The sequence below is a fragment of the Azolla caroliniana genome, unplaced genomic scaffold (genome assembly GCF_043228905.1).
Source record: "Azolla caroliniana isolate FFs.n. ecotype wild unplaced genomic scaffold, voAzoCaro1.0.p SCAF_13, whole genome shotgun sequence".
NCBI lineage: Eukaryota > Viridiplantae > Streptophyta > Polypodiopsida > Salviniales > Salviniaceae > Azolla > Azolla caroliniana.
In genome coordinates this window covers 1821565-1893653 of record NW_028230448.1, presented here as the reverse complement: position 1 = coordinate 1893653, position 72089 = coordinate 1821565, and the positions used below count along the sequence as shown (strand labels likewise).

The window sequence follows — 72089 nt, the reverse complement described above, 5'->3', positions numbered from 1 at the left end:
AAACCTCCGAGCTACCATAGGCTCATATACATTCAATAATGTTGCTCCACCAAGCCGTTTTGGAGTACAAATATGATCCCATGCCAACCAAGAAATGCCATGTTTCCCTTTTTTATCCCATAATAATGAACGCATGGATTGGGTAACCTTTTCAACAGCCTTCTTAGACCATGGCAACAATGGAAGATAATAACAAACCATGGGTATCATAATGGATTGCACAACTTTAACCCTTATATGAAATGGCCATGACTGAGGTCTCCAATAGATGAACTTATTTTCAATCTTTCTCGACTATCAACTAGTTTAACATGTGAAACTTCTACTCCAATAGGGTAACCCAAGTGTCGAAAAATTTCCCCACGATTAACAACCTTTCCTATCCAACCAAGCTCCAATATATTTTGCTCAATACATGAAATAAGAACTGATTTATGCATATTAATCTTTAATCCTAATGCAAGAGAAAACAATTCCCAAACCTTTGTAGCTTTTGTAACATTATTACATGTACCTCCCAAAAACATAAAATGATCATTTGCTAGCACTTGAGCAATACACTGTCTCCCAGATGTTCTTCTCTCTCTCTCTCTCTCTCTCTCTCTCTCTCTCTCTCTCTCTCTCTCTCTCTCTCTTGCGTATGCTTATTCTCTGTGTTAAGCTTCCATTAAACCTTCTTCTCTTTACTGTTACTATCCAGCAGAGCCGGTTTGGCAACTTCCGCACGCTAACTTTCACATAGTATCAGAGCGCAAGGGTTAAGAACCTCTGCAGCCGACAAGCGACTAGTGAAGAAAAACCCTAACACCCAGTGAAGAACAGAAAAGAACCTAAGATGGACAAAGGAATGGCCAGTTCACTTCCGATAGAAAAGCTCGACCAGAGCAACTATGCATCTTGGTCATATAAAATGCACCAATACCTGTTGGGGCATGGATATTGGAGCTATGTGGAAGGAACCAACGAGGTAGCACCAGAGCCGGCACACATAGATTTCCCGGCATGGGACCAAGGAGCGACCCGAGTATTGTACAGCCTCGCGTCCGGTGTGCATGATTAGATGCTCGGCTACATCAAGGATGCACAAATGCCAAAGGAGGCCTAGGAAAATCTTCGAAAGATTTTCACCACAAATACCACAGCTCGTAAGTTGCAGCTCCGACAAGAGCTAAACAACATCTGGCAAAGTGATATGTTGGTTACGGACTATACCACTAAGATAAAGGAGATTTGTGACGCGCTCGGGTCCATCAATGTGACGGTGGACGAAGATGAGATGGTCCAGATCTATCTTAGTGGTCTAGCACAACGGTACGGGCCAATCCGGAAGGCAATTTGCACCCGGGAGAAACCATTGTCCTTCTTCGACTTACAATCAATGTTGATGGTCGAAGAAAACCACGCAAGTGGATCGAGGACCACTCAATCAGGTAGTCGGATGTTGTACACGGAGGCGGCCACAAAGAGTACTTCTCGTTTTTGGAGAAACCGGAACAACAAGGAATCGTCAAAACCGGAGACGACAGCCCTCACCCGATTGTGCATGTCAGTGAAGTCCCTTTAAGCCATGTTGGACAAAAGGGAAAGCTGATGAACGTATTACACGTTCCGACTATGACAAAGAACCTGGTATCGGTCAAACAAATAGTCGACCAGGGAATGCAGGTGTGGTTTACGCACCTCGGGTGCTTCATCGAGGAAGATGGGCGGATAATCGCGCAAAGGCACAAAGAAGGGAGGATGTTCATCCTCAACACAAATGATGTCGACACCGCCATGTTTGCCAAAGGATAGAAGATTGAATCGAACATCAATCTCTGGCATAAGTAGATCAGCCATGTCAACTACCAGAGGCTTCAAAGATCTGCAATCAAAACAAGTTGTGTTCAGATAGCCATAGTTTAGTGGTCGGAAGGCCCAAAAATGTGAAGCCTGCCAACTCGGGAAGCAACATCGGCTTCCATTCCCCATCGAACAAAACCGGAGCCGTCACAAGCTCGATCTAATCCATTCGGATGTATGGGGACCGGCACAGAACGTTAGTCTTGGCGGGAGTCAGTATTTCGTCTCCTTCATCGACGACTACAACTAGCACACGTGGATCTACCTCATCGAGAAGAAAAGTGAAATCTTCGATTGTTTCCAGAACCTTCAAACGTTAGTCGAAAGGGAAACGAAGAGCAATATCAAGTGCCTACGGTCGGATGGCGGAAAAGAATAGTTTTCCGGCCAATTCAACTGTTATCTGCAATAGAACAAAATTCAGAGAGAATTCTGTTGTCGATACACACCGGACCAAAACGGTGTGGCCGAGAGAAAGAATCGATCGATTGTCGATGCTGCAAGGGCAATACAGGAGGAGAAACGCATGCCCAAATTCTACTAGGCTGAGGTGGTTCTACATCCAAAACCGGATCGAGGACGAGGTGTCGGCACATGAGCTGTATTTCGAGCAAAAGCCGAATTTGAGGAACCTTCGAATCCTCGATAGCATAGCATATTTGCATGTACCAGATGAGAAGCGTAGGAAGCTAGATCCGAAGTTAGAGAAGTGCATCCTAGTCGGTTACTCGCATAAGCAGAAGGGGTATAAGTGTTATAACCCCCAGACTAAATAGGTACGAGTAAGTTGAGATGTCGAGTTTGATGAATCAGCATCATGGTACTTCCTACTGACTCCAAGTCCCGATGAAGACCCGATTCTGGAGGATGAGGCTAGTTAACCTAGAGAGGTTCAAGAAGAAGATGAAGGATTCGGTACTCTAGATGAGAGTCTGATCTCATTCTGGCTAAGTGGCTGAGTCGGGATGACCAGTCGAATGAAGAACCAGAGAGTAGTGGAGACTCTGTCGTGCTCTCCCCGCACAAGGAACAGAGGGGACGGTTCACGCGTAAACAAAAGGGGAAGAAGAAGATGCCAGAATATGATACTAGCAGTGAAGGGTCGGATCAGAACAAATCTGACCCCGAAAAGGAAGAAGGTGGAACTTCAAAAAGGAAGTCTGAATCGGCCAAGAAGGGTCTCAAACCGGGTAACGAGAAGTTACGACGGTCAACTCGTCAAAAGAAAACCGTCATGAGGTACGGGTACAATGAGTACATGGTGCATCACTATGCGTACATGACTAAGGTGGCGGAGGTGCGTCAGCCGGAAAGCTACACAGAAGCAGCAAAAGACGCAAATTGCCATGCTAATATGGAGGAAGAAATGCGGGTACTTGATGCCAACGATACATGGGACCTGGTTGACCCTCCCTGATAGTGTATACCGATCGGTTGCAAATGGGTATATAAGGTGAAGTACAATGTTAACGGTTGAGTCAACCGGTACAAGGCCTGGTTAGTGGCAAAGGGATACGCATAGACCCACGGAATCAACTACGATAAGACCTTTGCTCCAGTAGCGAAGATGACGACGGTTCGTGTGGTATTGGTTGTTGCTACGGTAAGGGGATGACATCTTCACCAAATGGACATGAGAAATGTGTTTCTTCAAGGTGACCTTGAAGAACAGGTCTATATGATCCAAGCCCCCGTATTCCAATCGGAGATGAACAAGTCAACAGTATTTTGACTCAAGAAGTCGTTTTACGGTCTGAAGCAAGCCCACCGAGCTTGGAATGCGAAGATCACGCACCGGTTGCGTAAGATGGGGTTTGCGACCTCAAAGTCTGACTCGTCATTGTTCATTCGGAAAGGTCTAAACAGTCCGGTCTATATCCTACTATATGTTGATGATTTAGTTATCACCTCATATACTTGACAATCACTCGACCCAACATCAGTTACCCGGTCAGAGTGATCAGCCAGTTCATGCAAAAGCCGACCGTCGAGCACCTTTAGTGCGCACACTAGATACTTCGGTATGTTAACGGCACGAAGGACCGGGGACTGTTATACCGACACGGTATAGCTGGGAAGCTAGTCGGTTATACTGATGCCGACTGGGCTGGTGATGCAACGGATCGCCAATCAACCTCCGGTTAAATGTTTTCTCTTGGTAGCACGGTTGTTGTGTTGAGCAGCAAAAAGCAACCAACAGTAGCTCAGTCGAGCACTCAGGCTGAATACCCGAGCGCCACCATTGCCACCAGTGAAGCCATCTAGCTTCTCTGACTCCTATGAGACCTCCTGATCAAGGTGTCAAGCCCGCTCTTGATTTATTGTGACAACGTAAGCAGCATACAGCTCGCCAAGAACCCTGTATTCCATGCTCGAGCGAAGCACATAGAAGTGCACTATCACTTTGTGCGTGAGCAGGTTTTGAGCGGTGAAGTTGAACTTCGATATGTTCACACGGATCGGTAGGTAGCCGACATATTCAGCAAGCCGCTCAGATCAGACAAGTTGCAGCATTTTTCGGGGATGCTCGACATTCCACATCTCAATGTGCCGCACTTGAGGGGGAAAGCAGGAACAGGAACGGATGGCATCGGACAAGGACCCAGAGAAGAAGAAAGAACCAAGGGGGGAGATGAGCAGATAAAGGAACCCGAGCCGACCGAAGGAGTCACCACATCCGAACAAGTCGGAGCAAGTGGCGGCGGCGGTAGAGTCAAGAAGGACAAAGCTGATCGGAAGAAGGCCAAGACCCGGACGTGGTTTGATGTGGTGAAGGGCCTAAAAACAGAAGATGAGTTGGAGACTACCAACTCGGACAAGACCTGGAACGAATCGGAGGAAGCCAATTCGGTTCAAGATTCGGAGAAGCCAGATCAACTAAAAGCCAAGCGGACGAGAAGGCAGCAGAAGTCGACACTGACATGAAAGAACCGATGGATCGACAAACGCCGGAGTCATAGCAGTGAAGGAGTTGAAATGGGCCTGTTGAGCAGATGAGTTGGAGACTACCAACTCAGACAAGACCTGGAACGAATCGGAGGAAGCCAATTCGGTTCAAGATTCGAAGAAGCCGGATCAACTAAAAGCCAAGCGGACGAGAAGGCAGCAGAAGTCGACACCGACATGAAAGAACCAATGGATCGACAAACGCCGGAGTCATAGCAGTGAAGGAGTTGAAATGGGCCTGTTGAGCAGACAAGCCGACCAAGGAGGTCGAGGTGTGCAGTACCGAACGGGTCGCGGTAAGCTAAACCGAACCGGATGAGAAGCGCGAGCAAGGCGGGAGGACGTTAGAATGAGTCGGAGGAAAGGACCGGTTACTGCAGACACTGACACCACGATCCGACCTCAAGTTGAGCTTGAGGGGGAATGTTGAGCGAGCAAGCTCAACCAGATCCGGATCGACTGAATAAGCCAGAGCCGGATCGGTGTCTAGATGATATCCGAACCCAGGAATCAAATCAGAGAGCCAGATCGAATTGAAACAGGTAGACCGTTAGAGGCCTATGGATCCAACCTAGTATGTAGGCAAATTCTTGGGAGTCAGTGACAGTCGCTCGTATGAGCATTGAAGTACACATCAGTACATTTGTCAGTCCTTTATGAACTTGTATAAAAGTGCTCTCTGAGCACATTCTATGTACAGAGTTACAAAGTGTTATTTTTTAATAGAGTTTTATGTTTTGCTCTCTCTCTCTCTCTCTTGTGCATGCTTATTCTCTGTGTTAAGCTTCCATTAAACCTTCTTCTCTTTACTGTTACGATCCAGTAGAGCCGGTTTGGCATATGCTTCCGCACGCTAACTTTCACAAGGAACTTTCACAAGGAGATTGTTGTAAAAGAGTAAGACATCATGGCATTTGAATTCCTAATAGTGTTGAGATGACCCTTGCAATGTCGAGCAAGATGCATGGCTTGGACTAATGTGGGCTAAGACATCCTTAGCGAAATCATCAGAGTGAAGTCGTTGCCGAATAATATCCACAAGGCTTGATTCAAGCGGAGTGGCATAAACTGTTGTTGCTTGTAGCTTTAATGGTCCTAGGAGAATTTGCTTTTGATTGTCAAAGGTCGGATCTCCAAGCCGAAGTGTGAGATATGATCATCGAGACCGAGCATAAGTTGGTGTGAATCTTGATCTTGTTATTTTTTGTCGTTCACATTGACGCTCAAAAAGACGATTATCGCACCGTATTGCTCGACTAATAGCTTCTGTAAGATATTTTGGATCCTCGGGGAATGTAAGAAGTAAGTCATTTACATCGCTAAGAAGACCGAAATGAAACTGCTCAATTAGGGCTTGTTCGTCCCAAGGAATATCGCTTGCGATGAGACAAAAATTGGCTGCATATGTCAATGTTGGCTTATCACTTTGACGTAGTGTACGAAACTTGTTGATCGTTGTTCTTGCCCCATCTGTATCTCCAAAGCAAGCCTTAAATTCTTTGACAAATTCTTTGAAATTATAGAGTAGCAGAGAATTTGTTTCTAGTAATGGAGCAAACCACGACAACGTTATGCCAGTCAATAAGGTTCCCACTAACCCAACTCGAGATGCATCTATCGGATAACATGTGGGATGCATTTGAATTATGAACCGCACTTGATTCAAGAAACCTCGGAAATGCGCCCTCGAACCATCAAATTTAACGAGAAGGTTTATTTTGGGCTCCTTGATAATTCCTTGACCTCCGCCCCTTGGATGTTGTAAAATTACGATTGTTGTCTCTAGTTGTTGCACCCGTCGCGTAAACTCCTCTTGTTGTTGTTGCTTCTCCACAATAACCTTTTGTAGATCTCCAAGAAGACGTTGATTCTCTAATTCAAGAGATGCGAACTTGGATTTAAGATTCTCCATTTCAGCAACAAGGGTGAGATATTCTTCTGAGTTAATGGCAGACATGGTTTCTTGATGTTTATAGAGGAGGATAAAGGAGAGAGAGGAATTCGAATCAAACTGTCAGAACCAAGACAGAAGATAGAGTGACAAAAGAAAGATATAACGAGATCACAAGAAGAGAGGAATGAAATGATAAGAGAAGAATGAATGTATTAAATTAGAATGAGAATGGATACAAGATAGGCGATGAGAGCTTAAAACTAGTATTTATTCGAATTGATTTGAGAATACATGTATGTTGGGTCTATGTATAGGTTCCTATAGAATAGCCTAGAGATTTCTATAATGTTCTAGACCTAGAATATTCTAAGATGTTCTAGAATGGTCCTGAGTATTTACAATAATCAGTGTATTACAAGAAGTAGCCTTTATTATTTCATATGATCATAGGCTATCTTAATGGTTGGGTTCTTGATTATGTATTACAAGGTCTTGGGTTCAAGCTTAGGTGAGGCCATTGAGTATGATCCTCATTGTGTTTGTAATATGGATGAAACTAGTCTTTTTAATTCCATTAAATACAAGATACACAATGGTTTTGCCTAGTGAAGATCCTACAACAATTCGAGTTACCTTATTTGTTTTGTTGTGCTATTGAATGTTTGGAATATAGTTTTGATTTGGATTGAAGTAATTTTTTCATGAAACAGTGTAATTTTTTTATCTAGATTTTGGCCTCCAAAAAAAAGCACGTTTAACCAAATTTTTATTCTATATAAGTAAAAGATGAAAATAATAATTCAAGAGAAGGTTAGAAAGAGAGTCTACGTTCGCCCAACCATCCCCTACCAATGGTGAGAGATGGGCCCACATGACCATTGGTGTCCTATTCCATGGCAGACATATGAGGGTTGTACCTTGGTAGCCAAAAGGACTCAAGAGATTGTCAACTAGAGGCTGCCACACTACAGAATCTCGTTATAGAATAATGTATCCCTTAAGAGTCGTAGAGTTGAATGTCTTCAATCCTCTCCCTCTTTCTAACATGAATTAACCCACAACAACTCAGTATGAGGTAACTACACTCGTAATAAAAGTAGGATGATTATAGGGAGTGGTCAATACCATGTGTACACATCGACCCTCATGGAATCAAGGATAGACACATATGCACCCTTCGTCAGTAGAGTAATAAATGTCATGGCCGAACTAGTGTGATGAAAGATAAAGTTAGCTAACAAATTGTATGTTGTAACCGAAGCGGGACAAAGCCAACTCTTGGAGTAAAAGTTGTGGTTGGAGCAAGAATGTGTTAGGAAACAAGTCCCTCCGGATGGGAAGTGAGAAGAACAGTGTCGATGAGCAAACTCGGCCGGGGCCGATAAGCCGAGGCCGAAACCGGATGACAAGTACCCAGCTATGGAAGACCCGGTGAGAACCGGATGAGGAGTACCCGGAAACGGAAGACCCGGTGAGAACCGGATGATGAGTGTCTGGCAAGCGCCGGATGATGCAGGCCCGGTGAGGAGTGTTCACCGGATGAAGGGACATATTCGTAAATATGTTTCTGAGAGTCCATCGGGGCTATATTTGTAAATAGCCAAAAAGTCATATTAGTATAAATATGACTTAGGGCAAACTTAGAGATATAGAGTTGTTGTCATTCTTGTTGGCACTAGATTAGAGCGCAACAGTGTGCGGAGAGAGAGAGAGAGAGAGAGAGAGAGAGAGAGAGAGAGAGAGACGAAGAGTTCGTATCTCTGTTGTAACCGCCGCCTGTGGCGAAGATAGCAAGCTCGAGGTCGTGGCCTCGGTGCTTTACTATTGTATATTGTTACATAGTGATAGTTAGCAGTCAGTGGACTGTCGTGGTTTTTCCCGTGTTTGGGTTTTCCACGTAAACGTCCTGTGTACTCTTCTCTCCATTGTGTCGTGCATTCATTCCCGTTTTCTGTGTTTAATTCTAGGCTCGGTTGTGGCCGAGCGTAGTTCATTCAGAGCGTGTATTCCTGTCAGAATGAACATTGGAGTAGACATTGAAGTTTCCCATACTAGGCCTATATAAGGAAGGGCATCAACTCCTAGATGAGAGGAATTAGTTACAAACTGACAACATGTTGATGAGAGCTTAATGGACTAAATTTGCCATATATCATCGGGTTGTGTGATTCAAACCAAGGTGATCAAAGGATAATAAGATGGTGTAGAGAGAAAACTAATCACCAAGCAAGCAAGGTTGATGGTTTATCAATTTTCGTTGTAACAAGACATGTGTTTGCAATCAGAATTCTTGTGTATTCTTCTACAACATTTGATTGAGTATTATAATTAAGGGGTGGTGTAAAGGTCAATACTCAATAGAACTAATCCCCTTAAAGTTCCCTGCTCTACATGCCCTTAATCATTGATAAGGTATTGTCATGAACAGTACTGAGACAGAGAAGGAATTAGTACTAAATGAAGGATTAGTACTATGAGAGGTGTGGAACTTCTTCGAGAGAAGGAAGAAGTGAGCGAGACAAAGAGAAAGAGAGAGAGAGAGAGAGAGAGAGAGAGTGATGATAAGAAAGATATGTATTATATGAAGAGAATATACAATGGTGGCTAAAAGCCTTAAGACTGGCGTTGAACCAATTTGGTTCAACATAATGCCTAGTGCCCTCTTTTATAGTGTTTTCAGGAGTAATCCTGAAGCTTCTAGAATGTTCCAAAGAAATCTGGAATATACACTAATTTCCTATAATAAAATGTAAATGAAAATAATATCCTACGTATTACAATAGATGATCTAATGGTCAAGAGCTCGACCCATATAACCTAAGGTCATGGGTTCGAGTCTTGCCATATCATGACACTATCCCCCCTTTAAAACGACGAGTGTCACGAATCTTCTTGGATTGAGGACCTGGTTTGTGTGGATATTGACGATGGAAGTCTTCAAGAAGAGCACGAGCATTGGTCACATTCTCGATCAGTTCCCAAGTACGTTTGCTGGGGCTATAGCCTAGCCAATTGACTAGATAGTAGAGCTTGTTGCGAACAATCTTGGAATCAAGGATGGCGGCAACCTCGTACTCCGGCCCATCTTCAAGCTCGATCGGGGGTGGAGGTTGGATAAGACGTCCTGGGATGGTGCTCTCGTGGTAGGGTTCGAGGAGAGAACTATGAAACACAGGATGTATCCGAAGTTGAGGAGGTAGATCGAGACGAAAAGCGACATCATTAATCTGTCCAATAATATGGAAAGGACCTAATCGCCGATAATCTAACTTCTCACATGGACGAGTAGTCTTGATGTGTCGTCGTAGGAGCCACACCCGATCTCCAATATTAAAACTGGATGGAAGTCGATGACGATCCGCGTAGACCTTGTGTGTTTGTTGAGCTTGCTGGAGATGAGTAGATAAATCAGCTTGTATCTTGCGTAACTGCTCCAAACGATCCTCCGCGCACGGATTTGTGGACACCTTTGGGGTTTCAAGTACACTCCACCGGGGGTGACATCCCGTATAAGCATAAAATGGCGTAACTTTAGTGGATGCGTGGATAGAGTTGTTATAGGCAAATTCGGCGAAGTGGAGAATATCTGCCCAGTCATCTTGATGATAGCTGAGAAAGCACCGCAGATACTGCTCCAACGTTTGATTTGTTCATTCAGCTTGGCATTATGTTGAACCAAATTGGTTCAATGCCAGTCTTAAGCCTCTTAGCCGCTTTGTACTTATCTTTTCACATAATATATTAGCTGCTGTCATCCTCTTTCTATCTCTCTCATCCCCGTTATCTCTCTCTCTCCTCTTCTCACTTCCTCTCTCGGGAATCTCATGTAGTCCCATCTTCTTAGTACTAATAGTACTTCCCTTCTTAGTACTAATTCCATCTCTGCTTTAGTACTATTCTTGACAGTCTATTAGTACTATTAATACTATCAGACACTCCGAAGGGAAGAATTGACTCGGGTTTAGTACAGGCGACGATTTGATTTACCTGTCTTCTTGGCCTATGGGGACAATTGATGGCGATATGCCCTAGTCCACCGCAATAAAGGCATAATCGATTGGCACATCGTCGTTGTTTTTCTTCTTCCGATAACGGGCCGCGTCGACGCATGGTGTCGATCTCCATCGGTGTCGGAATATTGGTTTGAGGTACATCGCTTGCAAATGGTTTAGCCGTGACTGAGGCGTATGTGGGTTCCGGCCGAGAGCGTGGTATTTGTAACTGACGCTCCGAACACCGTTCGAAAAGGCGGTTGTCACATTGGACCGCTCGACTGATTGCCTCCGTAAGAGACTTTGGTTCTTCGGGGAAGGTTAAAAGCAAATCTTTGACATCATTGCGCAAGCCGTAGCGAAACTGCTCCATGAGGGCCTGATCATCCCAGGGAATATCTGAGGCGAGTAGACGGAAATCTGTCTCTCTCATTTCCTACTAATCTTTTATTCCTCTTTTCTTTCATCCCATGGCCACTGTTAGCGGTGAAGAATATCAATCTGTTTTCTCGGAATTTCAATGCTTGAAAGAGAAGTTCCATGCTTTGGAACAAGAAAACCAACGGTTGCTGGGGGATCTTCAGCAAATCTCCTTAGAAAAGCAGCAAACGCAACAACAACATGGGGAACTTGCATTACGCGTGCAACAACTCAAAGCAACCATCGTAGCGATGCAACAACAAGGGCCCGGAACACAAGGGATTCATAAAGAACCCAAGATTGGCCTTCCCACGAAGTTCGATGGAACGCAATCGCAATTTAGAGGGTTCCTTAACCAGGTACGATTAGTTATTCAAATGCATCCTTCCCGATATCCCACCGATGCATCACAAGTGGGTTTAGTAGGCACTTTGTTAAGTGGCTCAGCGTTGTCATGGTTCGCTCCACTATTAGAAAAGGAATCTCCGTTACTCAACGATTTTGAAGAGTTTCTAGGTGAGTTTAAAGCATGTTTCGGAGATACTGACAGCATCAGGACCGCAATCAACAAAATCCGGCGATTACGCCAAGGTGACCGTCCAACCTCCGCATACGCTGCAGATTTTCGCCAACTCACCGCCGATATCCCTTGGGATGATCAAGCGTTGATGGAGCAATTCCGTTATGGTTTACACAACGACGTCAAGGATTTACTATTGACCTTCCCCGAAGAGCCAAAGTCCTTAACAGAAGCAATCAGTCGCGCGGTGAGATGTGATAACCGCCTCTTTGAGCGACATTCGGAACGACAGCTACAGATGCCGAGGGCAAGATCAGAGCCCACCTACGCCTCAGTGGTAGCAAGACCTTTTCCGAGGGAGTCATATAATGCGCCTCCAGCGAATACTCCGACTCCGATGGAGATTGACACTACACGTCGTCGAGGGCCATTATCCGAAGAAGAAAAGCAGCGACGCTGTACAAATCGACTATGTCTTTACTGCGGTGGACCAGGACATATCGCAATAAATTGCCGCCATAGGCCAAGAAGACAGGTAAACCAAATAGTCGCTAGTTCTAATTGTACTAAATCCGAGCCTATTTCAGTAGGGATATCTGATAGTCCTAATAGTACTAATATCCCAGATCTAGCAAACAAATTTGATGTCCTTAGTCAATTAGAAGAAGAATTACATGACTAACTCCAGCCAAAATAGGAGTCGTTTGGTTGGACAGCCCTAGATCTGTGCAGCCCATTAGTGGTTCCATTCCATCTAAGCAAGTTAGTGATGTGTTCGTAGCCCAAGTAATAGTTAGTACTAAAAGTACCCCTCCAGTACATGTCCTAGCACTCCTAGATTCCGGAGCTAACTCTTGCTTTATGGATAAGAAATTTGCTCAAGCTCATAAGATATCCCTAAGAAAACTCCAGTGTCCAGCCTTTGTAGTAGTCATTGATGGACGTCCCATTGCTTCCGGAAATATCATAGAAGAGTCAGAGCCCATTAATATTGTCCTAGATAATTTAGCATGTGTAGTATCATTTAATATTATTAGTATCCCAGAACATCCTATAGTTTTAGGATTACCGTGGTTCGAGTTACATAACCCAGACATAGATTGGAGAACAAGAGAAATCCGGTGTCGACAAACCCAAGGGTCAACTCAGAAGATGGCAACCATTTCGCTACATCAGTTGCGTAAAGAAGGGCGCACGGAGGAAATGTTCCTCTTTGCAATATCAGTAAACCCCTCCAGCACCACTAAAGAAGAATCCACCATTCAACTTCCCGAGAAGTATCGTCATTACGCCAATGTGTTCGATAAAGTACAAGCCAACACACTTCCTCATCATTGACCGTACGATCGCCCCATAGATTTACAACCGGGAAAAGAGCCGCCATGGGGACCGATCTACAATTTGTCACCAACCGAGCTGGAAGTCCTTCGGGCCTATATAGAGGAGAATTTGGAAAATGGTTTCATTCGGCATTCGAAATCTCCAGCCGGCGCGCCCATTCTCTTCGTCAAAAAAAAAGATGAATCACTTCGTCTCGTTGTAGATTACCATGGCTTGATTAAGGTTACAATCACGAATAGGTATGCTCTTCCCCTTATCTCAAGTCTTTTAGAACGGATCAATGGTGCCAGGTTCTTCACGAAGATCGACTTACGGGGAGCATATAACCTCATACGGATCCGACCAGGAGACGAATGGAAGACCGCGTTTCGCACCAAATATGGGCACTTTGAGTATACGGTCATGCTGTTCGGCCTCACTAATGCGCCGGCAGTCTTCCAGCACATGGCTAATGATATATTCCGAGATCTATTGGATGATTGTTTGATCATCTATTTGGATGATCTACTGGTTTATTCAAAGACCCAAGAAGAACATTTTGGTGGCCCTGTATGCGACAATTTGTCGAGGATTTTGTTCGGACTTGTGATACATGTTGCAGAGCGAAAATGCCAAGGCATCATCCATATGGTTTATTAGAACCATTACAAATTCCAAGCAAGCCGTGGCAATCCATTGCTCTAGACTTCATCACAGATCTTCCAGTCTCTAAGGGGTTCAATGCGATTCTAACGGTGGTCGATCGATATACAAAGATGGCTCATTTCTTGCCATGTACTAAGGAGATCTCCAGTGAAGACACTGCCGAAATTGTCATGCGTGAAGTATGTCGGCATCATAAACTTCCCGACAGTATCATCAGCGACCGTGGACCCCAGTTCATGTCAAAATTCTAGAAGCACCTTTTTAATATGCTCAAGGTCACTTGTAACCTCTCCCCCAGCTACCACCCACAAACCGACGGCCAAGCTGAACGAACAAATCAAACGTTGGAGCAGTATCTGCGGTGCTTTCTCAGCTATCATCAAGATGACTGGGCAGATATTCTCCACTTCGCCGAATTTGCCTATAACAACTCTATCCACGCATCCACTAAAGTTATGCCATTTTATGCTTATACGGTATGTCACCCCCGGTGGAGTGTACTTGAAACCCCAGAGGTGTCCACAAATCCGTGCGCGGAGGATCGTTTGGAGCAGTTACACAAGATACAAGCAGATTTATTTACTCATCTCCAGCAAGCTCAACAAACACACAAGGTCTACGCGGATCGTCATCGACTTCCATCCAGTTTTAATATTGGAGATCGGGTGTGGCTGCTACGACGACACATCAAGACTACTCGTCCATGTGAGAAGTTAGATTATCGGCGATTAGGTCCTTTCCGTATTATTGGACAAATCAATGATGTCGCTTTTCGTCTCGATCTACCTCCTCAACTTCGGATACATCCGGTGTTTCATAGTTCTCTCCTCGAACCCTACCATGAGAGCACCATCCCAGGACGTCTTATCCAACCTCCACCCCCGATCGAGCTTGAAGATGGGCCAGAGTACGAGGTTGCCGCCATCCTTGATTCCAAGATTGTTCGCAACAAGCTCTACTATCTAGTCGATTGGCTAGGCTATAGCCCCAGCAAACGTACTTGGGAACCGATCGAGAATGTGACCAATGCTCGTGCTCTTCTTGAAGACTTCCATCGTCAATATCCACACAAACCAGGTCCTCAATCCAAGAAGATTCGTGACACTCGTCGTTTTAAAGGGGGGATAGTGTCATGATATGGCAAGACTCGAACCCATGACCTTAGGTTATATGGGTCGAGCTCTTGACCATTAGATCATCTATTGTAATACGTAGGATATTATTTTCATTTACATTTTATTATAGGAAATTAGTGTATATTCCAGATTTCTTTGGAACATTCTAGAAGCTTCAGGATTACTCCTGAAAACACTATAAAAGAGGGCACTAGGCATTATGTTGAACCAAATTGGTTCAACATAATGCCTAGTGCCCTCTTTTATAGTGTTTTCAAGAGTAATCCTGACGCTTCTAGAATGTTCTAGAGAAATCTGGAATATACACTAATTTCCTATAATAAAATGTAAATGAAAATAATATCCTACGTATTACAATAGATGATCTAATGGTCAAGAGCTCGACCCATATAACCTAAGGTCATGGGTTTGAGTCTTGCCATTTCATGACAGGAATTGGCAAGAAGTCCTTTCTTTATCAAAGTGGGTATTCCCATCTCGTAAAGAGAAAGGTAACTCCTAGTTACATGATGCAATATGTTTATTGTGCATTACACCAACATGTATGTTTAATTGATTGAAGTTGCAAACTCTATCATTAAGGTAGGGCCACTTAAATATGTGGATAGAAGAGCAATTGTGCTTAGATTGGTATTTACAAGGAAGAGCTCAAATTTTCAAGTAACCGCTAATATTTATTTGGCATTGTTACTCCATGGGATCACTTCAAGGTTGAATGAAATTTGGCATGTAATCAAAACTCACTGTGGGTGGGGGAATATCCTATAGTGTAAGTTCTAGAATTTCAAGCAAATATCTTTATTTGGAGAGTAATGATTGGGGTTTATCTTGTGTATCAATCCTAAATACGCAATGACAAATCATTTCTTTTCTTGCACATTTCAATCGGAAGGAAATACTCACTATTTCTTACATTGTCTAATCATTAGCAAGGTTCTAGTATGTCTTAAAATGCGTAAAACTTAACCTTACCAAACCGTAAGGTCCTTAGTCAGCCAAAACTAAATCTTACATAGCCTAGATGTATTATTGGTTGTTCATCAAGTTGTAATGTAAAATAGGGTTTATATAAATCTCTATCAATATATGCAATAAATGTAGAACGTAGAAAAGGGGCTCTTCTGAAATTAATACGTAGGAAGGAGTTTAGAGTAAAGTGATGTATAAAGACATAAATATTAAATAAAATCATTATCATATTATCATCAATGGGCGTTTGGTCTAGTGGTATGATTCTTGCTTTGGGTGCGAGAGGCCGCGAGTTTGAATTTGCAACGCCCCAGTTTGGCCAATTTTGTTGAGGTTTATACACCTCATTATGCTTTAAGGTTTTTTTAATACTATCAACAACGGTAGGTCCTTCCTTGCTTTTAAATTTCACAAAGGCAAGAACCTTTAATATTTCATGTTCCTATACTAAAGTCAACCACCATTGTGTTGGCATCATTATCCGTATCCACCAAATTTATTCATCACAGCATACATGCCTTGTCGCTAATGTGACCATTATATGATAGAATCTCGTGTCGATGAGTATTGGATATCCAACAAGATTTAAGTGAAAGAGTCACATTAGTTTTAAATGTCCATCCGTGTAAATACTCAGATGTGTGATGGAAGCCATATCCTTTGTTGATAAGTCGTCGATCGTTCCACATAATGAGATCCTCTTCACAAAGCTATCATTTTTGTAGGGAATGTGACCAAGCATCAATGATTGTATTGTGTGGTCTGTTTTTCTTGATATGTTGGTCAAGGATTATATGGTGCAATAATAGACTTTTAAATGATAGGATAATAGTTCATTTGTATTTCTTGCATCTATATTTATGTTGGCATATAGTTATGACTATTTCCACACAAGGAAAGCTCAAATGCAAGTCTTATTTGTGGCCAATCCTTTTTTCCAAGCATGAAATTAGCACCATGGGCCACGACACCTTGTTCGATAACACCCCATCCTCTTATCATTTTCCTCAATTTCATGTGATTGCCACAAGGACATCAAGTGTTTATCCACACAACGAAGCATCTCTAGTAGTAGGTGAAAGTGTATATTCAAAATCCTTACATGCTAGTGCACTTCTCACCTATCTTTATAATCATCAAAAAAAAGTGATGAACCCTTTTTTTCAGTGAAAAGCTTTTCCACATCAGAAAACGGGACCACCAAACTACCAATTATATTTAATACTAGGTTTGAGCCATTGGACCACCCATTCATCATCCGTATGTAAATATATTATGCATGAGTTTACTTGAAAATCCCTTTTCATGTCCAACATGCTTCAGTCATACACATCACGTCACAAGAAGTCCTTGCAGAACTAATTCCAAAATTTTCACGGTGAAGTCCAAAAATGTCATGGACGCTGACAAAAATGTCAATTCTCGATGGCACCCGACTAATCACTTATCGTGTGTTTTCTCGACAAACACATTGGTCATTCTTTCCAACAAGTATATCAAACATGGAGTTTGGATTATTGTTTTGGCGCACCCTCAAATTTTGAATAATTATATATGAGGAAAAGAGATTGCCAACAACGGCCCCAAAGATGAGTTTGGTGAATTGAGAGTTCTTGTTTATATTCATTCATCATGGCAATGTTGTTTTCACACATACCTTTTAGGACCTAACAATCCTCTTTATTTTGGGTAAGATAATTTGGATTCTCGTCCATATTCCCAAGTGTTTTTTTTCGGAATATCATATCAGCTTTATTGATGGTACTTTTCTACATCTTAGCAAGTGGATGAATTCAATACATCAATAATGCAATTTCACACTTGGCTTGTGGCAACATTGTAAAAACTATCAATTTCCATGCAATGAATTTATCCACTGTGGGTTCATCCTTTTATTGATTGAGTGTCCTACTCTTTTAGGCATTTAAGTTTCATAGGATGAGTCAATTTATATGCAAGGGCATGCTTTGATGTTGTCACAATTTAATGCCACATTGACATCCCTATATTATACATTTGTACAAATTTTATAAACGTATGCAATCAATAACTCATCGATATGACTTTATTATTTCTTACTCAAGTTTCACACGCCACTTAGTTTGAGGAGCGTGATTTACTAGGTTCTATGTTCCCCGACTTCTCTAAGGTTTTCGTAGATCTCCAATGAGGATTACAATCCTCATTCAATGCCAATTCATGGAATTAATCTCCTTCTCATCCTTTAGCCATGTGAGCATTCCACCTTAGTAACCCAATCTTGTTTATAAGGAGATAGAGATCAACCCAAGGACCAATCTTCATGAACAATGTCAAAACATATATGATTAGGTAACACATGTTGGAGCGCTCTCGTTTTATGAGGAAAAAAGAACATAAATTATGAGTATCTATAAGGGGAGGAAATGAATTGGGAATTATGAATCGAAGTAGCACATCCTCAATATAGATGGATGGCTTGTCACTCGCCCAAGATACATGAGTTGTGACACCTTTTAATGATTAGAATGTCACAATATTGAGCCAAATAGAATGTAGAATCTTCAAATGTAAACTAAATATGATAGTGTGCACATTGAGGGCATTAGTAATATTTGCATACAAAGATGAGTCTGACTTTAGGTACCAACTTTAGGGACTAATATTGACTCATCAATTAGCAAGTACTTCAGAAATGATTAGTGAGAGATTCACGGGGCTATGTGTGTGTGTGTGATGTGACTCTCTTCTCAACCAAATACGCCCTTAACTGAGGCCCATCAATTAATGTGAGGCATCCTACTTTTGATATGACATAATAGAGGGGAACTTGCTTGTACTTTGGGATTTCTTGGTGCCCCACGATATCCCAGGTGACTAGTTGCCACAAAGGGTTTAGGGTTTATAGTATTGTGATTGTTCACAAAGGTGAGCACTACATATTGATATTCTACATTCATGGAACACAATGTTAAGATTCATGTTAAATGAACCTCTGATGTTACAAAGTCAAATGCCTTAACTTCTAAGTCAGGTAAACACAAGGGAACCCCTCGTATCAGTGCATCGCCAATCAAGATTGTAATCTTGTGCACAAGAAGGTGTTTGGGGATAATCAGATTCTACATATATTCTAAGTTGCATGATCTTCACTCAACTTGACTCTAATGTGGGGTATGAAGGGTTTCCCTAACACAACCATGGTATGTTAGCACTTGATTGTAAAACATGTCTCAAGGTGTAACCCTAACCCTATGTAAAAATAGGAAAATCATAAGGAAAAGGCAAAGCATTCAGATTATGTGACTTGGTCGTAAATAAGTAAGCATATTTGAGTGCATCTTTGAAGCATAATAGTTGTGATAACATTTTATACACCAATAAACAACAAGTTTGTGTCCAAACCATACTTGTCCGCCTACTAGCCAACTAAGGATTCATATTTTATACACCAATAAACAACAAGCTTTTGTCTGGCCAATTATATACGGTCATTCAGGATATAATAGGCCCATCTTTAATCTAGTTCACTTCATCCATTAATGTTACTATACAACATTTTGACCCAACAATCCCTCTAAAAGTAAGACAAAAAGAGAAACCAAGACACACTACATGTGACTTATCTAGGATAGTTTTGAATTCAAATGCCTTTATTGTCTATCCTTAATAGCACTCTATGTTTGATTATATGTCTTGTTTAATGAATGTTAGTGTTGCAAAAGTAGAGACAATTAAATGTTTTTAGCTAAGCCAATAAAGCAGTTGTGCCTTGACTAGGTCTCTACATTAGTAAAGAAGCACTAGATGCGTACATTAGTAAAAACAAGCAGCAAATGGAAACCAAAGTACGTATTAAACATAATACCTATGAGTCTCTACACTAGTTTGAAATGATATTGATAGATCTCTACATTAGTAAGTAAGAGACACTCTAGCTACCTACATTAGTCAAAGAAGCAACTACAAGAAACCAGCTTACAAAAATCTCCATAATGTGAGCATCATAACATTGATAACAACATAACTAAGTTACTAAGTATGTCATGTAACATTGGAAACAACATTTGTGATGAGTTGAGAGTGGAGACTTAACATGTATGTAAATTCCCCTTAGTGAAGCAATATATCAACTCCTCTTTCAAATTCCATCACCTTCCATTCCTCTCACTTTCCATTTTCTTTCTCTTGAAGTAAGCTTTGCGTACACATTCCTTGGGAAGGAAATCTTTCAACATGTTTTGCTTTTCGAAACAAAATCCTATAGGGCATGCTTACAATAATTCTATCTACTTATGAAAGGCTAGGGGGACAAGTGACATCCTCGTAATTATATTCTTTATGGCCTTAAACAATTTATGTTTGTAAAAGCTAACACCAAGAATTGAATATGTTACTAATTCGAAGGTGAAAAACCTAAGGGACATGTCAAACATTCTTGAATCAAAGGAAACATATATTAGGCATCCATTCTGATGTACATCTCATTATTAAACATGTGGTAAGAAAACACCTACCAAAGTAGGATAGAGATTATGGAGAACATATCTTTAAAATGCTAAGAAAAAGCTCTAGGGTTTGGAGAGATCAATTGTGATTCGACTTGGCCCGTCACACAAATACATAATGGAAAGTGTAATGATATTCAGAATTTCTTTATCTATACATTGAACAATAAAAAAATGAATATGTCATTTGTTTCACATGCACATGCAATGTATAATTGGAGTTTACCTCGAACTGAGACATTTGTTTATTATGATTCGTGTAGTAGATGTGTTAACACCCGAACAAATAAAATTGATAATGATAAATCCGCAACTTTCAGTGATATTGGTTGAAGATTGTCTCTTTTAAATTTAGGTCCATAAACATAATAAGATGCTACTCTCCAAACTTTTATAAGCATTAAATTAGTTTAAAATGTTTCAAGCAATGAAAATACTTCAAAATGCAGGTGCCCTCTTTTATATATATTTCATTTTATCTTATTTCACTACGTACATGAATGCACAAGAGTAGGGGTAAAGATTTGTAAATGTATACCATGTTGACATGAGTCATAAGGACTTGGTATCAAATATAACTCATGAGTTGGAACTATGAAAGGTGGATAAAATATCTACTTATGCGAGTGTTAAAGATGGAATGGAGGTAGACGATATGTTTATGATTTTGTTAAGATGTTGGCATATTCACATTGCTTGTTATTCAAGGTATAAAAACGTGTAGGGATACAGGTAGTTCCATTTGGTGTAGACCAAACAACATGTCTCATGTCCAAAGTAAGTACCCCTAGAAGCAAATGGTTAAAATGGCTAAGAAGAATTCCTATACAAATAAGGTGGAAAGATAGTTTCTTGGGGTTATGCTCGAGTCTTGAAGTGTTAAAAAGGAAATGCCTACATTCTTTGTGCATGCATGATTGCATGTGTGTGTGTGTGTGTGTGTGTGTGTATTCTCTTACCTGACCTCATCTCGGAAGTATACGGGTTTTCGAACATTTTAGATGACATTGATGTGTACCTCCCCCCACCCCCCCAAAAAAAAAAACAAAGCTTCACCAATACATAGAAACTGGAGCCTTTGAAGGCTTCGAAACAAAGGATTGAAGAATGTTTGTAAGTGGAATTCAAATAGATTGGATACTCTTTATCTCGAAGTTTTGAAAACACCTTATCCAAAATCCTCTTTTCTTGTAGCACATGCTCTATGATATGGTTTCCTTTCACATTACCTTGGGAACCCATATGATGTAAAATGTTATGAATTAGATTGCGTGCCTCTGCTAGACAATCTAGATATCTGATTGGGAAGCAAAAAGTGTCATTGGTCAGACAAGTCGTGTGGGTCCAAGGACACCAATGGATTCTTATAGGCATGGATTGACTACGGATTCTAGAGTGTAATAAACAATATTTTTGAGCTCACAAACCCCTATACTAACCACAAATGGGCTAAAAGATACCTCTATATGGTTGATTAGTAGGGCTTGGGAGCCTTGGTAGTCAATAATCATGTATGGGAGTGGGGGGGGGGGAAGGTAAAGATGGAAGAGAACAAACCCGCAATATATACAAATACATTTGACATGTGTGTGTGTGTGCACCATAATGGCATGATACACATGTACACATGATATAATGAACACTCTTGTGATGTCGAATGTATGGTGTTATAAATTAGGAGGCACATATGCAGCAAAACTACCATCAAGTGGACAGAAACAAATGGATATAGATCATAATCCCGTATTGGATGTGCGCTTCTTCTCGCTAGTACACATAACACATTAGAACCTTCAATTGTGCATGCCCACATAGACACGTATGCGCTCGAACTCAATCAAGCTACGAAACAACCACACATATGGGTAGAAAGGTAGATTAGAGACTATTGACTCCTTTTCGAATGCACACACTTCTTTTCTGGACAGATATGTAGATTCGAGGCTATTAACCCCCTTTTCAGGTGTACACACTTTCTCTCATTTTGTGAGAAAACCTTTGAGCAAGAACAGCCGCGGTCAGAAGGCAATGACCGACCAGTTTCGGAATAACGTTGAGAACAAGAGGGGGGGGGGGGAATGCCGACCAACCAACCCCTGACAACAAGTTTCGTAGTATTTTGTTTTGGGGGAAGGAAGGAGGGGAAGTCACATTTGGAGGGAAGTTCTCTATGTTTAGTTAGCAAGTAAATGAGTATTGTATGTACATAAATGGATACCCACAAATTCCAATGCTCTTAGAAGACGTTAATATATATATAATATATATATATTTCTTTCTTTCTCTCAAGATGCTCACCTAATGACACTAAATTTCACATATACATAGATGTATATGTACATACATACATATAGTATACAATGTACATACATACATACATGATACATACATATACATACATATATATACATACATACATATACATACATGATACATATATACATACATACATATACATACATTATACATACATATACATACATATATATACATACATACATATACATACATTATACATACATATACATATACATATACATACATACATACATAAATATATACAGAGAAAGAGCAAAGGATTTTGCTCTGTTCTTAAACATTCACAAATTTGAAACTATCCTTCCTTTTTTTGCATATAAATATGTATAATGTAGTACATACATGCCACACATAACATCAATGGATATATTGTTTTTGCTCTGATTTTGGTTTTTGAATTGCTATGTGTGTGTGTTGTGTTGTTTTCTGGGTCACAAATCATGGTGATTTGATGGAAGGGTTTCATCAATCATTCTCATCATCTTCTTTTTGCTGTTTAATTATTTGAATCTCTCTGTCTCTCTCTCTCTTTTGTTTCAATTTTTACATCAGCAGCAGCACAAAAACATCAGAGAAAGAAGAGAGAGACAGAGAAAAAAAAAAGAACAGACAGATCCACATTATGTATGTATGTATGCATGTATGTTATGCCTGTCTAATTTTCTCTGCAGATTAAAAATAAAATTTCTGTCTATGGGTTGAAAACAGAAAATTAATTTAAAAAGCAGAAGAAGAAGAAGAAGAAGAAGAAAAATAATAATAATAAAATTGATAATATCAGGCACGCATTGAAAAAAGGAAAAGAGTATATTTTCTGTTTGTTTTAATATCTCTATTAGATATATCATATATCATATAATAATAATATAGATAGATAAATTATATGCAGAGATTGAGAGTTGGGAAGGGGCAGAGACAGAGAGATGGGAAAGATAAAAAGCAGAGGAAATTTTTTGACATTTTGATCATTTCTTTCTTTCTTTCTTTCTTTATCTATCTATTGAATCATATGTATGTATATATTTATTTATATATATATGTGTTGCTAAATTAAATGCAGCAGATTTTTGTGCTAAATATTTTTAAGGCAAATCAAATGACACTACAGAAAAGAAAAAGAAAAAGAAAACCCCCAAATTGAATTTCTAGGGCTTTAATTTTTTTCATCTTATATTTAATTCTTCTCCTTCATTATCATCGTCATCTTCTTCTTCTCTGCATCTTTTTTCTGATTCATACATACCATTATGCTTAAATTGCTCATGATCTCAGGATAATAGTAGTAGTAGTAGTAGCAGTAATCTTATAATGAATTATGATCCAGTATTATTAAGCAGCTCATGATCTGAGGGGAATAATTGTAGTAATTTACTAATTGCAATGAATCATCACCACCATTCAATTCATGGTGTCAATCCACAGCAACCTATACGGCTTAGTAAGCCAATTGAGGAGCAATTTATGCTACCCATGAAGAAGATTCAGAAGAATGTGAAGGATTCAGAAGATGATACGATCAAGTATGCTCGTGCTGCTGCTAATGAGAGTAGTAGTAGTAGTAGTAGTAGTAGTAGTAGCAGTTCTCTTGTCTACGATGATCTTGCTGCACTTGTGAATGAATTTATTGAAGATGATCATGGATCCCCTCACTCTAGATTCGATCCGATCCTTCATGATGATTGCAGAATGGCAGCATCTAATGATTCTAATTGTAATCATCGTAATCAATCAGTTAGTGGTATCATGAATTATGGATCTGCCGACTCTGTTCTTCGTGATCATGTTTATGATGAATTGATCCAGGCAATGGAGGTAAAAAAAAAACAATGTCAATCCGAATCATCATCGATTCTCTTCTTTGCATATTTAAGTACTTAATCAATCAGATTTAACGGACCCAAATTTATGGACGATTTAATGTCAGTAGCATGAGATTAGGGTTTTTTCTAGTGATTCTAAACGATGGGTTCTGGTGTATATGGGCAGGGATTATTGACGATGGCGTCCATTAATTCTAGCGATAAAGGAGAGAAAGAAGAGGCGGAATTAAGAAGAGATGTGATGGAAGCATTAGAGAAGATTAACAGCAGGCCTCACATTAAGAAGGATGGGGAGGATAATGATGATGGTAATGCAGAGATGATTAAGAATTACAGCAGCATTAAGAAGAAGGAGCAGAATAAGATTAATGGCGGTCATGTTCATACTGGTATGCTTAATTATGGTGTGATGAGGCAATTAAGAGCAATAGGATATAATGCTGCGATCTGCAAGTCCAGGTGGGAAAATGCAGCTGGATCTCTCCCTTCAGGTAATTTGATTACTTGATCACTTCATTAATCACCCATCCATCCATCCATCCATCCATTCATTCATTCATCACATTGTGTGGATCAATCATTATTTGACTGCTTAATCGCATTCATTATTTCATCTAGCTTATAACATTTGATTCCTTAATCACGTTTGATGCTTAACCACTTCCTTAATCATATTTTATGATTCTTTACTCCCTTGATCTCCTTCGCTTGTCATTCCTAATTCACTGCGTTTGGATTGCTTAATCCTTCCTTAATCACTTCCTTTTAATAAATGCAGGGTCCTCTACAAGTCAATGAGCTACTATACTTTGTATGCTTTCTTAATTGCCTCCTTAATCCCCATGTTTAAGTCTTTGCTGTGGCTAATTATCCGGTCAATCTCCTTCCTAATCCCAACCTAATGTGTGCTCCTTTGTCATTAATCATTTATTAGGGATTGGTTTCCCCTTCTTAATCACATATTCAATTAGTTGTGATTAACCACCTCCTTTGTTGCCTTCTTGATCACACATTAATGGGCCTTTTTCTCTTCCTTAAATGGCATTTGCATTAACCCATGCAGTTAATCACCTTGTGAACCCATGTAACTAATCATCTAAATTAACCCATGTGACTAATCAACTAAAATTCATCCATGTCATTAATCAACTCATGGACAATCTCTAAGTGTGAATGGACACTATGACAAGACTTTATTATAAGTGAGTGTGTATATATGTGTGTAGCTTATATGTATAGCTTATATATATATGTGTATGTGTATGTTTATGTGTATGTGTATGTGTATGTGTATGTGTATGTGTATGTGTATGTGTATGTGTATGTGTATGTATACAATATATGTATATGTATATATGTATATACATTGGATGTAGCTAGTAGCAAAAAGGAATTAAGTAACTAGATTTTCCTTAACCCTCAATCTCTATGTTAATGTTTTGATGTGGATGGTCCCGTTGGATCGAATACCAACAGGAAACTACGAGTATATCGATGTGATTGTGAGTAGCGGAAGGATCTTCGTTGACATCGACTTCCGAGCGCAGTTCGAGCTGGCGAGAGCCTCGAAGCAATACGAGACATTGCTAAAGATGGTGCCCTGCATTTTCGTGGGGAGAGGGGAGAGGTTAAAGGCAATTATCAAGGCCATGTCGGAGGGGGCGAAGCTTTCCCTCAAGATTATGGGCATGCACTTGCCACCTTGGAGAAAACACTCTTACTTGCAAGCCAAATGGTTCTCCTCCTACAAGAGGACCACCAAATGTAGTACCACTTTCGATAATTGTGCTTATGACAAGGCTAAGCCCACACATCTTGGTTCCATTTCCCTTGAGGAACCGTTGTTATCCACTAGATTGAAGGTGGAAATCAAGGACTTTTATGGGTATAGCAAGTGTGCATTGAAGCCATCGTTGTCTTCATCATCGACATGTCTCCTAGTCCCCTCTCGTATGGACAAACTTATGACTAGTGGTTGGCAACCTCCGGCCCTCGTTAATTCGTCTCGATTAGCCCTTGAGCATGAGAATATTGTTACACCTAGGAGGAAGGTCTCTGCCCTAGCACATGCATTGAGGCAACACTCTCAAGCAAACAATGCCCATGCTTTGAAGCAACATAGGGCGACACCGACCAGGGCTATAACATGTTAATGGCTTCCAATACATCCACTTAACCATTCATCTCGAAGTTTTCCTATGGTTGTATGACACTTACACATTTAATGAGAGAAATAGATAATTGATGTAAGTCATGAGAAGAGGACTAGAGTTAATGGAAAGTAAGTCAATACGTCTACTTCCTTATGTTTTGAGCATTCACCTAGTCTTAATAATGGAACCGACTCTTCCTTATGTTTTGATCACTTATCTAGTCTTAATACATATTGGTGCCCAACTCTAGAGGGAAAGTGTTCTTTAAGTTATGATGTGATGTACTTGCACAAGAGATGCTCTTCAAGTATATTGAAATTTGGTACTCGTCTTCATTATTTCCATTAAATTCTTCCTATGGCTTACTTGAGGGTCTCTGACAATGGTGTAAGTACTAACTTGTACCCTCAAATAGTGTCTTGTCTTCAATTTCCATGGCTCCAAACACTCAACATTTCGATTTCCATGCATGGGGACGTTAACATGTTTCTTCGCACTAGGGTTAACTTGGTTCTTTGCACTAGGGGAAACCTAGAGCCCATCCCATAAAAAGTGTAGATGTATGCTATGTGATTGGACAATTTCTTGTTTGATATGGAAAGCTCCCCAAACACTCACAAGAAGTAATAGAACCGACGGTTAAGAACAACCAAATTATATGCGTGATATAGTATGTTGATAAGTAAAGCCCTTTTCCTATTCACAGAAACAAACTTGCATTTTATATTCCACATCCTGGTGTCATAATTCAACATGGCATCATTGAATGTTGTGCCAAGTATTTATACACCCTCAAAAATCTCCCAACAAAAGCATGATCTTCACACTTATTTGCGATCAACCAATTTTCTCTGTGTTGGCATTTCTTCTCCTTTCTAAGGCGACGAGAGACTTTGAACCAGGGTTAATTGCATGCATACACTCGTGCAACTGGAGAGTGCTTGATCTGGTATAATTGTCAACGTTGTCTTTCTTAATGTCATTGTAAAGATTCATTCAAAAGCTTGGTATAAACATCTATTTGTAATGCCTAAATGTGTGGCATTTAATAAAAATAATGTGAGCTAAATATGTAGAAGCTTATCCATTTATCGATTGGGATGATTCTTGAATGTAGTTGTTGGTATCATAGATTTGAATTCATTAAAAAAAAGCACATGCTTGATCTGTTTTATGTGCACACTGCACATACATGATTCGTTTTCATGTCTGAATATTATATGGAGGAGAGGGGGCCCAATTCATCAAATTATGCTTTGCACTTATTTCTTGTATCTTGTTTGCCTATGTTTCGGGTTAAATGTATGGAACTTGAATTTTTCATGACCTACAATATTTTCTTCTTCTTGCCTTGCTATAATAGCAAATCATTCTATGGTTGTTCGCCATTCAAAGCTCAAACATAGTATTCCAAACTAGAAATTTATTATATGACCTTTGTTGAGCAATGTTATGTGTATGTCACTTGGTACAACTAAATCTACCAATACAATACTCTCTCTCTCTCTCTCTCTCTCTCTCTCACACACACACACACACACACACACACACACACACACACACACACACATTACTAGCTAACCATCATATTATAAGGAAACTTAGATATGGTTCTTTTATTACTTCATGGAATGTCCCTTGGTCAAACCCCAAAGGACAATTATATGTGCTACTTGAGCAATTATATAGTTAATTCATCTCCTTTTCTCAATTACAAGTGGTATTTGAGTAATTTAGGGTAAAGTAGTTCCCTTCTTTCTCTTTTGGGGCTTGTGCGAGGGCCCTTAAGAAAATATAGAAAAATTGGTGTTTGTGTTACAATTTACTTGAATTGTTATTAACATGAGCTTACTACAAAATTGGATCAATGTCCTCTAGGATGTTAGAAGCCCCTCTTTCTAGTTCCCATTGTTAATATTCAAAGAGACTTTGTGTTGTCTTATTGGCATTTGGGTTTGAAATAGGAACCAACAATTAAAGCAAGTGGGGAATTTTAATATTGTACAAATTAAATATACATATCTATCATTAATAGATATCCTTTAGAATGACAATGTGTTCTTGCACGTGGCGGGAAAAACCTAATGGAGATACCTTATACTTGTGGTCATCTTCTAATAATATACCTTATAGTTGTGTTCCTCTTCTAATAATGGTTCTTTAAGCTAGAGCAAAGGGGCTTATTTTGATATTCCGAGCTAGCTTTTAGGCATAAATTTAGGGAAGCCAAATTCCTTTTGGCATCATACACTCCATTCATAAAAGTTGGCCTCAACATTCCACGATAAAAGCATTGAAAGGAGGATGCCATATATCTAGGCTTTAGTATACCTAGGTCAATGTGATTTCATGGGTCATGTTCATCCCCCCATGGACTTTAGTCCATCCCTGTCATCATCGTCGTCATCATCATAATCTTAGAATACGATTTCATTTTCATTGGATTTCAAAATTGTTTTGCACCCACACCCAAGTTACATGTCACTTCTATGAATTAGATTACAACAAATGAAACCCTTATAGACTAAACATGATATATTTGGGGCCTAAATTTCAAAATTTACATCCTATGGAACAAACGCAAAAGTTGACCTAAACCTTGTTAAGACATGTAACAATATCATACTTGAATCTATTGTACGACTTCTGTGAACCTTAGGGACAATGAGAAAAGTAGGGTTCCTTATCCGCTTGTGAAGTTCTACCATGCTTCGCAAAGGGGAATACCGTGTGTTTTCACCAAACATATAGGATATAGCTTGTCTCATTTATGTGCATACACATTGACACCCATGCATAGGATATTGCCTACGCACATACGCACTCGATCATTAAATGAATTTCATGTTGCCTTTTCTTTTTCTTTTTTTTCCAAAAAAAAACTCCTTCCATTAGTTATAAAATTTTACACATGAGACGATTATGTACAAATCCCTGTAGGGACGCGATAGTTCCATCTTATGTGGACACCCATTGACTCAAGAAAGGGAGAGGACGACCATTGTTGGATGAAGGCTATTCGTTGTCTTTCAACTCCATCGGAGCCGCCTTTGAGGCCATCATATTGGCTCTTTAAAGTGGCTACAATTTCACTCCATATCTCTTGCAATAACCTTGTTGGATGCGTGGTTTGGTTGGAGAAGACTCGTCTACACCGTTGTTTCCATAGAATCCAAAGAGTTATTGGGTTGACCAATTCCAACACAACTTGAGATTTGTCATTAAGAGGAGTTGAGTGGACATTGCCGCTGGAGGAGAAAAAAACCTCTTGTGCTTTTATCACCAAAGTCATCCCCTCCTCTTGATGCTCGTATCTGCCAACTAGGGTCTGCCATGATAGCCAACATATATTTGCCCACTTGATTGAGCCTTGCACTTGGCATAATTGCAACAAGCGGCCAACCCCCCGCCATATTCAATGGGACGTTGGGCAGTCCCACAGAGCGTGTCGTATTGATTCTACTGCATGTGGGCACTCTACACAATTAGGAGAGCTAAGGTTCCCACGTTGACATGCTCCCACAGGTAGGGACTTATGTATTAATAGCCATTGGAATGTGGTAATTCGCCTCGCTTGTTGTTGTTTCCAGTTTTTCTGCCAAAACTTGGTGATTATTGTGGGAGGAACTTGAAATGTGTGCCAGACCTTCATAGTAGCCGGTTCTCAGGCGGTTTGAGCAGCTAGAATGTGGCGACCCAATCTAGTTGTGAATTGGAAGAAACGGATGGGTGTGCTTCCTTGCCCCGCCCGTGTAAGGATCATGTCATGTCCATTGCAAAGGGTCCCAACTAACCTTACATAGCCATGTGTTTTCATGAGTACATATGTCCCAATCGGGTTGTACTTTGATCAGATCAGGATCTACAATCCATTTATGACCAGTATACGCAAGTACTCGAATTGTGTTATTCTGTGTTGGTGTCTCAATGTATCCCAATTCAAAGCCTTCAAGCCTGCCTGGTGGTCCCGTACTTCTCGAGATCAGAGATCCCTCCTCCTCATGGCCTATCCATTTCTCCATTGTCATCCTTTGAGTAGCAGTTTCCCTAATCAATAGTGTTAAAGATTTCCGATCTCATAGTCCATCCACCCCTAATTCCATGGAGTATGTTGGCTTGATCTTGTAGTGCCAGTGACATAAACCGTCGCCAACATTCTATACTTTTTCCTGGACCTTCTGCAATGTATCCCCATGACAACCCCTTACGTGATCCCAGTAGTTGATTAGATTCATCCTTGATACATGGGTTCCATAGGATTCGTTGACTGAGCTAGGCAGGTTCGGATCTCGGTTGATCACACTTGAGCCCTCGTCTAATGTCACACCATGCCTTCCACATGGATGCACTGAATCTATCCTCTAATTGGCGGGAGAAACTAGGTTGGAGATCCATGTTTAGAATCCATCCCGTTTGGGGGGCCCAATTGACCCCTTTTCGTGGCCTAAAGTAAGCAAAACGTAACCGCAATAGCATTTTCCAACAGTCATTTCCTGGTTGGAGTCCTTGCACCACAAATTTGGCAAGTAAGGCTTTTGATTGTGAAAGGGGATCAATAAGACCCAATCCCCCTCTCAACTTAGGCGATGTGAGTATAGGCCACGCCACCTTGGCGCGAGCTACATGGTCTTCCTTACCAGATCAAATGTAGTTGTGAACCAATCATTGAATCTGATGTATACTTTCCTTGGAGATTGTCCAGCATGATAGACTGTACCATGTTGCTGCGAGTAGTACCTGGTTTGCCACTATGATGTGACCCGCTAGCAACAGTTTTTTCGAGCTCCAATGTATCAACTTTTGTCGAATGGAATGGATAACAGGTGCAATCATAGTCTCCGGCAGTATGTTGAAACCAATTTGGAAACCCAAATATTTGGTGCTCGCTCCTTGATTGATCCATTTGAAAGCAGGATATGGGTGCCACGCCGGATGTGTTTCATGAGAAAGCCATATTGCGCAGGATTTGTGCCAATTGATCATGGCATTGGATCTCTTGCAAAATACGGCTAACCCACTTTCTCGCTTTTGGAGGTTTTCCAAGTCCCCTTGCAAGTAGACCGTTGTGTCATCTGCAAATTCGATATCCAGGATGCTTTGGTGAGAATGAGGTATGGGAAGACCACGTAGGTTGAGATGTTGTGAGTTGAGAAAGCAAGAGAGTGCTTCGGCATATAATAGAAATAAGGATGGAGCTATAGAAACGTTTGTGTGCATTTTTTGTTCTTAACTTTTTTAGTCTCACTTCTATTTTATTTTCATGATATCCTTTTTCTCTATAGGATATAACACATAATCTTGTTCGCTTGTCACAATCTTGTTGTCTTATTTAATTTTTTGGCAAGAAACTACCATTAAAACTTGGTTGGTGCTAAGTGCCTCTTCACACTATAGGGATCTTCCAAATATAGTGATCATTCAATTGCAATGGATGATTAGGGAAGGTGTTAAGTATCTTACCATTCTTTATTTTAGTTAGATGCATTTTAGCATGGTTGATACTCAACCAAGAATCTTGAAAGTGATCACATGGAGTATGCTTTAAAAGAAGAGCAATTTGAAAAGAAAATGGACAAATCGGCAAAGCTACTACAAAGGTTCCTTAATCAATGTTACACCATATATAAGTTGACATAAAAGCTAATAACTAACATAAACATTTACACGGCTAAAAAATGGGTGGATGTTTTTTGTAATGGATTGAGATAAGATTCTCTCACTTCTATGTCTTTGGTTGCAATATAGTGGAGATTATCAGATGTTCACATGTTCAGCAAGATGTTCAGTGTTGACAATTTGAGAGTCCATTCTCCCAATTCATTGTAGATATGAAAGCAACTAAATTGGAGGAAAATTTTCAGAATTTTTTTCTTGGGTCTACTCGGGAAATCCTTTGGAAATTATCACCTACATGGTATTTTTTCCCCCAAGTTCCAAATACTCTAAATTGTTTATCTTGGATTAAGTCTCAGTCGCAAACACAATGTATTCCCCTTCCGGAATACTATCCAAAGGTGTGGTTGGAGGGATGGAATAAAGCACACATATGATTATGTCTAGTTATCCGACACACTATTCAGTACACAATCCGGATATGTATTAACAAGCGTAACTTTTTCTTTATTTCTTATAATATCTTTCCGGTTTCTCCTTTATCCGGTTCACACTACTTCCGGATTCCGGTTCTCTATCCTTTCACTTCTCCGACTCCGGTCACAGCTTCAACGGGCAATATAAATAGTTCCGAATAAATTAGGGGTGTACTTTTGACGGCGGTTGCACTAGTACCCCCTGATTTGTTAACAACACCTTTCATTCAGAATGGTAATAAATTTCAAAATCCATTTTTGATATTCAACAACTACAAGTTTTTGTTATAATTGATGTTGCATCACATCAGATAATGCTCTAAAATGATAATTCAGTTTTATATATTTTTTATACAATTCTTTGGGCATTGATATGGACAAGGGAGGAGTTTCTCTCATTCTTCCTAGTTGCTTGCCTGGGCAATTTTTGCAAGCATGGTTAGGTACTAATTTTACAACACACTAGCTCCCACTCAATTACAGGTTAGGGGTAGGAATAATCAATTTATTTCGAATATTACTACTACCCTCATACTTTAGGTGGGAGGAGCCATATGAGATGGAAATCCCATATACAGTTTTGGAATGGGCTTATTCGAGTTAGAACCAGAATGGATATAGGTCCAATTTGAAGGAACGCATGCAGAAGCCCCATAAAACTACAAGAAGTTATGCATTTAGAGATTGATTCTTACCATTGGAGTTTTGTACCTCATAGGATAGGTCCTGTTCACACAAGAAACGGATTGCTTTTGGCATTTCAGGAGTTTTAAAACCACTTGACCTCCATATCTGAAATGACAAACCTCCTTTATCTATCTATCTATCTGTATATAGCCAATGCATAAAGTTTACTTCATGAAGCTTGTAGTTGCACATACATCCCTGCCCGTAGGGATACAATCTATCTTTGAAAACATACAAGTGTCTATTCCATCTGTATCCATTGCATTCTTGCATTAATCCAATTAAATATACAGCAATACACATTGGCATCACTTTATCCGGATCAAAGAACTTTGAATCCATGAAATTAACAAATAAATTAAATTTAAAGAAGTGGGGAGCAATGAAACATACTCTCTACCCAACCAATAACTCCCAAGCTATGACAAATATCCGTGTTCATATCATAATTGGATATGGCGGTTAATTTTGCAGGTAGGATGCTTCCAACTAGTAGAGATGAGATCAAGAAGGTAACTCTGAGCAAGAGGGAGAGCTCACACATAAGGGCAATTTTCCCTTTAAGTTCTATGACCAACCCATAATTATCAATGTAGGCATTCACGAGCTAAAGGTTCAATCTCTCCTCATACTACTTCATGTGTCATCATTAATTAGGCCAGACAAAATCGCAAGATACTGATCGTGCCCAACATCATGTAAAACAAGGTCATGTTGTTCTTTCTTCTCCGTTACATCATGATGCATGCTGGCATCTGCATAGATATTTGACATCAATGTGAAAGCTGCACCATCATTTTCACCTAAATGTGATACATGCTCAAAAACCCATTGTCCAAGTTCTAAACTAGCGCTGCGATGACAACCTTGCAATACTGTTTTCCACGTCACAAGGTCGGGTTGGAAAGGCATGTTTCGCATAAGAACCATCGCTTCCCCCAGTTTCCCTGCTCGACTAAACATATCTATAATACAATTTTGATGCACCACATTTGGTATGATGCCATACTCTCTACTCATCATTTCGAAATATGTTAAACCCCTGTTCATGTGACCAGCATGACTACATGCGGTAAGGACGCTCAAAAACGTGTATTCGTCTGGCTTTATCTTTTCCAACCTCATTTCCTCAAACAACCCCAAGACATGTTCACTTTCTCCATGCCGAGCATAGCCAGCTAGAAGAGTAGACCAAACCACGATATCTTTTTTTGGCATTTCACGGAACACTAGTAAAGCATCCTCCATACTTCCACATTTGCAATACATATCTACCAATGCTGCCCCAATGATTAATCCGCCTGAATCCAGCTCATTTATACCATCAATTTGTGCATGGATTATTCGCCCGAGCCTTAAAGTAGCTTTGTTTCCACATGCTTTTAACACTCCCACAAAGCTTGTGCTATCTGGTAAAAGTGCTTGATCAAGCATTCGTGTATATAGTTCATGAACCTTATCATATTCACCATGTTCTGAGAAACCCAAGAATAGAGTGTTCCACGAAGCTACATCTGCCTCGACTCCCTCTATTTGCATCTGCTTTAAACTCCTCAGCGCTTCTTCATGAAGCTTGCATTCTATATAACCCACAATCAATGCATTCCAAAGGACTATGTCTCTCCTCGGAACTTCATTGAATACCTTTTGGAATTCCATGAGATACCCACATTTTGCATACATCTCTACTAGTGCACTAGAAATGAAAGAATCCTTTTCAAACCCAATCTTAACAAGATCCATGTGAAACTCTTGTCCATCCTTTATGGATGGTACAATCATACAAGCTTTCAAGGCATACATTAATGTTATGGAATTTGGAAACAAACCTTGTAATCGCATTTCTGAAATACATGCAAGAGCCTCCTTACCATATCCATACTCGACATATCCACCCATGAGTGCAGTCCAAGAGATGAGAGATTGAACCTGTAACTCATTCAATAGATCTTGTGCCTCTACAAGAAAGCCACATTTGGCATACATGTCAATCAAAGAACTCCCTACATAACTATCGTTATCAAACCCATCCCGCACAATCTCAGCATGGATAGATAAGCCTCTTTCTATCAAACGTAACTGTCCACATACTTTCAAGATGCACACAAACATAACCTCATCAGCATCCACATCCTCGAGCTGCATAAGTGTGAAACAAGACAATGCCTCTTTACCAAGCCCATGCTCTGCATATCCTCCTATCAATGTTGTCCACAAGACAACATTCCGAACATGCAAATCATCAAACACTGCTCGTGCTTCGTTTAACATACCACATCTTGAATAGAAATCCACCAATGAACTACTAACAAGCTCATCTTCTTCAAGTCCCTTCTTGACAATTGCAACGTGCAAAATCTTTCCTCTATCAATTGCCCCCGCATTGCAACAAGCTTTTACACCATATGCATATGTTACCAAGTTTGGTTGTATGCCCTCTAGATCCATTTTATCTAGACAATTCAAAGCTTCATCTCCGAAGCCAAGTTCAACATAACCTGCAATGAGTGATGTCCAGGAGACTGTATCACGAGCCAAAAGGTCATCAAAAACTTCTTGAGCTTCAACAAGTGAACCACACTTGACGTAAAAATCTAACAAGATATTGCCAATATAGTTATTTCCTTCAAATCCCTCTTTGATGATCTCGGCATGGAAATTTCGTCCCTCATTTATGGCACCCAAGTTGCTACATGATTTCACAAGGCATACAAAAGTCACATCATTCGGCAATACATCTCGCATCTTCATTTCTTGAAAGAAACGTAGAGCTTCTTCGTTGTGACCATGTTCAACATATCTTGTTAGAAGTGATGTCCATGATACAACATCATGGCTTCCAATCCAATCAAAAAGATTTTTTGCTTCTAGAAGCAAACTACATTTAGCATACATATCCACTAATTGGTGTCCAACAAAAGGTTCTTCATCAAACCCTCGCTTCAAAACATCTAAATGGATTTCTAGACACTTTTCTCGACCATTTCTCGACCTTGTTCTCCCACAAGCCTTGAGAAGGGCCACATATGTATACAAACTAGGCACAATAAGAGCATTCTGCATCTCTTGGAATAGGCTAAAAGCATGGTGCGGGTCACCATATTCACTATAACCTTGTATGAGGGAGCTCCAGGAGTGTTCATTAGGATGCGGCAATACTCTGTAGAACACTTGTTGGGCATCTCCAATGCTTCCACATTCGACAAACATAGGTACAGTGAAGTTACCAAGCATCGCATGTGAATCAAATCCACTTTCATAAGCAATGGTCTGTACTTTCCTGGCACAAGTGAGGTTTTTCTCTTTTCTGCACTTCCTGAGGGTAAAGATAAGCATATCTAGAGATGGGACCTCTGTATCTCTCTGTAGAAACAGGAGGGCTTGGTCTAAACTCAGCGCCATCTTCGTCAGAAACAAAGCGTCTGATGCTCGCGATACTGTATGGTGCTCTGTTTCTTCTGCACATCTTAGGATGCTTCTTGAGATACTTCATGGGAGAAGATTGGTAATATCATACATATATCATATATGTACATATGTGAACTTCTTTCTGATCAAAGGAGAGAAACCATATCCATTCCCATTCTCCTCAATACTAATAGCCCTTTCTTTGTTCACAAACACAAAGAAGAGTAGTCCTCCGCACCCAAACACGCTTGTCGCGTGTGGAGAGTTCCCGCTTTGCCTTTGCCTGCTAGGAAGTTTGGTTTTCGGGCGGGTCATATGTTTTATGTATATTATATCCATACTTGCTGCTGTCTTGTTGTCTTGCTCTATATGTCAATTTGGATGGGCTCATACCTGAGTTGTATTGCGCCAATGAAACATGTGTTCGGTTGGTCAATCCTTCACTTTGTTTTTGACAAATTAGCACAACACATTGCTCCTCGAAGAGAAGAGAAGATGCGGGTGCTCAATTTTTTATGATTGGGTAAATACCCTATTTCGTTGTACACCAATTGTCTCATGGGCCAAATTTGGCCTTAGAAGACATTAATATATCTTTCTTCTTTCTGTGATTGATATGGCCTTCTTAGCCAAACATTTAATTAAATATAGGGTACTACTCTGGCTATCATTGCCTTAGTAGGTACTATAAACACATCTAGTCCTTCGACACCCTTTGTCGCATGAAATCTCCTAGATGTTCTGAAGAGGATGGCAAATACATATTGAAGAACTTCCAAGTATAGCATGTCTTTTGTTACAAGTAATATAGGCCACATGAATAAGGATTATCGGTGTTATGCCTTGCATCATGTCATTTTTGTTTGCAAAGAAAAAGAACAACCCATAAGAGGAACGAACACATGGAGGTTCCATACTAGTGCAAATTACTCAATTCCATCATTCATTCATGATATAAAAAGAGAGGTACTCTCATGACTAGGGGACAACACATTGAACAAATGGTTTGTGCAAAGAAGGAAAGAAAATGTATTGAGTTCTTGCAAATATGAATTAATCAATGCATTCTTGATCCTTTTTGAGATGTTAACTATCAGTTCAATGGAGGACTTCACAGGTCAATCACAATATGACAAAGCAAGAAGATATATACATTGTCAAATCCATTAGAGGTGTTGAAATTGAATGGCTAATTCACTCTAAGTAGCTAAAGAAGCAACATTTCTCTTTCTTTTCTACATCAAACCCACCCATTTTGTGGCAACAGCCACAAAAGAAACCTTTAGGATCGAATGGGCCCAATCATGGGAGGCATGGCATCGAGAAGGCTTCCTTTCAAAGCAAAGACAAAAAGAATGTGATGCAACTTAACGTCCTCCAAACGTTGTGCGAATTGAGCCTTATACCATAGATTGCCGTCATCACCAGTGTGGACCACACTTCTGACGAAGGATGGCTATCGAAACTATTGGGACAAAGGCAAAAAGAAACATATATGTACACCAAGGTTAGCGAGATGGTTGCATGCCACAACTAGCTTCAAAAAACAGGACGGAATGTATCTCTCAATGGGTTAACGAAGAAAGGAGGGCATGCAAGTTTTTGAAAGGGGGGGGGGGGGGGGGTAAAACGAAATAAATAATAAATAGTAAATAACAGATGCATGATTCGTGAACAACATTAATAATAGTAATAGTATTGATAATAATAATACTAGTAATAAAAACAAAATTTGTAAAAAATAAATAAATTGTAATAATAAGAATCATAATAATAATAATATTTATAATGCAGGTTTTAGATGCGCTTGGGGCATTGACTCTATCTATGCAATACTACTGTACTACGTTTATTTGTTTGTATATGTGTAATGTATATATATATATATATATAAAAGCGAGAGCGCGACTGCTGTCTTCTTTCCACCACCTCCTCCTCCCTTTCTCTTTCTCTCTCAATGCTTACTTGCTTGCTCTGCTTACGTGCGTCATTATTATTCCATTCTTTTTCGTTCCTTCCAAAGGTTCCATCGCCAAACAACACGACGCACAGAGACAGACAGACAGACAGACAGACAGAGACAGACGACCAAGACGAAGACTTACCGAAGCCCGCAGTCCAGTAGTCAGAGGAAAAGAAAGCAGGACGCCTTTCTCTCTCTCGCTCTCTCTCTCTTTTCCGTTTCTTTGTCTTCCTCTTCCCTGCTCATGGCTGCCATGTCTCGCCACTACTTCGACGGAGCTCAAACCCTAGGCCTCACCAGGAACTCTCCACCCGATGTCGCACAGGTAAGCTCTCCGTTGCTATGTTGGAGAGTTCAATCTCTCCCTCTCTCCCTCTCTCATCATTCGTTCTGTAATTTCGTTTCTTTCTCTCTCTTTTCTTGCATTTTTTTGTAACGTTTTGTCTCTGATCGTTTCTTCCTCGTTTTCAATCGTTAATTTCCATTTCTATTCTTCATTTCGTACATTTTGTACAGGCTTGAGTTCTACGAGGTAAGTTTCTCATTTCCCTTTCTTCCTTTCGTCCTTCCTTTTCTTGCATTTTTGTACAGGGCCTATTTCTCCCAGGTATGTCTCGGATTTCTCACGTTCGTTCATCTGTCTTCCTCTCTTGAATTTTGTAGTCTCTCATTTACTCTCCCCCTTCTTCTTCATCATCATCTTCCGCTCTTGCATTTTGTAATGTCAGGTCTGCTATTGCATAGGTAAGCTCTCATTTATTCATCCTCGTCTTTTGTCTGTCTATCCTCCTGCACTTTGTACAGGACTGATTTTTTTTTTTTTGATATCGTAGAGCTAAGTCTCATTTCATTTCTCTTTCTTCTATGTCTTCTTTCCTGCATTTGGTACAGAAATCCTTTTCTTTTCGTGATGTTATGTAGGCAAGTTTCTCACTTCTCTTTCTTCTGTTTCTCCATCATCTTCCAGCTTACATTCTTGTTGCAGTTTGTGTACAAATTCTTTTCTCGATTGGATGTCATAGATGCGAATCTCACAATTCAGTTCTCCCTCATCTCGAAATCCTTTTCTTTTCGTGATGTTGTGGAGGCAAGTTTCTCACTTCTCTTTCTCCATCATTTTCTGGCTTCCATTCTACTTGCAGTTTGTGTACAAATTCTTTTCTCGATTGGATGTCGTAGATGCGAATCTTACAAATCAGTTCTCCCTCATCTCTATCGTTCTTGCTTCTTGCATTTTGTACCAAGATCCTTTGTTTTCCTTATGTCAGCTAGTAACTCTCTCTCGCTCTCTTTCGCGTCTGTTTCATCTTCTTCCTTTCTGTCTTTCTATCTCGCATATTGTACATAATTCCCTTTCCTTTTTCATATGTCCGATAGGTATTGTCTGCATAATTCATTCCTCTTTATTCTTCATGTCTTGCTTCTTGCGTTCTGTACAGAAATCTGTTCCTCTTTCTGATGTCCTCAGCTTCATTTTCCTCATGTCTCCGTTCTTGCATTTTCTATAGAAATGCTTTTCTTGTCTCAGAACTAAGTCTTTCAATTCTCTTTCTTCCGTTTTATTTTCTCGCTGTATTTATCCTTCATTCCTTTCATTGCGTACAGAAATCTTTTCTTACTTTTTCCAGTGACGTAGAGTTAAGTCTCATAATTTGTTTCTCATTCATCATCACCTTCCTCCTGTCGTTCTGTACAGACATCCGTTCCTGTTTCTAAAGTTGTGGATACAAGTCTCATTTTTGTTCCCCTTTTCTTTCTGTACAGATATCCTTCTTTCTTTCTTTCTTGCATTTTGTACAGGAATCCTTTTGTCTTTCTTCTGCATCTTCATTTTCTTTATTTCTTCTTGTATTTTCGACAACAATCTTTCTTCTTGAATTTTATATCGGAAATCCTTTTACACATACATCCGTTTCTCTTTCTTTTTATGTCATTCATCTTCTCTTTCATCTTGCACTCAGTTGATAGAAATCGTTTCCCCTTCCTTGTCTTTGTCATCTTCATTATCTTTCTTAGGTGTCTTGCATTCTGTGTTTGAAATCTTTTTCATCTTCGTCTTTTTCTTTCTTGCTTCTTGCATTTTACACAGAGATTCTTTTCTCTTTCCTCTTCATCGTCTTATCTTTCTCGCATATCGTGCATTTCCTACTTTCATCATCATCTTCAACTCTCGGTCTTCCTTATTGCATTTTTTGCAAATTCTTTACTCCTTCATCTTTCTGTCATTCCTCATCTTCATTTCTGTCTCTTGCATTTTGTACAGAGTTGTGTGTTTCTCCTTCATTTGTATCTTCTTTCTGTCATTCTTCATTCTTTGATTTTTGTGCAGAACTTTCATCTTCTTCTTGCATTTGTATACGGTTTCCTATTTAAATTTCAAAAAATGTTTCATAATGTGCTATTGCTTTGTGTTTGTCACAACGTTTGATAAAAGTTTGTATCGAAATGAGATGGCAGTGTTTTTCACAGTTTTTTACCACGAAGAACGGTCCATAAATGTTGGAAGAACCTCACAATGAAACTTTGGACTCTGCGATTGAGAATCAGTATAGCTGATGTGGAATGGTGTAATGTAAAGTGATTATGTGCTCAAGCAAATGTCGGAAGCCTTTAATGCATCAGGATATAACCAGAAATGCACCGCTTTCATGAATGTCATATGTGTTGAAACAACCTAGAGAAGAAGAATCTCTTAATTTTAGAGTTCTAATTATGTGAAGCTGCACTGACTTCATTACTGTTCTGTATACTTCGGCCTCTTGAATCTTGTAATGAAGCTTGAGGCTGATGTGGACTATAGTTTGTGTAAAGTGTTCAACTAGAAATCTGCAGATCTCTTCAAATGCAAATCTAAGATGCACGTACATTACTGATAACTGGTTCAGAGATCAGATTTTTTCTGATGTGAAACTGTATTTAATTAAATCAGGAGGTATATTGTGGAATACCTTTATGTAAAGTGGTCATTATACATGCTCAGGCAGAACTCTGAACGCAAGTAAAATTCCTTGAATGCTTCAGGATGCAAATTTAAATGCAGACACTTAACGAGAAAATTTCAAGTTTCCTTTAAAAATGTTATAATTAACTTTTGATGATGCACTAATTCAGATGATTCCTTGTAAGCTAAATGTTTCATTTTGTGTTTTTCCTAATAGATGGACATCAAAACACAAGAATGTCCAGTGACAGACTGGGAAGGTGACATTCTAGTAATTGGTCTTTTTGAGGACAGTTTGGGTCGTGATATTAATCGAAAACTCCACAACACTCGTCTAGAAGAATTAAACTTAAAACTTGATGGTGTTTTGGATGAGCTAGTAAGTTGTTAATCCAAGCTTCTTATCTTATGTTCATGAGAATTTTTATTTCATCATGTATATGTAAGTTTTGGACAGACTATGTGCATCTTCACAAATGCATACGCATACTTATTGATATAGATGTCTTGAAGTACTGGAATATGTTGTCTTTGGGATGTTACTGTTTTGTAACTTTGTTGCTGGAAGGTCCTGCTCTGCAAGCGACAGAGCAATGATTAAATGTTTTGCTGACTACAAATGAGTATCTCATGGAAAGGGTGATGTTAAATATTGGTTCTGATATTTCATTTTTAGTTATCACCTGATTCTAGGAGTGCAGGGAGCCTCTGCCAAGGACTGCTATATGCGATTCAAAGAACTGGTAGTTCATCCTAATGCAGGTTTTTTTTAGGTGCACTAGCAAGATAATAAACTTATTGTCAGACAGGAAACTTGTATAGGTGCTATGGGCTATAATATGAATGTTTGATATCATTATAGATTTTCTGTATTGAATCCATCATGAAGTCTTAGGGACTTGCAGATTTGGAATCAGAGAGGTGAGGAAACTGTACAAGTTATGTAATCATGTCTCGATTCATTTTCCTTGTATCATCCAAAGAGTGATGGCTTATTATTTTGTTGTAGAAAATCTGGAACAGTGGCTCATACCATTTATATGTGTGTATATTTTCTTAGTGGCTTGTCACCTGGGAATATTTATCTTCATTAGTACTAATTTTCCGTTTATATATATGCTCTGGTGTCAATTTCAATGTACTGAGCGCGAGAGAAATCAGAATGGAATGCCTAGAAACCCATACACATAAAAGAAGGAAAAGGATATTCTAGACCACACGTTCTCACAGTTCTGATTTAATTAGAAATTAGGAATCCTGTATTTTAGTCCCTTCTTTTATGAATTATGTATGGATGATTTAGTGTGCAGATGTTTCAAAGACATATAATAGGTAGGTGATCATTGAGTATAATGCTTGTTGAACTTCACAGATGTTTGAAGATGAATGTAAAGGATTATTTGGTCAAGTTTCCACAAGGTGATCATGTAGTATAATACAACTTGTTGGAATTTGCAGATGTTTGAAGATGAATTTCAAGGATTACTCGGTCAAGTTTCCACAGTAAGGCTATCTCATGGGAATGTCAAAAGGTGAGCCAGAGCAAAATATGGAAAAAAGATCTGTTAATTTTTACAAATGGTGATCTGTTAATATCTACAAATGATGACATTTCTGTTTGTGTTTTAGGGTTGCATTGGTGGGATTGGGCAGATCATACTGTTCTCTAGATGCAGTTTATGCATCTGATTCGTGGCGTGTTTTGGGTTCTACTGCCACTCGGTTGACTAAACAATCAAAGGTTATCAATCAGACATGGAAATTTATTTCTCTCTATGAATATTGTTATCATCCATATTGACAAAAATAATGTTACAGCTATGTACTTTAGGAGTAGCTCTGGTGGATACAGATTTTATGACCGAAGAATCCAAGTTAGCAGCAATTGAAGCGATCGCATCTGGTGCAATTTTAGGGACATATGATGATACACGATTCAAAGCAGAGGTTTCATTACTAATTCGGCGATTAAGGGCTTTATGAAATTGATGTATGCATACAAGTTTGTTTAAATATTCAATGTGAGACACATACTCCCTCCATGAGCCATTATGTGAAGTAACACACCAATGTCTCTGATGAGAAGTACAAGATTCACTCAACTCATTCTAGCAGAGTTTTCCCACAACATAAAGGAGGGGAAAGTGCGTGCTCCAGATTTGTGTCACTGGCTACCACTATTTTACTTTGAATAGTTTTCTGATGCTCATTGCCAAGAATTTTTTATCAGTTCATCATTCTGTCAAAATAACATTACAATGTCTCTGATGAGAAGCACACAAAAGATTCACACAACTCATTCTAATGGGCAATAAGTTGCTCCAGATCTCTGTCATTGCCTGCCTGCCACTATTTTACCTTTAATAGTTTCCTGGTGCCTATTGCCAAGAATATCTCTATGGCTTCATCAATTAAACCTATTACTCACCACTAAGCTTCATCATTAGCATTAGTTACTTATTTTGTAAACCGAATTTTTGCAAGTTGCATTCTCTTGCAAGAGTCTCTGAGATGCCTAAGTCCTGTTACATTCACGTGGGTGTCGTTCACTTGGCATCATGGCGAGGTGACACATGGCAAGATCATTAGGAAGGCTAGGAATGATGGTAGGGTCTTTAAAATGTTTCCTTTATAAATGCAATATTATTTTAACTGCACATAAAAACTCTACATCGTGATGCACAAAGACGATTGTGCATGCTTTATAACTAGCCATGATCAGAACAGGGGCAATCATCTATTAGAACTAAGAATCAACAAATGAAGATTAAAGATTTAAAAAGAGCACAACTTGAATTAAACATGAAAAAACTGAATACTTTCATGAAGAAAATCAGATGTAGTCATAAATGCCATTGAACATATTGAAATCAGAGCTCAACATAATGGCAATTAGATATGATGTTAAACCAGTAATGTGTTCACATATGATTACTCCTTGGCTTTATTTTTCTGGATTTTGGCTATTATGATAATAAGCCAGTTGAAAGGTGTTAAATCATTCTTGACTCATTTCTTTATTTAGGAAACTTTGGGTGTTCTCTCAAAGCAAATTGATAGCATTTAAAAGCTGAATGCAACCTAAGTTAATAAGAATGCTTCTGTATGCAATGTCTGTGCACACTTACAGATTTCTATTCATACTATCTAAACTGCAATTTTGATGTCTTAGGCAAAGCCATCAAGATTGGAAACTGTTACAATCATTTCTCTTGGGACTGGAGGTGAGCGGGATGAAGCTTTGGCAACTGCAGTTTCCACTACAGCGGGAGTCATCATAGCGAAACAGCTCGTGGCAGCTCCAGCCAACGTGATGACACCAGGTTTTCTTTTAGGAACTTTTGTTTTCCTATTGCTTCTGTTGCTTGCTAGTAGTGATTAGTTTAAGTTTCTTTGACTGGTTGGATAATACACAGTTGTGTGACAGTATCCAATGTAATTTTTACGGTACACTATCATTATATTGTGTTTAATCCTGAAAGGTCAGACTACTTAAAATATTTTGGTTAATCTTGTCAGTTGCTCTTGCTGATGTCGCCATGAGCATTGCTACAGCTCACAGTGATGTACTATCAGTAACAATCCTGGAGCAACATGATTGTGAGGTGAATTATCGGAAAAATACAAGCTATTTGCGAAGTGAATTTTTATTACTCAAGTGCATTTGGTATCTCTAGGCCTTGGGTATGGGTGCTTTTCTTGCTGTTGCAAATGCCTCAGAAATGCCTGCAAAACTGATTCACATGAAATACACACCACCAGGAGGAGTTTTCTACCGAAGGGTCGCTGTAGTAGGAAAGGGTATGTAACCTGCCACTTTTGTATTTTGAATTTGAATGTGCAGTTAAGGTGTTTGGTTTTCAAACATAGAATGGTGAATGTTAATGAAGCCTTGAGTGATACATTTGGAAAATATTTGCCGGCAAATGACAACCAGCATCATGTTCTCATGTTATTAACATACATTTCAGGTGTTTGTTTTGAATCTGGTGGATATAACATAAAGTGGGGTCTTAGATCAGAAGTAGAGCTAATGAAATATGACATGGGCGGCATGGGAGCAGCTCTTGGTGCTGCTTTAGCAATTGGTGATCTCAAGCCCACAGGAGTGGAGGTAATTTATCATATACATAAGCTACTGCTTTGAATTTCTTGAGTTGTCACTGAACTGATGTCCCAGAAACAACAGTGAAGTTTCCAATATGAAAGTTCAATTTCCATAGGGTCTTTAGTCTGCATAGAGACTAGATTTGGATATGACAGCAAAAAATTGACTTCAATTGTCAAAAAATATCTTCCCGTTGTGCCTGTTGAGGAAATGAGGAAAGTTATCCAAATGAGTACAAGAGAAACTGACCATGATATAACGTTGATCTTAATTATAATTGTATAAGGATTACTACTTAAGCTATAGGGTGTGAATGACGACTAATATTATGCTGTTCTGAGTTGTGTTGATGACCAATGGACATCAGTCACTATCAGATTGTATACAGTTGGACTGTCGAGTAAGAGCATTTTCTAAAGGAACACCTTTCCGCATATTTTATGACAGAGTTCCAGTCCTGATTATTGAAGAATTTTGGTTTAGAATAGAAAATAACATTACTATGAATAAATTATCTTAAAACAAAAGTCCTGATTATAATTCAGCGAGAGGCTTATTCAAACGAGGAAAAGTAAAAAAAACCCTAACTGACTGCAATGTGAGACGAAAGTCATACAGAGAAGGGCTGGCACAAAGGCACCCCAATCTCTATATAACGCTCAATACCAAATCCAGAGGGGGAAGTATTCCAAACCGATCTTCATGTAAACAGTTGACTTCTGTTTACTTCAAAATGTTTCAATTGTGAAGTTCATACATAGTACCTGTAGGTTATTCATAAGTGTGCCCAACTCTACAGAAAGTACCTTACAACTTATAAGTAACTGGAGCTAGGAAGAAGACTAGTGTGCATAGCTAGGCCCGTAACCCTCCAATATCCATAGTTGCCATGTTGCAATAGAGTCTAGGGTATGAGAGGATCTACATGGCATGTCTTTTCCTTGTAACAGAGGGGGAAGCATTCCAAACTGATCTTCATGTAAACAGTTGACGTCTGTTTTACCACAATTTTTAAATTGTGAAAAGTTCATACATAGTACATTCATAAGTGTGTCCAACTATACAGAAAGTACCTTACAACTTATAAGTAACTGGAGCTAGGAAGAAGACTATTGTGCATAGCTAGGCCCTTAACCCTCCAATATCCATAGCTGCCATGTAATAATAGACTCTAGGGTATGAGAGGATCTACATGGCATGTCTTTCCCTGTTTCCTGTGAACAGGATTCTGCACATGTCAATTGAGCATGATCCTGAAGTGGTCCAGTATAGACCATATGAAATGAGTCCATAAGCTGGCATATGAACTAACACAGGGAGAACTACAGGGACTGGGCGTAGTGTTTGGTGGTATACATATGGATGTTCCTGTAATTAATGAGTTAAAAACCCTTTTCAAACAGCAGATAATTTGAAAAGACATGAGCAGGTGCATTTTATTTCTGCTGTTTGTGAGAGCATGATAAGTGGCAAGGGTATACGCCCGGGAGATATTGTAACAGCGGCCAACAAAAAGACAATTGAGGCATGAAAGTCTTTTTTATTCTTATTGGAATTTGCCTAGTTTCTATTATAGTAGTATAACTAATATACTACTATGAGATAAATTCAGGTCATCAGTACAGATGCAGAAGGCAGGCTTCCACTAGCAGACTCCCTTGTGTATGCATGTGACCTTCATGTAGATGCGGTATGTGCTTTCGAAACAGATCGTATGGTTTAACTGCAATGCAGCTTTTAGGAAATCACTTTGCTTTGCATATGAATATCAGTGTACATATTACAATTTCATGTAACAGATACTTGACATAGCTACTTTGACTGGAGAATGCATTGTGGCCCTAGGGCATGATGTTGGAGGTATACATAACTGGAAGCAGCCTTCAAATTTCTGTATTTCTGTGTTAAGTTAAGTATTTATATTCAGCATATTGCCGTGGCAGGACTATTTACATCAAGTGAGGCGATGGCCGAGCAAATATCCTCTGCAGCAAGAATAGCTGGCGAGAAGGTCTGGAGGTTGCCACTGGTGGAACGGTATAATGCCCTATGAAGATGAAATATATTTCACCTATTTCATTTTTTTTGTTCTCCCACTATACTGTATTACTGATTAAGATTAGGGAAACTGGATGCGAGGTTGGGAAGCCAGAAAAATGATGAGGAAATGACCAGCAGTAGGCTAGAAACATTCAAAGGCCTCTCTATATTGTTTTTGAGTAAAAATTGGCAAGCATATAAATATTACCTGTAGAGATTGCAGAAACCATAATATCTGACGGAAGTAGGTTGATTTTAATGCATTTGTTTGTGATATATCCATGCTGTGAAAAAGAATTTGTCTTTTGTTCATCTAACATTTTCTTAAACAGCCATAACAATGTTCATCCATTGGCAGGTACAAAGAATCTTTGAAGAGCCCTATTGCAGATATTAGCAACTCTGGGGGTCCTGATGGGAGTACTATAAAAGCTGCTCTTTTCCTGAGAGAGGTATGCTAAAATAGTGTAGGAGAAAAAAGGCAGATAAACATGTCCTAATTATAGGATATTCTGAAGAATTGTATGTCTTATTTACCTTTGCAGTTCATCACACTTGGAATGGAATGGGCCCATTTGGACATCACAGGACCTGTTTGGAATCGCAAGCTTGGGACAGCTTCTGGTTATCCAGTCAGAACCATAGTGAAATGGATAGTGGGGCTATCTCAGTAGGGAATGTCATGTCAACTGAATGAATTGATGGCAATCTGATCACAGAAGTTTCTGAAGGGAGAGAGAATGGAAGAATCATGAAAGGACAAAGCAAAAAGCATATGCTTTTGGATTGAGAATACAAATGCTAGTTCAAATGCTAGTAGTATAACTTGTCCATAGTCAAGGTTAGGATCGATCAGGTAATGCAAAATATTATTTGGAAAGACAAACACATCCAGAAATAAGATGCACCATACTGGGATTTTGAAGCAATGACTCAATAATGGGAACCAACTCCGAAGTGTAAATGGGATAGTTAACGCTGACAAGCATTCCTTGGAACTAAAAGATGAACTAATAAAATGTGCTCACTTGTGTCGGGGCCATAGATTGTAAAGTTTCTCTTGATGTATGACAAACCTTGTCTTCATCTGCATCAGTAGACTTGTAAACTCAGAATTCAGTTTTTGGAAGCCCTAATAATGCCCATGAATCTCTTTGTAAAAACTGCAGACGTTTGTCTTTTTTGTCAGAAAATTGTTACTTCATTCATAATAATAATCGTTTACAGTGCCTGATGCACTAACGGTATATGGTTTAGCTACACAAATTAGAGTGATATAATTGATTGCATTACTATTGAACGATGGTGCAATAGGTGTTATCAGTCATATGGTGAAGTTATGAATACCTTAAGGCTTAAACTAACATTGATACCGAAGAAAGATTTTGCAAACGGGTGTATTATGAAGTGAAGTTAAGGAATACCTAAAACAAAACATTGTATTTATTCATTTTTCCAAAATGAAGCTACTTTCCCATTAGTTAGGAAGGATTATTACATAGAGAGTCTACAAGGAGACTTATACACACATTGGGGAATCTTCCTCCGATCAAGTAAAAGAAGATGAGCCTACTTACAATGCCTTGCGGCCTAACTTAATGTAATACAATAGAAACATTGAATTATTATAGAAATATCATGCATCGAGTAGCTATTGTATGGTATGGAAGATTAAAGTAATGTGTTATTGTAGAAAGAAAAAAAACACAGATATTAACGTCTTCTAAGGCCAAAATTGGCCCATGAGACAATTGGTTTACAACAAAATGGGATATTTACCCATTCATCGAAAGTAAAAATATAAAAAAATATAAAAAAATAGAGCTTACGCTAAATAGTTCTAGTAAAATAACAAACATGTTCTACAATGGAATGGCTTTATACTAGGCCTAGTTTCATTTCCATCCAAGTCTCTCGAAAATAAGTGGGAGGTCAAAGGGTTTCAATGTGGATGTTGCCCCCATGGTTCCAATGTAGAAGGTACCCCCACCATAACTTCTAGTCGATGTAGCTCACGTTCCCTTATCTTCTTAATCGTTTCTACTCCACGTCGAGTTGTTTTGAAGCCCAACATATGAGGGCGTTTGGTTGTTCTTTGCATTTCTGCTTCCTCAAGAGAGAGGCCGAGTGGTGTAAGTGTATCCACATTCATCGTCTCCCCTTGTTCTTGAATAATTACACTACTTACATGTTGATGAATATTAAAAGGGTTATGGTTACACTTTGTGGCTTATTCTCCCTATGTTGTTTTATCTCTAAGATATATCTACCTAGTCTCTTTATATCCGGGGTATCTAATAGTTTAGAGAGGGTGGGAGAGGGTCCTAATATGTCTTGGTATTCCGCCCTTATCTCGGCATAGGTTGGACACTTGCATGTAAAATGATACTCATCCTCTATCTCTATGTGACATAATCTACATAGCCTTTCCTCTCTAGGGACTCTATTAGTCCAACCATTCTCAATCTCAAGTTGGTGAGATGATATCCTAAGTTGTCCAATGGCCACCCTTAATGCATTTGATAAGAATGCATCTAGATATCTTGGTCATGTAATAAAACCTAACTTCGAGAAGTGCAAGAAGTGTTCCTTATAGTACAACATTTTAAGTGGGAGTGGCCCTAGTGGGGTAATGATCCATGTATATTGAGGGTAAATTTGCCATATTTCTTGCCATATTACTTTATTAGGGTCTTCATGAGATATTAAAGTTTGATCATTCCCATGGTTGTACTTAAGGGCAGGTAGGTTAGTAATGTCTATGCCATTTGCAAGTAACCAACCCACTATAGTGCTATACCAAGAGCTAGTGTCCCCAGATGCATATAGGGATCGGTATACCTCGAAGGCTTGACGGGAGATCCTATCTTGTGGTTGGCTATGTATCCGATGAATAAAAACTACCACTTGGAAAAGTGCTTCTACTAACATCGGGGGCAAACTGAACTCTGCTCTAATAATGTCATGTGGTACTGTCGATTTGCTTCGGAGTTGACGTGATAACATTGTCACCAAAGGTCTCTCTAATTTCATCCACATGAAAGATGGTAGACCTGGAGCCCATACTACTGATGCATACATGAGGGAAGGGGTCACTAATGAGTCGAAGAGCCATCCCTTAGTCCGTGGCTCTTGAAAGTATGCCTGGTGGCATTGTCTCTATAAGAGTGAGAGGGATGCACACCCTCTCGTTAGCCTATCTTTGGTTGCTTGGGTCATTGAGAATTTACCTGAACGAGCATTAAAAGTGACTCCCAAGTATACATATGATCCATCTACCTCAACTGGTTTATGAGAGAGGATTAGGTGACATTTACTCCTAACTCGGGACGATGTATGAAAGATAAGGACTTTAGTTTTCGCTAGATTCACTACTAGTCCTCCTTTGTGCAAAAGTCATCTAGGACATTAAGATGCTTTTGTAGGTCTTGTTCAGACTTCGAGAGCAAGATGATGTCGTCTCCGTAGAGTAAGATACTAACTTGTGTACCCCCAATAGCTTCTCCATTGCCTCCCTTACGAGCAATAAAATCAGTGATCTCATCAATGTAGATCCCAAAGAGAGTTGGTGATAGGGGGCAACCCTGTTTTACACCAATGGTGCTAGTGAAGCAATAAGATAGGCCACCTGGGCATCGTACGCACCTAGAGACTTGCTCATATAGAGCATAAATGGCCCAGATCATGTCATTTGGTATCTCCAAGCTTTTAAGTCTATGAAACAACCTCTCCCTAGGAACTGTGTCAAAGGCTTTGCGGAAGTCCACAAAGCAACAATATAGTTTCTTCTTACGAGCCTTCGTTTGGTCAATTAAGCACCTAAGTGTAAAGATATGGTCAATAGTGGAGAAGGCTCGTCTAAAGCTAGCCTGCTCAGGTGCTTGAAGACTTAATGTCTCCATATAATCGCTGAGCTCTACTTCCATTACTGCACCATATAGTTTAGTAAGCGTATGACCTATCATAATGGTCCTATATGTATTTGGGTCCATTGGGTCCCCTCCTTTATGTATAGGGGCCACTGTGTTCATGGTCCATTGTGGTGGAAAACCCTCGGCGAGGGCACGGTTGAAGATTAGAGTGAGAAAGGGGGTTAGGCACTCTTGAGCATATATGATATGCTCGGCTCGTAATCCTGTGTGGTCCATGGATTTCCTATGTTGTAATTTTTTTATGACCTTCGTGACCCTAGAGGTCATGAAAAGTGTCCCTATGGACCATGGTAGGTTGAGGTGTAGAAAGACCATGCATAGATAGGGGTATTCTATTGTATAATGAAGCATTGATGATGTGTACTAATAGGCGCGTTGCTCTCTAAATAGTAGTCATATATGTATATGTGTGTGTTTGTAACCAATTGACACCCAAATTTGTCTTCTACCAAACCACTGGTTAGAAACCTAGGAAGGACAATCATCAATCGACATGCTAGGTACATCACTTGCATGAGACCCCCAGTTCTTTTGAATAAATGCACATTTTTGTGCCTTTATGAAATTCCTTCAACCAATCTAGATTGATCGATCATTGGGATGGAGGCTAGCATCTTTTTTAGGAGTTTAAATGTTGCTTCCTATTCATGATTCTAGTTGAGCTTGCAAATTTCGTCATGCTGTTTGATGAATTGGTTGAGCTTCCTATTCGTGATATTCTAGTTGAGCTTGCAACAATGGTCATGTACCCAAATTTATGTTGTACCAAAACCACTAATTAGAAACCTAATAAGGACAATAATCAATTGACATGGTAGGTACAAATGCACATTTTGTGCCTTTATGAAATTCCTATGACCAATGTATGTACATTAGATTGATCATCATTGGAATTTCATAAAAAAAACTGATAGAAGTGTACAATTATATCATTTTTATGATGTGGTTGGTTTATTGATCCGTCTGAATCTACGAACGGAAGGGTTTTTTTTTGTTTCTGAAGGGGCGCGTTGGATCGCTTCAAGAAAGAGAACGAAAAGGAAAAAGAAAGGGACCAAAATGCGACTGTTTCTTCTTCTTCTTCTTCTTCTTCTTCTTCAATGCAGATTCTCCGAGAGCCAGCAGAGGATATGGCGGACATAGATACCACCACTCTTGAACATCTCTTTGGTTTGAATCCCTCCCAACTCGAGCGATGGCTTGAAGATCATCAAATCCCTGTGCCCGGTGTAAGTCGTAACTACCCTCTCCTTTCTTTCCCACTTAATCGTTAATCAGCGTCAGGTGTTTAGCTGATCCACTTCGTAATTACTGTCATTAACCCAGAAACCTCACATCACTAAGGAGCCATAATCAACACATCATGACTTTTATGGATCAGGGAATGGATACCAATTTTTTTTTAAACCACTTTTTTAGTTCCAAAAATCATAAAGTATAAATGTTTTCTCCTAATCCAGTTTTTTAGTTAAAATGTTCCCACACACACACACAATGACTTATTAGAAACTCAAATAACATGTGTTCCACGATGAAAAACAGAACATTTTAGTTGTTTTGGACATTAAAACTTTGACTATTTGATGCAGAGCAAGCTCATAGAAATTTTCCAACATATGGTTTCCCGGATGCAGAACAATGGCACAAACATCCACTAATTTAGTTAATAGCATTACAAATGTTCCTCAATTTCCTCATTTTATTAATGTCATGAAGCACGAATTGTTTTCTTAATCCACTTTTTTTTTATCCAGTTTTCTTTTGATGCCATTAAGGGAAAATGACCCTCAATTCACTTTGGAGTTAATGTCATTAATAAGAAATGCCCCTTTATTGTGCTTCCTTTTTAAATGTGCTTCAGTACAAATACCCCCCCCCCCCCCCCCCCCATTAGTCTACTTTGTGGTCATTAGGAATAAATACCCTTGTCAATCCACTTTTTAGTTAATGTGAGTCATTAAGCACAAATGTCATCTTCATCCAGTTTGTCAGTTGATGTTGGTAAGCACTAATGTCACCTTGATTGTCCTTGTAGCTGATACTGTTAAGGAGAGGATGTCCCTTAAGGGAAGCACAAATGTCACCTGGATCCATTTTTTCTGTTATTCAACCGAAGCACAAATGCCCTGTTAATCCACTTTCTTAGTTGAATGTCATTAACAATAAAGGCTACCTAATTGACAAATGTGTCTGTCATTAAGCACTAATTCTCTTTTCAGTTGCTACTTGTGAGCACTAATCCTCTTTTTAGATATTGTCATATTAAGCAGCAATCCTAAAGATTATTAGAAATATACATTAATCTGTCGTTTCATTATGGGGGTTATCACAACCTGCTTTTGTAATCCATAATCAGTTTTCCCATCTCCATTATGTTATAATCATTGTAAGTTTAGTGCACTCTCATTAACCACAAATTGTCCAGTAACATGTTTGATATAATCTCGGGAAATAGCATATCATTTTCCCTTCGTCTCTTCCACTAGATTTCCCTGATTTAAGTCATTGTAATCATATTAAAAACAGACAAAAGGTATAGAGTTTCCTCGGTCTGACACAGAAAAAGATCTGAAGGGTCTTAAAAGCAAGTCCATCATGCCAAGAACAAGATCAAAAAGAGAGGTATGAGTAACTACAAAGTTTTATGTTAAAAGTAATCATAAAAGCAAAAAAAAAGAAACAAAAGTAGCAACACCTTATCATAACAAATTTTTTTAACGAAATCATAAAAGCAAAAGGAAAAGAAAAGTTAACAGGGAAATCATAGTGGCAAAAGTTACAAAACAGAAATCATAAAATACTTGGAAAAAGGACATCAGATAGCAAATGGCATATTGTTTAATGGATGAATTGAGAACCAGTATGGCGCTAAGGAGGGGTCCTCACTCCAAATAAATGAATTGGATCAAATGTGTCTTTACTTCGCTTCTTGATTGTATTGTGATCATACTGTAGGAATCTGAGAAGCAAAATACATATTCGAGTATTCATGTCAAATCGACAAGATCTTCTATCACTAGCACAAACCCTATTACTACAAGAAGCAAGGCTGCTTTACTTGTGAAACCAATGGAAGCACAAAACAAGGATAAAGTAAATTCTCATCCTGAGGGCCTATTGTCTTCAACTCCATCGATGCGACCTCTTTCGGGTGAAGAAATTGATGCATTGCCTTTTTCATGTGAAAATAATGTAAAGCCAGACAATACCCCTATTAGGTCTAATCATTATGAAAATGTTGTTAAAGGACTTCGAAACCATGGTGAGTTTAACCTTAACTCACATGAGTTGGATGCGAAAATATCTCTTTACAAACCAGCCAAAACTACATTGCCATTTAAAGAAATCAAGGAACATAGAGGTGACCATGAGGCAAACATTGTTAAGAAGGTTTTAATTAGGGTCAATTCAGATGAAGTAGACCATAGAAATAATGCAAAGAGTAAAAACGAGGACAAGAAAAGCTTGCATCATCACAAAGAAGATGATAAGATGAGATTGCATAATAAAGAACGTGATAAGGAGATGCCGAATCACAAAGAACATGATAAGGTGAGCTTGTGTCAAGAAGATGATATGATGGGCATGCATCACAAGGAACATGATAAGGTGAGCCCATGTGACAACGATGATACGATGATCATGCATTGCGAAAAAGACAAGAAAGGGAAGCCAAAGATTAGTGATGATGATAAGATCTTGCATCACAAAGCAGCCCCAAGTGAGCCTAACATCCCTAACAAAGAGAGAGATGGAGATGGGCATGATGTGACTAGAATCCAGAGGCTGAAAAGGTCTGCCAGTCTGATGATGTCCAATATCAATGAAGGGGTTATTAAGAGGCTAAAAAGAGTGCATTTGGCAAGACCGAGTCCTCGTGCATCCATCGTTTTTGTTTTATATGCCATGGTTACTTCTATTGGTGTTGCGTCTTATATGTATCATCTAAAAAAACTTGAAGAACAAAGGGCAAGGAGCCGGAGGTGGTGGTGACTAGGCTATTCTATCCAATTCCATCCATAATCTTGTTGCAGGTTCTTTCTCTTTCTGGTTTTTTTGCATGAAAAGAGAAACAATAATTTTATAAAATTACAATACATTCGTACAAACACAATTAAGGGTGTACAACTAGCATGCCTGAGATCGTATGACCAACAAAGATGTTGCAAACCTATCTTTCGTATTATAATCAAATAGGTTGGACCAACAGATTGACCTTGCAACATTAGCATCATCAAAGTTTCACTTTATAAAGATTTTTGAGGTTTTTTAAATTGTTCTCGAAGCTAAAATGATCCATCTAAAATCCTATTTACATCATGTACGTACCCTTCTCAAACCTGTTTGTGATAGTAACAAACTAATGCCAAGATTGTCACTGCTCAAAAAAAGAAAAGGTTTTATTTGAAAAAATCAAACCACATGTACTAATGTACAACATATAGCACCTACTAATTGAGTTCTCAATGCTAAAGTGATTGCACACGGCTACGTCTGTGCACAAAGACAACAATCTCGATATTCTTGGCATAATATTTGTGTATGTTACACAAAACAAAGTTATTCATCCATACTGTAACATACAGGCACAATTGCAACTTCATATACTATGCATGGAAAATTGTCTTTCAGACTCAGCATAAAATAAGGAGAAGTTACACTACTAGTTCTAGTTTTGCATCTCACAGAAAACATAGTATGTACATTCTTTTGGTATTAAGGGTAGGGCAGTCAACTTCCCATATTACACAGCCCATTGTTCTTTTATGTTAAGCATCTAAATTGGATAATTTGCACTAGTTGTGATTCGGTATTAAACATGTGCACGTCATATACCCTAAATGAGTGCTTTAGAACTAACACTACCACTCATAATTACCGGCAATGAACCAACACTATTACCAATTTTTTCAACAATTCATTATTTGGATCTCATTTGAAGGGAACAAATAATGTACTTTTCACAAAATTATGAAGGATAAAACCGTTTCACAAGTAGCATACAATCTCATTGGCAGCATTTAAATAGGCCCAAAAATATGTTAAAACGTTTCAAATTTTTAAGACCACGTCAGACTGGTGTATTCAATATAATATAAGATCATGTTCACAAAGAATGGATATTGGGTGAAATTTCGCTGGTTGGTGACTAGCTTTGCAGAAGTTCAAATCTCACATCCTACAAACATGGCACCAAACTAGGTTATATCCACTTCTCTCAAATTTTGGTCTATCCCACCCTTCCACAGCCAATTGTCGATTGCCACATAACCCACTTCATTTGTGCGGGTTCTCAGAGTGAATCTTGCCTAAATATGTTTTAGAGATTACAGCCACGAGTTTCCACCGAGACGAATGACATCCTCAGTACTTGAATCCTTAACAGGATAATTACTCTCATTCACATCACGGTTACTCTTGGCAGTAGCATCTCCATACAAATTCCTAAGCTTCACTAGGTTTACAGAAGCCTTGGCAGGACTCTTTGACCGACAAACGAATTTCTCTTGGCTTCTGCTTCGGCTCCGACTTTGATATCTTCGGCCACCTCTTGGGCTCCTACTTCGACTCCGATAATAGTCCACCTTCCCACCTCTATCCCTGTATCTATCATTATCCCTCTCTTTCTCCTTGCCTCTATCCCGGTCTCTTTCCCTATCACGCTCCCTTCCTATATCCCGACTATAATAATCTCTACCACCCTCCATTATCCCCCTATTTCGATCTTTATCCCTTCCTGAAGAATCATAATCTCTATCCCTGCCCTTTCGTTTGTTATCCTGATCATAATCTCTGATCTCATGTTGTCTATCTCGATCTCTGGTAACCCCATCCCTATTCCTATCCCTATCATGTTCTCTTGGTTTCTCAGTCTCCCAATCACGATCACGATCCCTTCCTTTATACTCCTTCCTCCTGTCATCCCCCTCCCTTTCAGCTCCTATGCTCCGGGGCACATTGATATTGCGAGATGAATCTCTTGTAGAAGCTCTATGAGGAGCTCTTTGTCCAAATGAAACAGATAGAGAAGCTTTAACAGACGGTGGCCTCCGAGCCGTATCATCTGAAGCATGGCGGCCGCCAGTACCCGTAACCCCAGCAGAGCTTGTTGGAAGCTTTAACCTTTCTAAGGTGGTTGTTATTTGCCTCATAATTGGAACCGGGACACGAGGAAGCAAAGTGTCAAAGTAATACTGCAGAGTGGTCATTATTCTTAGTTGATGGAAACAATAAAAGCAAACAAAAATAATATTAGCATGAAATAGTTTGATATTGCATATACCTGGTTTAGCAATAGATCGCGAATGTAGACTCCCATGGTTGTCATTTTACCATTTGAGCCAGGTGCAAACTCCTATATGAAAAAAGGCTAATATTATAGGCAGATTTAATCATAAGAATAAACAGTTACATATACATGTATATGTGACACATTTTATACGCAAAAATGTATCTTGGTATATATCACAGCCTTGGCTCATAGGCCACAGCTTGAGAGTTCACCTCCTGACCCTCTAAAAACACAGAAATTGATAATGAAAATAAAAGATACACATACCTCGTCATCTTTGATGTATTGCTCATACCATCCCCATAATGTCTTCGAATTCCCTACATACCGCAAATACAAGAAGCCAACCTGTGAATAGATAATGTTGATCAGTTGGAAACGTTGATGCATTTAGTGATTGCTTAATGGACTGCAACGAAAGGCTAAATGTTCATTGTCTCAGAATAAGGCAAAAATATTCTTGCATTTGATGATCTTAAATAGAGACTAAGTGAAAGCCAGGACAGAGAAAATAACAAATTGAAGATTACAGAATAGATGGCAATCTTATACTGTGTGGCAATACATGCATGATCATGCATAGCATGCACATATCATGTCCCTACTCACATCATACACCCAGGAAGCTCATGAAGAGAAGCGACGAACTGAGTGTATATCCTTCCTTCGGAGGTGATGAACAACTTGGTTATTATGGAGGCTAGAAATATAAACCAAAATAAACAGATTAATAAAGAATCTAGCATAGGTAAATTAAACCAGCATATTACAAACAAACAGCTATTGCATCAGTCACAAGGAGATCGTAATTTCTCAGCTTCCTGACCTATTTCCCATTCCCTTTGACCAACCCCTACTCCATTCCCTAAGTTTAGTTCCATTTCATCATAGTGAGCAGGTCTCATCTCCCTTCACCATCCTGGAAAAGTGTTCCATGTGAGTATGATCCATACAAACAGCATGAGTTTATGGAAAGTATGACTATGATGCACAGATCCTAATGTGCCTGTAAAAGCATTAGAGATAGTTCAAACAAATTTTATAATGTTTCATGGCTTTGTTACAGAACATTACGATCAATACCCAATCAACAAACAGGAAACAACTCCTCACAAAAATCAACACACATGAAAAAATAATAGCAAGTGTCAAGATTACATTCTCATCATTACAAAATTACTCTAATAAACACGATTAATTGAAAAAACATGTAGAGGGTAGGTAGTCTTATTCAATTCCAACCAAGGTCCATCCAGGGATGGACACATCCTCCATTATGTGGAATTGACCACAAATTAATGAGAATTTGGGAATCGTGAATGACAATAACGAGGAGGTGGATGCACAAAGGTAACTAGCATCAGCTGGCTAGAGGGGTTGACATTATTGTGAATGACAATAACGAGGATGTGGATGCACAAAGGTAACTAGCATCAGCTGGCTAGAGGGGTTGACATCCCCCGTTATGTAGAATTGTTCCAAAAATTAATGAGAATTTGGGAATCATGAATGACAATATTGAGGATGTAGATACACAAAGGTAACTTGCATCAGCTGGCTATGCCACATCCCCCATTATGTGGAATTGTTCCACAAGTTAATGAGCATTTGGGAATGGTGACTTGACAATAATGAGGATGTGGATGCACAAAGGCAACTAGCATCAGCTTGCTAGAAGGATTGACCCCCATTATGTGGAATTGTTCCACAAATTAATGAAAATTTGGGAATCGCGAATGACAATAATGAGGATATGGATGCACAAAGGTAACTGGCATCAGCTGGCTAGAGGGGTTGACACAACCCTGCTTATGTGGAATTGATACACAAATTAATGATAATGTGGGAATCGCGAATGACAATAATGAGGATATGGATGCACAAAGGTAACTGGCATCAGCTGGCTAGAGGGGTTGACACAACCCTGCTTATGTGGAATTGATACACAAATTAATGATAATGTGGGAATCGTGAATGACAATAATGAGGATGTGGATGCACAAAGGTAGATAACATCAGCTGGCAAGAGGGGTTGACACATCCCATATTATGTGGAATTGGTCAGATGAGGATGTGGATGCACAAAGGTAACTAGCATCAGCTCGCTAGAGGGGTTGACACAACCCTAGTTATGTGGAATTGATCCACAAATTCAAGAGAATTTGGGAAAGCTATAAAGCCGCTTTTTAGTGTCTGGTATGCTGTATGGCAGGGGACTGACAATAACATCCCCAACGACAGTATAAAGAAGGTTGCTTACATATTGATTACTATATGAACTGCAATCAGAGGGCAGACTCTTAGATTCTAAGGAATGGCCTCTTAAAACCTCTTGAATCCAGTAACTTATAGATTGGTCTCACTTGACTCAATCACACCAACCCACAACCCACTTGCAAAAGAAATGAGAAACACTTGAAAGAATAGCAAATAAATGTAAAGTGTGAATACTTTTAAAACACAAATATGGTGAGTTGTTGAATATTAGAAACAACTTTTCTATCTACTGTTCTGTTCTCTTATATTAAAGAGAACATGCTCTGCTAAAGAAAAATAAATGTAAAATATGAATACTTTTAAAAAACAAATGAGGTGATAAGTTGAATCTTAGAAACAGCTTCTCTAACCTTCTCTAACTATTGTTCTGTTCTCTAATATTAAAGAGAACATTCTCTCCTAAAACCTCTCTTCTTCATCAGGGATTTTCCATTCAAACCCCTGATTTCCTTACAAGAGGCCCATCGACCACTTTAACCCCCCCTCAATTTGACATTCAAATCTTGCATTGGTTTTATGTCTTAAATGAATTAAAAAAAACTTTTAATGCTTGCCTAAGGTCTAAGATTTTTAAAATGCCACATCAGGTTCATATTTATATGCAATTATTAATGTTGCGTTGCATTTATGTATTGAATGAATTATTTTTACCGCTTGCCTAAGGTCCAAGAATTTTAAACTGCCACATCAGGTTCATATTTGTATGCAATTATTATTGCGGCGTTGCTTTTACGTCTTAAATGTATTAAAAAAGAGTTTGAATGCTTGCCAAAGGTCCAAGAATTTTAAAATCCCATATCAAGTTCATATTTGTCTACGAGTATTATTGTTGGTCTTATGATAAACTGCTTACTTCTCTCCAAATACTCATTATTCTGCTTGATCATCTGCTCTTCTTTCATTCTGCTGCCTTACAACCTGCTTATAAGAATGTCACCTGCAGTTTGACACTGTCTCTTCTCTGTTTGATATAATAGAGTGTTTCTAAAATATACTCAATTAACTCTTATTCTACAGTAATATTCAAATTACTCCCCAATTTCTTTCTATGGTTGTTTTCAGCTTATCATCCCACTCCGTTGGTTCAGCGATATTTAAAAATGACTAATAATGCTTATTATCACAGGGACAAAAACCATAAGGTGAATGCTTTGTTAAACCACGGGCCAGAAGCAAAAACAATGAAAATATAAACGAAAGTAAGGCAGGGATACAGAAGGCCTATCACCGACAACGCATATATAGGGTGAATCTGGATAACTCAAAAGAAGTTGACAATGCTAAAAAAATGCCTAACAATCATAGAGAACTGACATAGTTAATTTCCTCTTTCTTTATTCTCAGTGCTTTCAAGCATCAAACTATCTCCAGAGCATCTCATACAATTTTGTTGTTCTCCATGTTCCTTGTGGGTTTTCATTTTGAAATTTGTATGTTCCATTCTTCTTTCAACTAGTAATACAAGTTAATTGGTGCCTAGAATGTTTATTATGGAAATCAGAACTCACAAGGAAAAGAAAACTACATTAAATAATATAAAAGAACAGCAGCAGTATAGAAGTTGGCCAATAACCTACAATATAGATGTAGATCTAACTGGAATGTTTTAGCTATAATTAGGTATGCCTCACAAGGCTCAACAATGTTTGATAGCTACTAACGATGCTTAGAACCCCCACATGTTAAATATTGTCTTTTTATTCACAAATAGAAACGAAAAAGAAAACTTGAAAGAAATTCAAGGGTATTGAAGGCAGCAATAGTTGATATAGTTCACAAATGATCCAGCAATGCTTAACAATGACATACAAATAACCCACATGCCGAACACACTTTTTAACCAACAAAGTGAAAGAAACTAGATGAAGAAATAACACTTTAAAGAAATTAGAAGCACGTACCGCTCAAGGGACAAAGTGGGAAGGTTGGGCAATTCTCAAAAAAATGCTCTTATGACATACAAAACACGCCCAGTGAATCCATTTCTTGAAAGGGATGTAAAATGTCATGAATTTCTAGAGCTTCTTTTAAATATACAATTCATAAGACACCCTATTCATTTACCCAACAAAAGTATTTGGCAAAAAAAGGAACTTAGAAAATCAATATATATATATATATATATATATAGAGAGAGAGAGAGAAGCACCTACCGCTCTGATGTAGGGGGAATCAGGATGGTTGAGAAAGCTCTGCATCTGCTTCACGGTAAGCTTCATGGTGAAGAGCTTGTAGAGTAAACAGAAAGCCGTGGAAGGTCCTCTGCAATTCCCTGTCATCCATGGTTCCACATGGTCCACCTGATTGTAGATCTCATCAATCACCTCATTGTACGCCTTGAGTCTGTACAGTTCTTTGAAATAGTCTGATGAGAGTATGTTCATGCACAGAACCTTCTCTAACAGACTGTCTATGGGCTTCCCGCAGGTCTCTACCTCCATCGCTGACGTTGCAGGGGATTCCCTAGCTCCGTTTTTAGCAGCGAGGTTTCCTGCTCTGCTTTTAGGGTTTCTCTCGCCCTGCTTTCAGGATGCCTCTAGCTACTGCTTTCAGGGTTTCGCAAGATTCTGTGGATAGGGATTCTCTTGCTGCGCCTTCAGGATCTCTCTAGCCACTCATGCTAGGGTTTCTGTAGCCGCTGCTGTTAGGCGAGCTCTGATCTCAGGGGTTTCTGATGCAGAGACATGAGCATGAGCATGAGCATGAGCAGAGGTTAGGGTTTGTGACAGACAGATACATGGGTGGGAAGGAAGGCAGAATTTTCCGAATTTACCAAAATACCCTTCACCTCTTCTCATTAAATAGGCCGCCTTCATCTTCATTCACAACCACATCGATGATCGATGCTTGATAATAGATTATCGATGATCGATGCTTGATAATAGATTATCCATGATCGATGATTATAGTTGATCAATGATCGATGATTATAGATGCTCGATGATTGATTACAGATTATCGATGATTGATTACATATTATCGATGATTGATTATATAGATGATCGATGATTGATTGTAGATTATCGAGATTGATTATATAGATGATCGATGATCACAACCATGATGATGATGATGGATGATGGATGATGGATATGATCTATAATCGGTTGCTTTCATGCATCTATAATCTATATATGATCCACGCATATTTCTATTGTAGGAACCTCTGTAGCCAATCACTTTGTATGATCGATTGGAATTTCCTCATAACCTCAGAGTACTTTACGACTATAGCCAATGTATTACACACTGTGGTAACGAAAGTTTCCCATGAAGGGGTTAGACTACTCATAAGCAAGAGAGCTTTCAACTCATCGTCGATCGTCATCCCTTGAACCGAAATTTGGGAGTTGAGACTTTTGTACTCGTTCAGGTATGTTTGGAGCAAGTCGAATTCCTTCATCCACAGGTTATACAATTGTCGAATTAGATATATTTTCGTGGCGGCCACCTTCTTTTCATATAGTGTCTGACAGTGTCTTCCATAGTCCAAAAGTTGTCGAACATGATTGTATTGTGTAGTATAGCGATTTGGATAGGTGCATCTGAATGGTGGCTCGCACTATCCAATCTAATTTCATCCATTCATTCGGCTTGTATTCATTAGGAGCATTTTCGTTCTCAATTGGGTTGATCTGACCCTTCACGATCGGGTAATCATGCATTTGCTCCTTCCAAAAGTTGAAGTTCGTGCTGTCAAACTTCTTGAGACTCATCTCTGATGAGCCAAATGTTGAAGCCATTTCTTGATTTGAGTCGACTGGTCGAAAATTCAATCTGAGGTGACTATGATTAGTGGGGTGGGTGCAACCAACTAGTTCACCTGAATCTTGATCTAGCTGAATCGAACAAGGAATTTTGTCGATTGGTCAACATGTCCTGCCCATAGTGGCTATGGCCAAAAGTTGAGAAGAGTCAACTAGTCTATTCGAAGTGATGTCTTGCCGAATTGAGCATGGATGGTGTGGACTACGTTGTCGATCCTACTCAGAGTGACTATGGCAGAGAGAGGGGTAGAGTCAACTGGTCTACCAAAAGTGTTGCCTAGCCGAATAAAGCATGGATTGTCAGAGTGCTTCCTCTTCTCACTAAACAAGATCTTGAGAGTTGCCAAACGAAAGATTTTAGTTCAATTGAAATCTTGGAAAAGTATGTTCTAGAGATCCAACAAACTTGAGGTCTTTTATAGCCGCAACAGTGGTGCTAGGGATGGGGAATGGATGGCAATGGGTAACAACCTCTACTCTGATACCAAATGTTGTGAACAAGGTCGTCAGTGAGTAAATAACAAATCAACACTATGTCGTAACAAACTTTCAAGATGGGAGATTAAATCAATCAGAACAAAGACTGGAGTAATGCAACTTGACAAGACTAATCAATGAGATCAACAACAATGACAAACATAGAGAGAGAGAGAGAGAGAGAGAGAGATCTCAAGAAGCACACAAGAATGTAACTGTATTATTCAAAAGTTACAACAGAAAGAATGGTGGCATCAACATTATCATTACAAACTAGTTACAAGTTCAGGGATATACTCATTGAACTAGGGCAACTGCCCTTTGAGCTAATTACAAATGTAGTCTATCCTAGTTTGTCCAAATGAGACAATGTGAATATGGCCATTATATCCTTGTATTCGACACTAGGTCTCTTGTGTATTGACTTATAATGGTGACATGTTTACATCTAGAGATGCTTTACATTTAGTATTCTACCTATTTGTGCCTTACCCGATGCTTAGTGCACACCACCTATCCTTATCCCTCCCATATACTCTCACCTTGCATATGGCGTAAGACACCCCACCTCCATAAGAAGTTCAACCCTTCCCCCCCACCTTGTCACATGCACATCACCCCACCTAAATGCAATGCTTCAAAAAGGCTTTGTTGTTTACTTCCTTAGATAATCTTGTACACCATTGATTACAAACACGGTCTAATCACCAGTTTGTACAATCATTTCATCGATCAATTTTTTAATCAACCATGCACTTTATGAACAATATAGTCATTTATCTCACACTCTATGTTGACAAGGTCTAAGCTTGGTCCACCTTGGTACCCTCTAAGTTGCATGGTTAAAGCCATGACGTTAGGGACCTACCACCTTGTAATGAATCAATTGTGATTCTGTGCAATGGAATAGGTTAGAGATGTGTTGTGTGTGTGTGTGTGTTTTAGAAGAGGAGAGAGACAAAAGATAAATATCGTGGAAAATAGAATACTCAAGAAAACTGTATATTACAAAGGAGATTAACCGACACATTACAAAGTAGGAGGAGGGTACTTTATATAGTCACCCTCTCTCTTCATTAACTACCAAAGCTCATCGGTCATAGGGAATGTGGAAACTCATTAGTTATGTGTCATAGAATATGATACTATGACACATAGTTAAATGCAACAAAAGTAGTGGTGACTTTTGACCTTTGAGTGTTCATACACTCTCAGAGGTGTGTTCACACACTAGACTAGGTTGAGCTTGATTCACAACATGCCCCCTCAATCTCAACTTGGATCGGCTCCTTTCGGTTTATGTCCACTTCGGTTGATATCTGGTTCGGACAATGTCTAGTTTGTACTCCCTCTCAAGCTAGGCAAGTCCAAGGTCTAACATGAAATGCAGAAGCTTGTCGACTCATAGGGCTTTGGTGAAGATGTCGACCGTTTGTAGATTCGTGTTGATGTGTTGAAGGTCGACATCTCCAGCTTGAACGCGCTCTCGAATGAAGTGATAGTGCACTTTGATATGTTTCGTGCGTGCGTGGAACACCAAGTTTTGAGCCAGATGAATACTGCTCATGTTGTCACAGTAAAGCGGAATCGAATCCTTGATGGGAACACCCAGATCCTTTAGTATCCTCTTAAGCCATACGGCTTCACATGCAGCCACCACCGCGCCCCTGTATTTGGCCTCTATGCTCGAAAGAGCGATGGTTGGTTGCTTCTTGCTACTCCAGGTGATGGCTCCACTTCCGAGGGAGAAGATGAAACTAGAGGTTGATCGTTAATCGGCTTTGTAGCTGGCCTAATCGACATCTGTGTACCCCTCGAGTCGAATTGGTGTGGCCGATTTGTAGAGAATGCCACAATCCATTGCACAACTCATGTATCATAACACTCGCTTAGCGCAATCCAAGTGAATGTCACATGGTGTTCGCATAAATTGGTTAAGGAGACCAATCGAGTAGCTACGGTCGGGTCGAGTGATCGTGAGATAGATGAGGCTCCCGATCAATTGTCGATATTGAGTTGGCTCACACTCTTCTATGCCGCAGTCGACAGTTAGCTTTAGGTTCGGATTGAGAGGGTTTGCCACAAACTTATACTCAATCATCCCGAACTTGTATAACAAGTTAAGGATGTAGTGTCTTTGAGAGAGCATAATGCCGGATGGAGTCCAAATTACCTCGACGCCAAGGAAGTAATGGAGCTCTTTCATGTTCGTCATCTCGAATTTGTTGGAGAGGAGGGACTTGACCTTGTTGATGTCGACTAGATGCTCACCTCTAATGACCAAATCATCCACGTATAGGATGATGACAATTGGACTTTCGGAATCGCTTCTTACATAGAGAGAGTTGTCGAATTTTGACATTCAGAAGCTGATTCAATGAAGATATTGTGTTATCTTCAAATGCCAAACACGTTCTGCTTGCTTAAGGCCGTAGAGCGGCTTCTTTAATCGGCAAGCTGCTTTCGGATGGATGTTGGATTTGAAGCCGGGTGGTTGTACCATGTACACCTCCTCTTCTAATTCGCCTTGAAGCAAGGCGTTATTGACGTCCATTTGGTGGATGTGCCACCCTTTCGCCATTGCAAGTGCAATCACAGTCCGCACAATCGTCATCTTTGCCATCGGGTCAAAGGTCTCTTCATAGTCGACTCCATGTGTTTGTGCGTATCCTTTCGCTATGAGTCGGGCTTTGTAGCGGTTAACGGAGCCGTCAACATTATACTTCACCTTGTAAATCCATCTGCAACCGATTGCTTTCTTGTGAGGCGAGTGGGGGACGAGATCCCATGTATCATTCTTGCTGAGATCTTGCATCTCCTCGTTCATCGCTTCGACCCATCGCGGATATTTAGTTGCTTTGGAAAAATTTTGCAGTTCTCGGATTGTCACCACCTTCATCATAAAAGGCATAATGATATGCCATATAGTCGTTGTAACCGAATCGGCTAACCAGATTCTTCTCTTGGGTGGAGCGATAGAGTTTCTCATTTGCCGATGTGAGTGCTTTCTTAACTTCGAGTGACCTAAGAGGCACATCAAAGGCACCGAACTCACTGTCGAGTGAGTGAGTCGATTCGTTGTCGTCGAATTGATCATCTCCATATTCTGGCATTTTGGCCTTGCCTTTGTCCATCTTCAGACTTGGTCGAGATGTGCTCTGGTCACTCGGGGGCTCTTGTGGCCCACTAAGCTTGGTCGTGATTGGACTTTCTTCGAACAAATGCCTTAGTTGATCTTCGTCTTCTATCTCTTGGTTGGGCCAGTTCGGGTTGATTGGGGTTGGAGTAGGCGTCGTCTCTAGTTTGTACTTGGATGTTGACTCATCAAAAACGACGTCTTGACTCACTCAAACTTTCCGGCTAGATAGATTATAGCACTTGTACCCCTTTTTCTCTAGCGAGTACCCCACGAGGATGCACTTCTTTGATTTTGGGTCAAGCTTTTTCTGCTTCTCATCGGGAATGTGCATGTATGCAATTTAGCTGAATATCCTTACATGGGATAGATCCGGCTTCTTTCCATATTATTTCTCGTGTGGGGTTACATCGTGCACTCTAGATATTGTGCACTGGTTCATGAGGTAGACGACAATATTTGTTGTTTCTGCCCAATATGACTTGGGCATATGCTTCTCGTTTAGCATGACCCTTTGCTACTTCGAGGATGTGCCGATTCTTGCGTTTGGCTACACCGTTCTGTTGCAGTGTGTGTCGGCAAGTGAATTCTCGCCGAAGTCCTTCTTGGCGAAGGTATGCCGTGAATGCATTGGAGAAGTATTCCTTTCCTCCGTCCGACTGAAGACATCGTACATGGTGACCAATTGTCTTTTCGACTTCGCTTTTGAATTTTTGGAAGTGTCTAAACACTTCGCTCTTCATCCTCATGGAAAAGATCCATGTGTGTATCTAGAGAAGTTGTCGATGAAGGTAACATAGTATCGACATCCTCCGAATGTGGTCGTTTGTGTTGGTCCCCACACATCGGAGTGGACTACGTCCAATAGGCCTTTGCTCACGTTCCTCTCCTTTGGGAACGGGTGCCAATGTTGCTTGCCAAATAAACATGCTTCATATACTCCTTCAATCTCTTTCTCTTCGAAGGTCGGGAGCCCGATGACGACTCCTTTCGATTTCATCGCCTTGAGTTTGTTGAGAATCGAGATTGATATGGCCGATTCTTTTATGCCATAGCTCTATGTTGGTGTCAGCTTTGAGGCCCTTTGCAAACATGGCTGATTTCACCTCGTTCGACTTGAGGATAAACATTTGACCTTCCCTTCGACCACGAGCGATTAGTCAGCCTTCCTTCTCAATGAAGCAACCACCTCGGTTGAATCGAACTTGCATGCCTTGCTCAACAATTTGGCTGACCGAGACCAAATTCTTCGTTATGATTGGTACATGCAAGACATTTTTGATGCAAGTTTGTTGGCCGTCTTTCCCGAATCGGACATTGCCGATATGCCAAATTGGATGAGTAGTGTCATCTCTGGTTTCGACATAACCGGGTCGATTCGGCTCTTGTAAGTCTCAAAACCATTCTTGATGAGACGTCATATGGTTCGAGGCACTAGAGTCGACAAACCATACATCTTTCGGATTGGAGGCACTAGTTGAAGTAGAGGCTAACATAGAATTTGCTCTATGTCTCATCACGAACGTTCCACCATGGTCTTCATAGTGGGAGTTGGTGGTGTAATTGGTGAGTTGTCAACTTGTGGAAGCCGACTCACTCTTCTTCTTCGTGGTGGCCAATTTTGCCGCAATATCCGCATTCGGTTGAGTTTTGTCGGCTTTGACCGGCATGGAAACTCCCCCTTCTTCCGAATGCTCCTCTTGGGTTTCCAACATCTTGCCGGTAATGGGAGTTGTTTTCATAGGTCGGAGCTCGTCCACGTCGTCCTTGGCCGAATCAGCCTCTTCTTGCTCAACTGCGCCCTCTTCCTCCATCCGAGTGTGTGTAGAGCATGTGGCCTTCCGAGGCATTGCTCTTAGTTCGAACATGATTTTCTTCAACCAATAGCATTGATGGAAGATCGAAGAAAGAGGGGGGATTCTCCCTTGCTAGAATGACGGTTCTCATCGCGCCGAACCATGGTGCGAGGTCGTCGAGACATATTTGCACCATCTCGTCATCATCCGCATTGACACTTATTGAGCTGAGTGAATCACAAAGTTCCTTGATCTTCAAGGTGTAGCTTGTGATGGATATGTCCCTTTGTTGTACAGTGTTCAACTCTTGGCGGAGTTGAGGCTTTCTTGCGGTTGTGTTGGCCGTGACAATCTTCCTTAGATTCTCCCATGCTTCCTTTGGCATCATGGCTTCTCGAATGTAGCCGAGCATGTGGTCATGAACACATGTCGCCAAGCAATACACTACTCAACTTGCCGCTTGCTCCCATGTTGAGTAGTTGACGTCCTTTGGGTTGGGTCGATTTTCTTGTGCTCCTTTGATGTAGCTCCAATAACCTTGACTGCCAAGGTATTGGTGCATCTTGTACTCCCAAGATGCGAAGTTATTTCAGTCCAACTTCTCGCTAGGGAGAGCGCTCCCCATTTGAGTGTTCATGGTGTTCGATGTAGATTTATTCTTTCTTCTTCTCTCTTGAATACAAGCTATGTAGCGGCACTACAATAGCGATGAGCCGGATTTCTTTGAATCGTCAGCATAGACACAACACACGATGATGGGCTAGATCGAGCTACTAAAGCGCTCTTATACCATGTAAAGAATCGATGGTGATTCTGTGCAACGGAATAGGTTAGAGATGTGTTGTGTGTGTTTTAGAAGCGGAGAGGAGAGAGGCACAAGATAGATAGAGTGGAAAATAGAATCCTCAAGAAAATTGTATACATATTACAAAGGAGATTAACCAACACATTATAAAGTAGGAGGGTACTTTATATAGTCACCCTCTCTCTTCATTAACTACCGAAGCTCATCGGTCATAGGGAATGTGGAAACTCATTAGTTATGTGACATAGAATATGATTCTATGACACATAGTTAAATGCTACAAAAGTGTAAAGGACATGTATTATATCAATATAAAAAGGTAATGAGTATTAAAAAAAGACAATACTACCAAATCCAAGAAAAGGAAAAGATAATCTTGTTTAAGCCCCATCCAAAACTAGCATGGAGATAACTCATGGGTAAGAAGGAATATATCAAAAGGTGAATTTACAAATGACAAGATGCGAGAATATTTACAAATGAAATATATCTATTAGGGTGTGGCGCCTATGGTTGAGAACATTGAAACACCATGTAATTGTTACGGGTTGTCTTCAACCAACCTATGAAAAAGGCTACATGGCTTAGCTTCACAGTCATTATACAAAAGAAGAATTGAAAGATCTAGTGTTGTGTTGAATAGCATAATTTGAATGTAGATATTGTTTGTGATGCCTTTCTATTGCCGTTCACAAACAACATACCAAACATTGTCGTTGAGCAAGAGATATAATATAGCTTCCTTGATGTAAAGGTTTGGGGAGCAAAGTGGCTCCGTCGAGAGAGCCAACAATCCCCTTGAATCAAGGCGTGACACTGAGCCAAGGTTTCACACCACGCTTTACTTCTTTTTTACATTCCCTATGAAAGAATTCACATGCCCCTCCCCCCTAATAGAATTCCACATTCCCTAACTAATGTTCACCCTTTACAAACTTTTCAAATACCCAAACTACCCTTGCCCCTATCACACACACACACACACAAGAGCATACTTGCACACACACAATTAAGCAAAATACATACGATACCTACACATACATATGATCTTATACTGAAATCACATCTTACTTTAAGTGACTAATAAGTATTTGAAGGCTAAGTCTTACTTTCTCAAACTAGTGTTTTTATTATTTACATTGCTACAAATCTACCCTATAGTTTTAGGAATTTACATTGCTAGAGTGGCATTTCCTTTTTTATCTTGAATTACATGTCCCTCGCATATACATAATGTGTCACATCCTTTTGTATCCCTAACCATTAATAATTTTCATTTCGCTTTGCGTGCATGTTCCTTGGGATTCTTCCATGAGTACCTATTTACAAGAAAAATTTGTAAGTTTTTCTGTAAATCCAATGGTACTCATCCAATTTGTAAGTTTTTGAACATGAGCCATCACTCATTAAAGTATTCAAATATTACTAAAATTGAAGCCACTCATCATATTCTTCCTCCTAGAATATCAGATTTATCAAGTACTTATTGCTCTCCCATAATGGTCGTGTGATGTCTCAAAGAAGATAGATCAATATATTCATTCTCTGATTGCATCTCTTCTTCACCCTTGTATCTTGCCCTCGATAGCATATTTGCTACACTGTTGTGGCTCTTTGCAGATGTTGGATCTTCATATTAAGAAACTTAATGTATGTTTTTGATTGAAACATTGTAGTGTCTAGAGTTGAGCAATAAGAGATCATTCCAACAATATGTTTGTTACCCGTTCCTTTGGGTGAACACCTTCGATAGATCTGCGTCTATCGGTCTTCAAGGGCGTGGTACGTGAAGGCTCGTAACAAAGGCGTCGAGAGAGATACAGGGCTCAGAGAGAAAACACTAGCGAGGTCTTGATAGACGTGGCGGCGTGAAACTCATATGTATGG

The 72089-nt window shown here is 39.6% G+C and overlaps 5 protein-coding genes across 6 annotated transcripts; 3 read left to right on the top strand and 2 right to left on the bottom strand.

Annotated features, from left to right (window-relative positions):
* The first annotated feature begins 23870 nt into the window (after positions 1–23870).
* Positions 23871–26685, top strand: LOC147855942 (uncharacterized). Its single transcript, XM_087329904.1, has 3 exons — positions 23871–24323; positions 24498–24822; positions 25808–26685. Exons 1-3 carry the CDS (start codon positions 23892–23894, stop codon positions 26482–26484), a joined length of 1434 nt encoding a protein of 477 aa, XP_087186030.1. The 5' UTR covers positions 23871–23891; the 3' UTR covers positions 26485–26685.
* A 6195-nt stretch (positions 26686–32880) lies between these two features.
* On the bottom strand, positions 32881–36732 carry LOC147855941 (pentatricopeptide repeat-containing protein At2g33680-like). The gene has a single exon (XM_087329368.1). The coding sequence runs from the start codon at positions 36660–36662 to the stop codon at positions 33897–33899; it is 2766 nt and encodes a 921-aa protein (XP_087185494.1). The 5' UTR covers positions 36663–36732; the 3' UTR covers positions 32881–33896.
* A 1955-nt stretch (positions 36733–38687) lies between these two features.
* Positions 38688–48967, top strand: LOC147855940 (leucine aminopeptidase 2, chloroplastic-like). 2 transcript variants are annotated; one of them, XM_087329408.1, is made up of 15 exons: positions 38688–38956; positions 41790–41951; positions 43031–43104; positions 43202–43313; positions 43391–43519; positions 44745–44895; positions 45092–45177; positions 45250–45373; positions 45544–45686; positions 47110–47205; positions 47293–47370; positions 47480–47540; positions 47624–47717; positions 48079–48172; positions 48266–48967. In XM_087329408.1, exons 1-15 carry the CDS (start codon positions 38876–38878, stop codon positions 48392–48394), a joined length of 1614 nt encoding a protein of 537 aa, XP_087185534.1. In that variant the 5' UTR covers positions 38688–38875; the 3' UTR covers positions 48395–48967. The 2 variants fall into 2 exon arrangements, with proteins under 2 accessions (XP_087185534.1, XP_087185535.1); XM_087329409.1 differs by lacking the exon at positions 38688–38956 and having other exon boundaries at positions 41813–41951; positions 42945–43104.
* A 2965-nt stretch (positions 48968–51932) lies between these two features.
* LOC147855939 (uncharacterized) lies at positions 51933–55749 on the top strand. The gene is made up of 5 exons (XM_087329598.1): positions 51933–51942; positions 52310–52397; positions 52656–52881; positions 54179–54274; positions 54608–55749. Exons 1-5 carry the CDS (start codon positions 51933–51935, stop codon positions 55643–55645), a joined length of 1458 nt encoding a protein of 485 aa, XP_087185724.1. The 3' UTR covers positions 55646–55749.
* Positions 55750–56709: 960 nt separating this feature from the next.
* On the bottom strand, positions 56710–62877 carry LOC147855938 (pre-mRNA splicing factor SR-like 1). The gene is made up of 4 exons (XM_087329082.1): positions 62375–62877; positions 58212–58292; positions 57936–58007; positions 56710–57846 (listed from the first exon to the last, which is right to left on the bottom strand). The coding sequence occupies exons 1-4, from the start codon at positions 62660–62662 to the stop codon at positions 56980–56982; spliced, it is 1308 nt and encodes a 435-aa protein (XP_087185208.1). The 5' UTR covers positions 62663–62877; the 3' UTR covers positions 56710–56979.
* Between the last annotated feature and the right edge of the window lie 9212 nt (positions 62878–72089).

Excerpts from the sequence above, each read along its gene's own strand:
- LOC147855942 (XM_087329904.1), top strand. The coding sequence starts at position 23,892 with ATGAATCATCACCACCATTCAATTCATGGTGTCAATCCACAGCAACCT. Across the intron at positions 24,324-24,497 it reads AATTGATCCAGGCAATGGAG|GGATTATTGACGATGGCGTC; the intron begins GTAAAAAAAAAA and ends GTATATGGGCAG. Across the intron at positions 24,823-25,807 it reads AGCTGGATCTCTCCCTTCAG|GAAACTACGAGTATATCGAT; the intron begins GTAATTTGATTA and ends GAATACCAACAG.
- LOC147855941 (XM_087329368.1), bottom strand. The coding sequence starts at position 36,662 with ATGGCGCTGAGTTTAGACCAAGCCCTCCTGTTTCTACAGAGAGATACA.
- LOC147855940 (XM_087329408.1), top strand. The coding sequence starts at position 38,876 with ATGGCTGCCATGTCTCGCCACTACTTCGACGGAGCTCAAACCCTAGGC. Across the intron at positions 43,314-43,390 it reads GGTTGACTAAACAATCAAAG|CTATGTACTTTAGGAGTAGC; the intron begins GTTATCAATCAG and ends ATAATGTTACAG. Across the intron at positions 47,206-47,292 it reads CCAACAAAAAGACAATTGAG|GTCATCAGTACAGATGCAGA; the intron begins GCATGAAAGTCT and ends AGATAAATTCAG.
- LOC147855939 (XM_087329598.1), top strand. Across the intron at positions 52,882-54,178 it reads ATCAAATCCCTGTGCCCGGT|ACAAAAGGTATAGAGTTTCC; the intron begins GTAAGTCGTAAC and ends TATTAAAAACAG. Across the intron at positions 54,275-54,607 it reads GAACAAGATCAAAAAGAGAG|GAATCTGAGAAGCAAAATAC; the intron begins GTATGAGTAACT and ends ATCATACTGTAG.
- LOC147855938 (XM_087329082.1), bottom strand. The coding sequence starts at position 62,662 with ATGGAGGTAGAGACCTGCGGGAAGCCCATAGACAGTCTGTTAGAGAAG. Across the intron at positions 58,293-62,374 it reads ATTCCCCCTACATCAGAGCG|GTTGGCTTCTTGTATTTGCG; the intron begins GTAGGTGCTTCT and ends ATCTATTCACAG. Across the intron at positions 58,008-58,211 it reads AATACATCAAAGATGACGAG|GAGTTTGCACCTGGCTCAAA; the intron begins GTATGTGTATCT and ends TTTTTCATATAG.